At 33.6% G+C, this 66,204-nt stretch overlaps 4 protein-coding genes across 4 annotated transcripts; 3 read left to right on the top strand and 1 right to left on the bottom strand.

The window, feature by feature from the left end:
- Positions 1-656: 656 nt before the first annotated feature.
- LOC125819018 (heavy metal-associated isoprenylated plant protein 32-like) lies at positions 657-2,657 on the bottom strand. The gene is made up of 4 exons (XM_049498535.1): positions 2,637-2,657; positions 2,114-2,189; positions 1,158-1,518; positions 657-678 (listed from the first exon to the last, which is right to left on the bottom strand). The coding sequence occupies exons 1-4, from the start codon at positions 2,655-2,657 to the stop codon at positions 657-659; spliced, it is 480 nt and encodes a 159-aa protein (XP_049354492.1).
- Positions 2,658-11,716: 9,059 nt separating this feature from the next.
- LOC125819001 (endo-1,3;1,4-beta-D-glucanase-like) lies at positions 11,717-14,627 on the top strand. The gene is made up of 7 exons (XM_049498513.1): positions 11,717-11,918; positions 12,714-12,735; positions 13,403-13,529; positions 13,722-13,812; positions 13,923-14,012; positions 14,150-14,250; positions 14,443-14,627. The coding sequence occupies exons 1-7, from the start codon at positions 11,771-11,773 to the stop codon at positions 14,581-14,583; spliced, it is 720 nt and encodes a 239-aa protein (XP_049354470.1). The 5' UTR covers positions 11,717-11,770; the 3' UTR covers positions 14,584-14,627.
- A 5,872-nt stretch (positions 14,628-20,499) lies between these two features.
- Positions 20,500-24,603, top strand: LOC125819095 (putative late blight resistance protein homolog R1B-16). Its single transcript, XM_049498613.1, has 2 exons — positions 20,500-24,303; positions 24,478-24,603. The coding sequence occupies exons 1-2, from the start codon at positions 20,500-20,502 to the stop codon at positions 24,601-24,603; spliced, it is 3,930 nt and encodes a 1,309-aa protein (XP_049354570.1).
- A 569-nt stretch (positions 24,604-25,172) lies between these two features.
- Positions 25,173-26,377, top strand: LOC125819086 (endo-1,3;1,4-beta-D-glucanase-like). Its single transcript, XM_049498602.1, has 6 exons — positions 25,173-25,188; positions 25,293-25,366; positions 25,429-25,544; positions 25,620-25,678; positions 26,011-26,111; positions 26,243-26,377. The coding sequence occupies exons 1-6, from the start codon at positions 25,173-25,175 to the stop codon at positions 26,375-26,377; spliced, it is 501 nt and encodes a 166-aa protein (XP_049354559.1).
- Positions 26,378-66,204: the final 39,827 nt, after the last annotated feature.

The following is a 66,204-nucleotide window of genomic DNA, read 5'->3' as shown; positions in this document are numbered from 1 at the left end:
GCAGTGTAATTGCACGTTCAGGATGGAGGTAATTGGTCAAGATGGTGGTGGTTGTTAATGGCGGAGTCAAAATTAAGAGTTTGGGGGTTCTAAATTTTAGGACAGAAGAGAAAAATATTACAAAATATGTTTCTTTGAATAAATAAAAAAAAGGTTTGAACCTACAACACTAGTATGAAAGGCAATCCACCAATCATTCTTTACCACTGAGTTGTCAATCTTTTTGTTGGAATTCACAAGTTAATATACATATATATTATATATTTATTCAATTTCTAATACAAATACAAAATCTACGAAAAAACTAATGGGTTCATCCAAACCAAAGAAGACCCACCTAACTCTGCCTCTAGTGGTTGGTCAAGATAAGTCTAAGGTGTAACTATTCCTAAGAATCTAATACCTAGTTCATCAATTCCATAGTTACAAAACGTAATTGACATAATAGGTAGACATGGATAGGCTATAAAAATATCATTTCCCCTTAACTTCTGAAAGATACGTCTAATAATTCATTATAAGTCAAGATTAAAGCATAGAGTTCCACATTAACAGTAGCTTAATTAGCACATAAATTAATTGAACTGCTAAAATATATCTTTCAATAGCCATAAGTCCATTATCCAACCCAGCATATTTCCTCATAGATAAAATAATTAGTAGTAAAATGGCCTAAACCTGCAAAATACACAAGCATTTTCAGTCAAAAAATGTATAATTTGTGTAGAATTTGGTGTTATACCATTCTAGGAAGAGAACAAATTAAAGTTTATAAAAAAATTCCCTAAACATACTATGACATAACAATAATTTCACAACTACAAAAATATCACAATTTCACCCCTCTCCCCACTCACCCCGTGCCAAACCCCCATCCCTGCTACCTTGTCACCTTAGCACGGGGGGCAGAGCTAGAAATCTATATATAGGTTCGATCAAATTCAATAACTTTAATTCAAATTTTGTTTTTATACTAAGAAATTCATTTAACATGTACAAAACTTAAATTTAAAACCAATTACCAATCACATCCCCTAGAGGTTACAAACCATAAAGTTCAATCACGCCTTTAATCATACTCCCAACCCAACAACCACCTCATATACAATTTTCACAGTATATGTCTAGATTATATCAAGCATGAGATGACATATTACCTAGGATATGAAGAAGCATGATGACCATAGTAGTGAGGCTGCTCCATCATCATGGATCTTCTCATTGAATAATTGTATGGACTCATTGGCATTGTGTTATAGTAGTCATGGCCACGACTATAACCATAGCCGTGGCCATGGCCGTAGCCGTAGCCAAGGCCATGGTAGCCATGGCCATAACCATTATAAGAAGGACGATAATGTGTTGTGGGAGTAGTAAGAGAAGGATGCTTGAGCTTTACATGTACTATTTCTGCATGTTTTCCTGTTCCTTTTAATGCCTTCACTAATAAATTTGGATCAACTTCTCCACATACATTTACTTCTCCTTTTTCTGCATTTATTGTCAATGCATACACTCCTACACATACACAAAAAAAAAAAAGAAGATATTTCACTAGTGAGAAAAGACAATTCAACTCTCAATCTTAAATGCTATGAACAAAAATATCAAATTTCATTAATTTTTTTTATAATTATTGTGTTCGGACTAACTTACATGTAATTTAATTCAATTAATTTAGAAATTAAGCAAATTATCTAAAACCAACAAGCAAATGAAAAGTGAGTTTTATCTGGGTCGATGAAGCAATAACTCATTGTTTAGCCTAAATTGATTCGAATTAAACATGAGATCGATAAGTTATTATAACTTATCTCATTTGTTAATCGAGCCTATTTTTAGTCAACTAAATATAATTCAACTCGTTCATTAGACACCTTTGTTTGAGCCTAACTTAATGAGAACGACTTCTTTTCTCGTTCTACCCTGCCTTTTAGTAGTTGTTTGCTTATTCCTTTTTAAGATGATTCAATCAACTAATTAACTCCATCAAACTCCTCAATAAATATCAATAACATGTCGTGACCACTTACCCTTATTTACTGTAAACTAAAATAAGCGACGTTTATTTAAATAATGTGCGGAATTAATTAGTGATATATAAGCATGTTACCGCATACGGAGCTTAACACTTCCACCATCTTCATCTTGCACGCATCGCAATGGACATCCACTTTCAATATGCAACTCTACAAAAATACAAAACAAAATAAACATTACACTAAAATTAATTTTACAAAACCAATCCTAGGGTTAATGCAAATGTTTAAGAAAACAAAGGTTGTGATGGTGGAGTGGTAAATACTCCTTCAATAGTAATCAGAGATCTTGAATGACATATATAGCCACATATAGCATTCCCCTAAAAATTATAATATATGTATATAGAAAATTGTACGAAATATATAGGTCAAAAATTATTTTTCATACATATATATATTAAATCTTGGATATCCTTAACAAAATCTCTTACTGCACCACTGTAAAACAAACTGTAAGTATGAAATTGTATTTGGTAGAAAACACTTGAACTTTAAAGTAAGACTTCTGGAGTTGGTCAAATCCCAAAACAGATACAGAACAACAAGTGAGAAATAAAAGTAACGAAACAAAGGATTTTTGTTTTTATTACTTACCACGTCTGCAAAGGGCTCCATGAAAATTCGTTCCTTGAACGTCTAAACAACTGATAAAATGAAAAAGAAAGATCAAATAATTAAAATCAAAGTTATATCCAAATGTTTATAACAAATCAAAAGGAGAAAAAAATCCTAGTAAGTACTACTTAGTAATATTTAATTATTTTTGTCCACAAATAAAATTATATTATTATATAAACTAAATACTCAATGACCATGACTTTTACATAACTTGAACGTACATAGATTAGAGTAAATGGAGACCAAACTTGTAAAGAATATTAGAGAAACTAACCTTTCAATGAACAGTCAATTATGAGGGGAAAAAAGTAATTAGAGAATAAAACATTTGGTGAAGATGGGTGCTAATTAAGGTAGTATTAATTACGAAGTTATATTTAGGAGTGATTTTCTAAGATTTCCATATTTTTTATTTATTTAGTTAAAATCAAGCAAAGATTTAGTCATATATAATATATGGAAATACATGATATGATAGATCCCATCTTCTTATAATATAGTTAAGTATTATTTGCATTTTCTTTCTGAGAAAAGGTATTTTTAATATCCTTACCAAAATTATCTTAAAATAGAGAATTTTAACTTGTATGTGAAAAAAAAAGGTTTTTTAATATTATTACCAAAAGTATCATGGAAGAGAGAATTTTAACTTGTTTGCTAAAATATATTTTTGTACATCTATATTTATTTATCATAAATTAATAAAGAAATAGCTAGTATGTGATGGTAACATATATTAATGCCTAAAATTACGCATTAATTTATTCATTGTTGTAAGTTGAATTTGTTTCTTTCCCTTTTGTGGTACTAAGCATTATTTTAGAAAATGTCAAATAAGTGGATTTTTTTAAACTTATTTTTTAGTGTTTGATAAGTAAGCAAGATAATATTATATCAAGAATATTTATATGTTACTTAGCAAAATCGAGTGGAGATTTGGTGGTGGCAGGAGGTGGGATGGTCAAGGTGTGAGGATTGGATGAGCTAGAGACAAACGTCATTTATATTAATCAACTTGTTTTTCCTACTTCCATTAGTGAAGTCATTTTCCTAATTTTTAAGGAGCTTGTCTTCTTACTGAAATTGTTTTTCGAACATATTGATCAACCAAACATAGAAAAATTGAAAAACCTTTTCCATAAAATGTTTCCTCCATACCAAACACACGACAATAGATTTTGTAACTATTTATATATTATTGTTGTTAAATATAATATAATAATTATATTATTATTATTAAATAATTACTCCAATATTTTTTATTTGTTGTAATGATACTATTTTATTGTAAAGAAACATTCTGTTTCACTGTCATTTTTTGTTTTTGTGATAAAAAATAATAATCTAAAAAGATGAGTATTCTTAAAATATAAGAATCTTTGAATGTAGGTTTTGGAAATATATATGATAGTATATTACAATAATTTGAATTTCAGTGGCAATTTATGATAATACAAGTGACGATAATCCGTGTTATGTATGGACTCAGTAATATTTGGTTATATTTTTTTATATGATTCATATTTGAATGTACTATTATTTTAAAAGGGAGTTAGAAAACAAGCTACAAGTTATGTTTTAAATTTGAACCATAATTTCAAATTAAATTACAAATTTTCACAGTGAAACACTAATTTTCAAGCATTTTTAAATCTTTTCTCGTCAACAAAAAAAAAACACAATTGTTGCAATCAAATTACCTTTGTCCTTTGGATAAACAACCCATTCTGCCTTACATATTCTTAAATTATTTTTCAATGTCTAAAGTTATATATCAATTAATATGAATATTGTGATAAAATACTCATATTAATTATTAATTTAAAAGGCTTATAAAACTTTAAATGGACAAATAAAAATGAGTAAGAAATATAGATGGTGGAAAAATATGCAACTTTAATTTCATTTAAAATTTATTAAGAAAATATAACGTAATTTCATTTAGAATTTATTAAAAAGAACTATCTACTAATAAGTACTAATATATGTGGGAATAAGCTAGCTACAAATATATACTGTGAAAATAAACAAACAACTATAGATAAACCAACAACATAAATAGACATGTTGATGATTAGCTACCTGCACACTTATAAATTACTACTCCCTTCGTCCTATTTTATGTGGCATTTTTCGAATTTCGAGATTCAAACAAATCTAATTTTTATCATAAATTTTTCATAGATCTTTTAAACATTTTGAATTATCTGTTGTTGTGACTTATAGTACTTTTTATGTAGTTTACAAATATATAAATTTCATTTCAAAAAAATTAAAGATTTTATGAGCAAATTCCCGATCAAACTTAAATTGTTTGATTCTCGAAAAATGAAAAGAGCCACATAAATTGTTGGAATAGAGGAAATAGTAAAAATAGATAGTAAACATATTCCATCTATCATGTTAGATTACTAATGCTCTCAAATGCTTAGGCCTAACTAGAGCTGTCAAAAAGGGCCGGTCCAGCCCCACCGGGCCCAAGCCTCGAGGACCAAAGAATTTGAAGGGCTAGGGCGGACCGGCCCTTCATTTGGTAGGGCCTGAAAATGCTCAACCCAACCCAACCCTAGAAGGGCAGAGGGCTGGGGAGGGCTAGCCCTTTTGTTTTTCTTTTTAATTTTTTTTTTCGTTCCAAACTTATAATTCTATAACATCAAAAAAATGAGAAGATTTTCAAATCAAATATGACAAACAATGATGTTGTTTCAATAACACTAACAAAAATCTAGTGTAATTAGTATGTATCTTGCATACTGGATATGCGAGTGAGATAAGAGAGTGACAAGCAAGATTCAAATCAAATATGACAAACAATGATGTTGTTTCAGTAACACTAACAAAAATCTAGTGTAATTAGCATGTATCTCGCATACTGGATATGCGAGTGAGATAAGAGAGTGACAAGCAAGATAGGAGGGAGGCGAGGGCGCGAGATTTGTATATGTATCCTAGATACATGCGAATCTACTTGAATAGAATGTATCTAGAAAAAATTAACCCAATTTTGAGTCCATATATTTCGAGATATTATCTGGGTACGAAGATTTATAATATTACAACATAGCGTGTTTTCAAATAATTAGATTATATACTAGTGAGATTATTGTAAATTACTCTTAAATAAAAAGTTTTGGCCCATGGGCCGACCCCAGCCCAACCCCGATCAAGCCTCAAGGGCCAAGGGCTTATATGGGTCGGGCTTATAAGCCCTAGTTTTAAATAGGCTTGAAAAATTCTATTCCTACCCCACCCCAATAACGAGTAGGGTTGGGCCGGCCCCATGGGCTAAGCCCATTTTGACGGCTCTAGGCCTAACAACCAATGTGTGGATAAGATAATATGAGACAAACTTTAGGTAAAATAATAAAAATTGGGTATATCTGATTATAATACCAAGATGAAATAGACTTTGAATTCAATTCAATATAAAAAAAATTAACTCAAAATAAAAATTGTACAAGCCCACAAAAGAAGACAAAATGTCATTCTAAAAATTAGCTCAAAAAATACCCAAGAATATAAGATGAGAAAATCACCATCCAATAGAACAATACTAACAGTTTTTATTCCACTTTTTCTTTACTACGACAAAATTGTCAATGTAAACTAAAAATGGAAAAAAAAATATATTTTAAAAATCACCTCACTAATTAAAAAGACAAACTCCTTCCAAAAATAGGGAAAATTACAAAAATATACTACTTAAGACTTTTATTAACAAAATATCAATATACTTATATTTAATTACAACCTATGTTTTTAAATTACATGCATAAAAAAACGTTTAATTTTTGTATTTATTTTAATTTTGTTTTACAGATTTTTCTCTCTCATACTATTAGTATTTCATGCCTTTTATATGGAGTATAATTAGGATATTAATATTTACCAAATATTCTCTCTCCTAAACAGTTTCAAATACACACTATTCATTACTTTTATTTTTTTCCCCTTTTTTAGGCTTAGTGGACCTTTTGGGGATCATAATTAGTTTATTCCTTTTTTGATAAAACTGTTTTTTTTACCAAGAAAGGGGTGTACTTATCAATGTGGAGTTATAGTTTCAAGAAATCTTGAAAATATTTTGGGAAGTCAAAAAGGTTTCTCTTCCATATTCTTCTTCATTTTTCTTAACCTTTAATCTTCTTCACATAAACGATTCACAATCCAACTAACCAAAAATTTTATCAATTTTCTATGGAAAAGACTCCACGTAAAAGTATAATGTGTCTTTTTTGTGGTTGATTATACTATGTATTGTACTAATTATGCTGATTGGGTAATATTTGTAGGGATTGTGGTCTGTATACCTGTGTTTTTGCTGAATATGTGTCCCGTGGAGATATGAATATATCTATGTTGGGTGTAAATGCTGAAAATCTTCGATTGAGAGTTGGAGCATTACCGTGGGAATATGGAAAGATGAAAATTATTGATATTGAAGCTTCTAAGCAAGGTGGTCGGTCAAATCGGAGGGTCAAGGAGTAAAAAATGTTATTTCTTAAGACAGAATTTCATGAATGTTTTATGGTTTTGAATCTCTTTTGTTATTTTGGATTGTACTTTAGTTGGTTTTATGATTTTGAGTTCGTTGTTGGATGTTGTCTTTATTATGTGATTATGCATTTATTGGTTGTTTTTTGGTTAAATTTTGTGATAAATTTATTGTGTGAGTTTGATTTGTACATGTATGAGTTTGGTATAAATTTAGGTATAAATTGGGTTTTATAATTATTGAAAAATTATATGAATGCTTGTATATGATCGATTGGATTTCTTTCAAAGTTGCAGGTTGGTATACATACCAATGTGTTTATCCCGTTTTGTGTTTTTTTCTTTCATATGTAAACCAAATTTTTTTTCAACATCGTTTTTTTTTTTATGGTTTCAGTGTTAACCAAGATGTAGTCATGCATAAGCCATTTATTGAAATATCAAAGTATTTTACCAAAATTTTAACCATTTAATGATCTTAAAAAAACAGTCAAAGAAATACCAAAGTATTTTACCAATATTTTACCCATTTAATAAACTTGAAAAAAAAAACAATCAAAGATTACATACCCTTAAACCATTTTTTAAAATTTATGATTTTATCAGGTTACTTCAATATATGTAGGAACTATTTTTCATATTATTATTTACACCAATTCACATACTTAAAATACACTAAAATATGTACAATATTTTTGTTTATGAGGTTCTAATTATATACCATAGATCGTCAAACTTGTAGTTTTTTACACCACCAATTACACCAAATAATTTATTACTGCAGTCATTTTAATATACGTATGTTCATATGTAAGATAATATACCATCATCATTATGACATTTGGTTGTTATATATACCATCATTTATACCAAGTTTTGTACCAGTTGTAACCAAAGTAAACCAATTTTACAGTAATTGAGTGTTAATTATTGTAGCGTCCAAACTAATATACTAACATCTAATACTTTTCAATTTATTGTTTTAGGTTGGTGTATACTCCAAACATTTGTTTTACTATATACACCATTATTATGATCCTTTATTTTTACCATAAATTTGTGCCTATTTACCATAATTTCACCAAGAATTTGGCTTATTTACCATATCAAATCAACAACAGAATATCATCCAATAAGTTCATTTTTTTCAATATTTCTGGATATGTGACAACACGTAATCCAAAAGTGTTCATGATATCTATTATATACAACCATTTATAACAACTATGAATTCAAAAATATGAATAAGATAACTCAGAGAAAGAGAGTTTTGTTTTGGTAGGAAGCCTCTATTTATGGGAGATAATATATAGCATATTTGAATAAATTAGGGAAGATAAATTATTGGAGAAATTTATGGGAATCGGGATAAGCATGGCTGATTTGAAATTTTTTTAAAAAAATTTAAATTCTACTTTTGAAAAAAAAGTATTGCTATATAATTGAAAAAAAAAGTATTGCTATGTTGGTGTAAATATAGTTGTTAAGTTGTATAGTTAAAAAATCGGCCCTCCAAAATATCACTTACGTATAAATTATAACTAAATTATATCAATTTCAATTTTAATTATACAAATCAGTCAATTGACCGACAGACCCTAAGCTCCTACATTTGCTTTTTACTAGCTCCGGGAACGTGCGTTGCACGTTTATTCCATAATACTTCATATATATATATTGTATTGAAAATGACATATTTTATTCCCTTCAAATCTTTGGTATTTATGAAAAAAAAAATTCCATCACTGTTTCGATAGGAACTACATATATCTTCCTAATAAAAAGAATATATCTTTAACTATAAAATTGACTAAAAGTGCATAAAGTAAAAATAACTAACTATTGCACGCATTCAATATTCAAATGAGGATATTGAAATACCACACGCTAGACTAATGTATAGAAAGCAACAAACCATGGTAAATTCTCAATAATAACAACATAACAACAGATGTACAATAACAACAACTAAGAAACATAAATGTTAAACTAAACAAATAAAAAGAGACAAGAGAAGAGAGCATTGAGATTTTCTCATGTTTTTTTCCAATTGGTTTAAGTGTGTACATTATTGTGTCAAATGTCACTATTTATAGGATAACATTAAGGAACACAAAGAGTTGTCATAAATATGATATTAATCCATTCGAGATCATCGATGAGACATGAGAGTTAAAAGCATAATGAATATAATTAATGGAGTTAAATACATTTGCACAATGAAGAGTTAGTGGTAATTTATGTATACTAATATGATGATTTACTATTTACTATTTACTATTTAATTTATTAAACAATTTATAACATTTAAATGTAACGTAGAAATAAAACTATAATCTAAGGATAAAATAAGTAAAAGAATTCAAATATATTAAATGTTTAATCATTTTGACTAATTATTAAAAAATTCATAGTAACTATGATTATGAAAAATCATCACTATAACTATGTAGAAGATGTAAAGATTGTTGGTTTTTTCTTGCTAATAATAACTTACAATTTAATAATGAGTATTGAATTGTAAAGAGTCAAAATTCATTGAATCCCAAAATAAATATTAAATGGAAAAAATAATATTTTAAATAATTTCAAGAAAATAAATTAAATTAGATATCTTAATTAAGAATTATTCTAAGGAAGTGCAAAAGTCATTAACATTTTTATTAAAATAATATAATTTAATATTTAAATTAAATAGTTAAATATTTTTATAACATTTGAATTTATAATAGGGGTAAAACCATAATTCAACTTTTAACTTTTTTTGCTCCCACTTATAGTAATATGTATAGTATATGTATATGATAATAGAGTAAAGAAATATTATTATTTGAGTAATTTATAAATATATAATATACTAAAAAACAGACAAATAAATTAAAACTAAAAATTATTAGATGTAAATAAAACAGAAGGATAAATTGATCAACAGATTCTAAGCTCCTATATTTACTTCTATATAATAGAGAGAAAAAACGACGAACTCCTTCCGAAAATCACTTAGATATAATAAATTATATAACCAAAAGATTTCAATTTTACTTCTAATCTGTGAGTTGTAATAATTGAGTATACTGAAAAGTAGGGGTGGGCATGATATGGTACGATACGATACGATACATGAAATTTTTGATATCGTAATTTCAATATTCGATTTTTAGAATATTATACCATTACCATACCAATTTAATTTGATATGGTTCGGTAATTTGAAGTTTAATTTCGGTATTTTACGGTATGGTAAATCGGTAATCATAGTTTGTTTAATTTTGACTAGTATATACTTGTATAACAGAGTATTATGACTTCGACAATTGAAAAAAGTCATAGATGTATCAAACTAACACATCACACATGTAAAATATATAGAGCATTCAAAATAAAGTACAAATAACTCCTTTTGTTAATCAGTTAAATTTCAGATACATTTCAATCAAAATAGAATAGTCAAAGTTTCACCTTCTAAAGAACTCCTTTAGTTTATACTAATACTAGGTTGCATATTTGTTAGTATTATATATATATATATATATATATACCTATGTATTTTAGTATGGTATTCGATATTTCGGTATGTAAACATCATATATCGTACCGAATACCAAAAAAAAAATTAAAATGTATATCATATACCATACCAAATATCATAAAACCAAAACTATAACTATGATAGTAAAAATTGAAAAAATTACTTGGATGAATGTCTTTTAATAAATAATTACAGATTTTAGCGATACTTTTTATTTATTACCATTTATAGAAATATATAACAATACTATGTTAAATTTGCAATATGTATTAAAAGTGAATTATGTATGCAATATATATGTATTACAACTGTTTTTTTAAATATATTAGGCTTGTTTGGTAAAAAATTGACACATTATGTTATAAGTATATTAAAATGTGTAATAAATGTATTATCTATCAATAAAACTTGTATTATATGTGAATAACATATTGTTCTTTGTAATATGTATTAAAACTGTATTAATGTATTAAAAGTGATCAAGTGAAAAAAAAATGTTATTGCTAAATAATAAATATTTTTTTATTATAGTATATATTTATGTAAGTTTCCCTTAAAAATTTCAATATAATATGATAATTCGATATATATCATACCATGCCCACTCCTACCGAAAAGGATACTTTTCTACCCCTCTTAACAGAGGGTACAATTACTACATTATTATCGCCCAACCTCTTATTCAAAACCCCACCAAAATTCAATTTTTGATTGCGACTTGTAATCAGAGGTTTTGGTTCATCCAGAGGTTTTACATTCGGATTTTCTTGAATACAGAATGGTAGGTCTTGGGTTATCCGTTAGAGATTTTGTGTTTGAATTCTGTTATATACAAAATTATCTTTTATTAGGTAATAGAGTTTTCGACAAATTTGAATTTAAACATACTTCAATATAGATACCAACATATTAGAGAGAAGAGGGTGCAGTTACGACAATATTATGGCCCAACCGATTATTGAAAAGTCAAAACCTCACCATAACTACAAAATTCAATTTTTGATTGTGACTTGTAAAAGTCTCCTATGCATATATTCATCAGTGATTGTGAAGGGAAGGCACTGTCTTTCTTATTGTATAGCAAAACATGGCAGGGACTCAGTGCTGCGAGAATCCACCAGCTTTGAGCTCAAGCAGCGGACATGGATCTGGTTTTGAACTTAGAGGACTCAAAACCTACGTCTCTGGTTCTTCTGATTCCCAAAAAGCCATCCTCCTCATCTCCGACATTTTTGGTACTTACCCTTTTCTCTTCTATGCATTTGGGTATTATCTGGGTTCTGCTCAATTTGCTCTATTCATCAATTTGGTACCCGGAAGACAAACTTTTGAAAAAACAGAACTTTTTTTTTTGGAAAATATTTGGTTGGATTGTGGAAAAATCAAATTGGGTAGTGCTTTGTGAGATAATAATGTGTAAATGTTCAATGGAACAGTGGTATTATACTGTTGTTTTGTAGGAAAATGATCTTTTGTGCGGAAGTTAGTAAAGCAACCTTTGGCGTTAGGAGCTCACCTTTGTCCAAAAGTGAGGAAGTCATTTTCCCCCATTTGATGTAAAAATGGTTCTATTGCGAATATGTTTCTGGCAATGTCGGGGTATGGTGTATTGGAAACAGCCTCTTTACCTCCCAAGAGGTATGGGTAAGGTGTATACGTACTACCTCTCCAAGACTCCACTTGTGGGATTACATTTCCCACGGGGTATGTTGTTGTTGTTATAATCAAATACCAGAAAATAACTTATTTTTGAGAAAACATTGCTGTAGTTTGGTTTGAGAATCTCAAAGTTCAAGCAAATAGTACAGTACGACAAATAGTTGTTTTGCATTAGCAAGGACAAATATATGTATATGGGAGAAGGAAAAGAACTCCTCGCTTCCTTTTTCAGTACTACTTCTATCATCCTATATATGAGGCGTTTGCTATTTTGGAAGTTAAGTGGATCTTTCAATAGCTACAAAATTTTCAATTCTAAATGTTATGAACTAGTGTATTCTCAATGTTCTAATGTCTTGAATACTTTACAGGTTATGAAGCACCAAATCTGAGGCATGCACTGCTTCTCAAGTTCAGCTTGGAGTTGTCTAATAGTACCTTCTAAAGTTACTTTTTTCTTTTCCACTTAACTATTGTTATTTTTTCATATATTTCTATTCTAATGTTTGCACCATATGTATGCTCTTGGATGCTTCTCTGATGTCAACAACTTCATTTCTTGCTTTCTTAGATAAAAGAGTATCATATACAACTACAACTACAACAACAAACAACATACCCAGTGTAGTCGCATAAAGTGGGGTCTGGGAGCGTAGAGTGTACGCAGACCTTACTCCTACCTTAGAGGTAGAGAGAACATTTCCAATAGACCCTCGGCTCGAGGAAAAACCCCCAGAAAAAGAAGTAACGGAAGTATAAGAAACATCAAATAATAACAAAAAACAACAGATAGAAACTACAATACGATAATCAAGGTACAAGGAACAAGAGAGAAACCGAGAGAGGAGTTTGAATTACAGATTTTATGTTTATAGAAGAAAGTCTGATTTACAGATTTCAGGCGATCCACAGATCTTATCTTTATATCTTTTTCCTTACATTTCAATGGAAGAAGGAGAAGTTGGGATGATTGTTCTTTGCATTTTTTTCCAGTAATTACGCTGCAAGAAATTTCTCTTTTATCTTGGGCTGATTCCGAAACTTAACTGCTGTTTTGTAGGAAGCTTGCTGACAAAGTTGCAGCTGAGGGTTACTATGTGGTGGTTCCTGATTTTTTTTATGGAGAACCTTACAATCCTGAAAATAAGGAGAGGACTGTACAAGTCTGGTTACAATCACATGGAACAGTAGGCCTTCTGATATATTTCTTCTTTTGTAATATTTCCATAGATATGCATCACGAATAAAAGGAGGCAACACCATCATTATCAGAGTTTTCCATCCATTAACTTGATCATGCCTGGGAATGTCATTGTGCGGCATTAATATTATCAAGCTCACGCCATGACATCCATTTTTTTTTTCCTTTGTTCTGTTAGGATATAGGATTTGAAGATGCAAAGCAGGTTATTGCAGCTTTAAAAGATAAAGGCATATCTGCAATTGGAGCAGCAGGGTTTTGCTGGGGTGGTAAGTTGTTCAACTTTCTCTTTAAGGATTATTCATCCTTGCTCACCTAGGATGTATAGAGTCAATTTCTTGTAGTTGTCTGAGATTCTGACCTTCTGTTTTCTTAACAGGAAAGGTGGTTGTACAACTAGCTATGTCTGAGAACATTCAAGCTGCAGTGCTATTGCACCCATCATTTGTCTCTGTGGATGATTTTAAGGGTACCCTTTTTTTTTTTTACCAGAACCATTTGTGATTGATTGAACTGCATCATTTTTTTTTTAGATTCTTCCTGTTTCCTTTTTTATCTCAACTTTTTCCCTCTCCCGAATGGAGCTGATGATGTATCTATTCGCAGAGGTGAAGGCACCAATAGCTATTTTAGGAGCTGAGATAGATCACCTAACTCCTCCTGAGCTTTTTATGCAGTTTAAGGAGATTTTATCATCAAAACCTGAGGTACGCGAACATTCCTATGTTTGAAAATGTCTTAATTTTAGAAACTCGACTTATCTGTGAAATAGTACACTCCTGTTTATCGGGTGGATGTAATGAGATAAGTGGATACCTGCTTCAGTGAATTTCTTAGAGTGTGTTACAGAGTTCTTGATTTATCCTTCCCTTTTCTTTTGTTGCTGTCCCTAAAAATAGGTAGACAGCTTTGTGAAAATATATCCTGGTGTTGCCCATGGGTGGACTGTACGATACAATGAGGAAGACAAGAAGGCTGTGCAGAGTGCTGAAGAAGCTCATCAGGATATGTTGAACTGGTTTGCCAAGCATGTCAAGTGAGTGGAAAGAACCGTAGCAGTTGAAAAGTTTACAGTTAAAGAAGTATGAAAGTTAGCCATGAATCATGATAAAAGTTATGGAGCTAATTATGGATAAACCCTGTATTCTATTGTAACTTTTATCTAAAGAAGATTTATCTTGTAATGGTTATGTTAAATGTACTGTGTTTAAAGATTGCTATTGCATGAACTCTAATATTGGACTTCTTTGTATGCTTTTAAGTAAAATGTATTTTAGTGGTAAACTTGTATCTTCAAATCCTGTTTTGTCAATGCCACCATTACAATGGAGTTTTGAGATTCTTCAAGGAAATCAAGAAATAAGTGTTTATATTGAAGATTTAAGCATAAATAATCAAGACTCATACGATCTTAACAACAAAAATAATCAACTTGGAATTTCAAACAAAGTAAAAAATGGGGACAACATTTAAACACCAATCACAAGGAGGGGACACAATGCAAAATCTGGGTGTCCCCCCTTTAATTGGCCTTATGCGATACGAATGCGAATTCTTATTAATCAGGGCCCTAACGTAGATATCAATGGTGAATGATTAAATTGACAATCAAGGGACAACTAGTGAATAGAGATTGTAGCATGTTGTCATCTAAAGTTACATAAGATAGAGAAAGCTTTCTCAAAGAATGACAATTCACCACATGACTAGCATATAATCAAAGATGCATCAGACCACGATCGCTCATCAGGACCAGTTCTCTTATAGAGTTTGCTGCCAGGAATTTTAAAATAGGGAAGTGGTATGATGAATGATCTCTATAGACTACATGTTTTACACCATTCTGAATAGCAATACCAAGCCACTTATCAATCAAAACGGAAATATCACCGTCATCTCTTGCAATGTTGTTGAGAAATTCAAACTTGTCAATAGGGATTTTTCCGTCTCTGTATCTCTTTGTAGTTTTATCCACTATATTTATGCTTTTATGACTAGAACCAACTTTGAATTTCAAGTTGGGATAAGTCAACGAGGCTTTTAGCCATGTTTTGAAGAGAATACTGTTGCTTCTTTAAAACTAAGATAACAGAGTATTTTGTGAATTACAGATTCAGGTAATATGTCGCAGGGGGCTGATCTCTATAATTATTGTGTTTTGTTTTTTTGTTAAAATTTAAATATAGTTGAAATTCATCTCTAACTTTTATAGTGCATTCAAAAGTTTCGATGTTGTCTTTTTGAACTGCACCATAAAATTGTGAAGAGTTCTAGATGTAATAGGAGCTTCCTTACGCGTAACTGGTTCCCAAGGAATTGTATCATCTTCAAAAGAAATATATTGCAATGAACCATAAACATACGTTGTACTTTATGTATAATGAATTTATTTTGACGTGAATTCGTAAATATGATACATAATTTAGTAAGATATAATAATTTTAATGTATTCATTGCACTTTATGTATGATAAATTTATATTTTATATAAATTCAATAAATATGATACATAAATTAATAAGATATCAATAATTTTGATGTAATAAAAAATAACCTTGATTGAATCTCAAAATACTCTTTCGATTAAATAATACATCTATAAAATAATAATATTTTATTGTCCCACCTATATTAATTTAGTGGGGTTTAACTGTATTGTGAACTTAAAAGCTACAACAATTGAAAGGAAAATGATTCCCTTTTATAAATGAGGAAAATCTTTTTCCTCCTAATTTTATTGACTTTTGTCACAATTCAGACACACATTAGAGAGACAATGACCAAATGCCCCTCAATCTATTACCGAATTTTTAACTACAAATTAATACTTTATACCCTCTTGAAATATTTTAAATTGAGATATTAACACCCTTTAAACGTCACCTCAAATCTTTGTTGCCTAGTATAATATACACGCCTATTTATTTTTTTAGAATCAAAAATAAAAGAAAAAAATAATCTTTCCAATTTTCTCCACCATTCTTGCCCTAAAATCTCATCACCATTCTTCCTCTTCCTAAATCATTTTATTTTTTTCTTCATTGTTCCCAATGTCTCATCTCCTTCCGTCCACCTTCATCTCCACCACACCACACCACACCCACCAACCTCTGCCTTTTTTTTAATGTCTTTCCAATCATCTATTTGCACAAAACTCAATTGTTATTGTTAAATTTGATAGATTTGCTATCATTGTTATCTTCGAAGATAGTTCTCTTCCTGTTGGTTCTCAATTGCACTTCTAGATATGCCCATTCCTCCTTTGATGACTCCCAGTAGAGAAAGGCTCAATTTTCCGATGTGGATTGAAAGGAAGTTGGGATGGACAGTTCTTGCTCCGGTTGGTTTACGAATCAAAGGAGACTAACAAACTACAACAAAAGCAAGTGCGCCGATCGGATTGACTAAACCAATGCAACAATCAAGAATTTGAAGATGAAATTTTTCTTGAGAAATCTCACATTCTAATACCCACTTCCAATTGTAGTAAAGAAACTTCAATTACTATTGTAAACAAAAGATGTCTCCGATAAAAGTTACAATTTTGTCTTTCGAGGTCGAGATAAAAATATCTTTTATCGAGGTGAAGAAATTGAAGGGTACTTTTTTCTTTCTTTTATTGTTCTGTCTAAAATTAGGGGGAAGATTTTGAAGGTGTTATTATTGAAAAAGTATTTTGTGAATTAAAATGAAAGTATGAAAAAATAAAATTCTTCTTGTATTGATGCTAGCTAGCCATGGCAGTTGACCGAGTTGAAGAGACGTAATTTGTAAAAAGAGGGGAGGGTTAGAGATGAAAGAGTGTGTGTGATTTTAGCTAATTAAATTTATTAATCATTATAGTATCTAATTAAGAAGTGAGTTGTCAAATTAATTAATTTTGACTTGCTTATTTGCCTCACACTTGCCAATAGGAAAGTGAATACACTAGCTATGCCACATCACCATCTAAGGGTGTCAATATCTCTATTTAAAATACTTCAAGGGGATAATAGGACCCCATGAAGTATTGACGTGTAATTGAGAATCAGACAATCTGGCCATTTTTTCCACATTAAGGGTGTGTTTGGTATACATTTCCAATTTTCCCATGTTTGGTTGACTTTAAATGTTTAGAAAATGTTTTTAAAATCAACCATTTTCCTCAAATTTAAGGAAAATATTTTTCCAAATCTCTACTTTATCCTTTAATTTTTTTTCTTACCCTACCCATATCCTGTACTCCACCCAACCGATTTTTTTTTTTTAAAAAACTATTTTTAGGAAATATTTCAAATTTTAAAAAAAAAAACATTTTTTATGCCACCCCTCCCCCTACCCAAGCCACCTCCGTCAATTTTTTTAAAAAAATTATTTTTGAAAAATATTAAATTTTTTTTTTCATTTTTACGCCACCCCCTACCCCTATGCCCTTACCCCCCCCCCCCACCCCCCACGTAGGCCATTCCCATCAAATTTTTTTAAAGAAAAAAATGTTTTTAGAAATAAATTCAAATTTCAAAATTTTTCATTTTTAACGCCAACTCCACCCCTATCCCCCTCCTCCCTGCCCCACCCCATCAATTTTTTTTTTGAAAATTGTTTCAAATTTTTAAAAACTTCATTTTTTATGCCACCCCCTCCCCGTGGGACCCCGTCAATTTTTTTAAAATAATTGTTTTTGAAAAAAAATTTCGTGGGTTGAAAGTTTGGGTCAGGTCCTAGGTCGAATTTTGGAACGATCATCCGGGTCTTGTCCTAGTTTGGGTATCGGGGTCGGGTCCTAAATCAATTATCGGGGTTGATTTTCAGATTAGAAATTATTTTTCTAAAGAGTATTTTTTAGTCTCAAGCCAAAAATAAAAGATATTTTCTGAAAAATATTTTTCATTCACTAATCAAACATTAAAAAATATTTTCTACTCACCAACCAAACATGAGAAAATAAGTTAAAAATCCACTTGTTTTCCAAGAAAACATTTTCCATGAAAAACATTTTCCTTCACACCAAACACACCCTAGATGGAGGAAATTTCACAAATAGAAAAGAGATTAAATTTAATAAGCCTCCTTAGCTACAATTTGCCTAATTATGCTCCATGACTATAGTTTTGTTTGCTATGGGTATTTCCATTAGTATAATTCGCTTGTTAATATTAGGGCTGGGTATTCGGTAATTCGGTTCGGTTTCATTTTTTTTTCTTCGATTTTTTCGATTTTCAATTCTTGTAATAAGTGTACCGAACACCGAACCGAAATAATTCAGTTCGGTTCGGTTTTTTTATTTCGATTCGGTTTATGTTATTTCGGTTATGTTTTTCTTGAAAACAAAAAATAATCACAATATAAGTTACCTCCTGGAGTGCTGGTCACCGCCTCGCTGGTCGGTTGCTTCTGGATTCTGGTCGCGGCGGTCGGTTGGTCGGCGCCGGGAAGTGGGAAAGTGGTCGGCGATCGGCTGGATGTTGGCGATGGGAGACGGAGGAGTAAGGAGTTTGAACTTTGAAAAGTTTGTGCAGTGTGCGGGATGAAAAATTGAAAATTTTGAAAAGTGTGCGGCGATGAAAAGTGAAAACTTACAAAAATTGAAAAGTCTTGACCTAATTTGCATTTTTCCTATAATATTTAATATTAAGAATTAATATAATAATAATATATATTATAATATAATATATTTCGATTAAACCGAAATATCGAAAAAACAAAAATTACATACCGAAAACAGAATAAAAAATATGAAAATATATATCGAAAACCGAAAACCGAAATGCTGAAACCGAAATACCAAAAAAATTTGATTCGGTTCGGTGTTTCGGTTTTTCGGTAATTATGCCCAGCCCTAGTTAATATACAAACGTGATAAGTCCGTTTGTAGAATTTGCTTGCCAATAATACAAATTAAATAGGGTAAGTATATATAAATTATGTATTTATACATTTAGAAATTTTTCAGAACTTATACAAATCAAATGTATCAACAAGATAATTATATACAAGATAGGGTAAGCATATACAAATTCTGGATTTATACAATCATACAAATTCTAGATTTATACAATTATGAGCCGAATTATAAAATTTCTGGACATGGTAGCGTAAATTAGGCCTAATTAACTAGTATATGTTTGCTTAGTCGCACAATTTTTCGTTTTTTAAATATACTCATGTGGAATAAAAAATTGTTCTCAAAGACAAGGATAAAGTTGATGTCGTTTTTACTATAACAATCAATTGGAATATTGAAGCACTATCATTATTAATTAATAAAGCACTAATTGTTGTTTACCTACCATTCATTAGTGGATTAATAATGCAATAATTCAGACTCATAAAATACACATTCCAGTGCGTTTGTGCCATTACCGACTCGAATTATTGTTTGATCTCCTCACCCATCTCTCTGTACTAGTCAACACCTTGACCCGTATAGTATTTTGATCTACCACCAATCAGTTAATAATCGATTGATCGATCTATCACTGAGTAACTGAGAAATAACAGGAGATTCGATAAGTTAAGATTGAGGTGAGTTATACTGATTCATAATTTATTTTCATACTTCAAGGAAATCTTTATCCTCTGAATCTATATACTCTCCCATCCCAATTTAAGTTTCTTAGTTTGACTTGGCACATAGTATAAGAAAAAATATAAAACTTTAAATGTTGTGATCTTAAATTAAAGATGTGTTCAGTCTTTTAAATCTTGTGATCATAAATTTGTCATGCAAAATGTTGGAATTGGAAACTTACTAAATATAGAAAGCGACACTCACTCTTGTTGGATATATGTACACAAGTTCATAAGAATGAAGCTAACAAGTTCTTTACACCCAACCCAATTTTTACTGATATTGAAATTCTAACAATATCAGTAAAAATAGAAGTTCTAACAATAGATATTGAAAGACATGAATAAAAATGTTGTTCTTAATATTCTAAGAGTTGGTGAACTTTCAGGAATTTTCTACATAAGATCATGAATCACAAAGACATCGAATGTACGTTTGATCACTTAAGAAGGATCATGAGTGGAGGCAATCTGAACAGCGTCAAGATTGATCAAATCGAGACACTTGAAATGGAGCTAAGATTTTTCACAACTTTTCTCAAATACCATCATGTTCTTTTGCCCGATTCCTTAGTCAAAATCACAAAGAAGGCCCAATTGATTGCGGAAATGCTTCAGTCATTTCTTGGTGGAATTCCAAATGAATATCAAATTAAACTTAATATCGAAAGGCTAGTATCACAGTTGTGGGAACTCACAGAAGGTAATACTAGTTTAAGATACAATTACGAGTTTAATGATTCCTACCTATTGGAATATATGGATTGCCTCGACAAAAATCTAAATGATGTACCAATGTGTGTGGATAGGTCTGACCTTTCTCTTAAGAATGAAAAACTAATCCTTCAGGAAAATCGATTTTCAAAGCAAGTGAAAATCCTTCAAAAGAAAATGAGATTCTTGAGATACTTATATGCCACTGAGATAAGAGGTTATGTTGACCATGAGAAGCTGGAATGTTTGGAGATTCTAATTCATTTCATGGCTAACGATGTGGCACAGTTCTGTCTTGCTGTTTGGGTTAACGATGGAGATGAGGTTGATGATGATATAGCTTCAGATGAGGTTGATGATTATCTAGGTCCAGTTGAGGATGAAGATGAAATAGATGATATCTTGAGTAGACCTCCTTATCTGTTATGCTTGATTGCGCTAGTGGAGCTGGAAATGAAGAAGATTTTTCATAGTGAACTAAAGGCTTCAAAGTTTACTCAATCAAGAAATTTCAAGGACAAGAAATTACCAAAAGAATTTTCTAAACATCTCTACAATCTGCTGATGAGTCTCAGAAACAAAAAGATGGAGAACTTTTGTAATAATGTCTATGCTCGAAATATTGATGTGGAGATAGAGTTCTTATTGATTTTTCTTTCTGATGTACCAAATAGGTTTATTAATGGTAAGAGGTTGAAAGAGATCTTGGAAAAGGCGGGAGTTCTTGTGGGTGATGTTCTATATGTAATTCAAAAGATTCTTCCCAGCTCTATAATCAAAGATGATAGTAGCAAGATAAATCTTTTCACGAAACAGATATTGGAGAAAACTGAAAATCTGAAGGCACAAGTGGAGAGGTACTACAGATCCTTCAAATTCATTCCATCTCAGTTTCCCGCTGTTGGTGGATTGAGCTTTTTGGTCTCTCTTTTGAGAAAAATGAATGAGATGTTGAAACTTGGATCAGGTTTAAATTTCATGATAAAACCTCATATTGTTATTTTAGAGAGAGAGCTCTCATATCTAAATTCCACTTTCAGAGATATTGAGAAGCTGCATCATGAACATGAAGATATTCTGAGAGCTACTATCAATTTGGCATATGAAGCTGAAGTTGCCATTGACTCTATTCTTGTTCAATATAATGGTCTTTGGCATATTTTTTGCTCACTTCCTGCAATCATAAAAGAGATCAAGCATATTAGTGTGAAGGTGACCGAGATGAGGCTTAAGAACATTCCTCTTAAACCCTTCTCTATGGTTGAGCCATCTAAACATATACCAGATCAACATCATAATAGTCTTATGAATGATGAGGATATAGTGGGTTTTGGGATAGTAGCAGAAAAAATGATTCATTCTCTTACTCGAGGGACAAATGAGCTAGATGTCATACCAATTGTGGGAATGGGTGGACAAGGTAAAACAACGTGTGCTAGATTGTTGTATAATAACAAAATCATTGTTTCTCATTTTGATGTTCGAGCATGGTGCGTCATTTCTCAAACATATAATCGGAAAGAGCTATTACAAGATATTTTCAGTCAAGTTATTGGTTTCAAGGTCAAGGTAGATGAGGTTGGTGAACTTGCTGACATGTTGCGGAAAAGCTTATTGGGAAAGAGATATTTCATTGTCTTGGATGATATGTGGGATGGCATGGCATGGGATGACTTAAGATTATCTCTCCAAGATGGTGAGAATAGAAGTAGAATTGTAGTGACAACTCGACTTGAGAAAGTAGGTGAGTATGTCAAGCACCATACTAATCCTTATTTCCTTCCATTTCTCACACTAAAAGAGAGTTGGGAATTGTTGAAAAAAAGGGTGTTTCATAAGAGATCTTGCCCATTTGAACTGTACGATGTGAGTCTAGAAGTGGCAAGAAGATGCAAAGGATTGCCCCTAGTGGTCATCTTGGTAGCTGGAATAATAAAAAAGAAGATGGAAGAATCGTGGTGGCACGAGGTTAAAGATGCTCTATTTTCCTATCTTGGTGAGTCTGAAGAGTATAGTCGGGAGACTATGCATTTAAGTTATGATAACTTACCCGATTATTTAAAGCCTTGCCTTCTTTACATGGGGATGTTTCCAGAGGACCACAACATTTCAGCATCTACATTGACAAATTTATGGATTGCAGAAGGTTTCGTGCAAAACGTTGAATCTGGAAGATTGGAGGAAGCAGCTGAAGGTTACTTGATGGATCTCATTAGCAGTAACGTGGTAATGGTTTCAAAGAGAGGAAGATATAACGGTAAAGTCAAATACTGCCAGGTTCATGATATAGTACTTCACTTCTGCTTGGAGAGGAGTAGAGAAGAAAGGTTTATGTTGGCTGTGAAGGGGAATTATAGCAACTTCAAACTTTCTGATTGGAAGGAAAGTCGAGTGAGTTTCAGTTTCAGTTATGAGCTTTCTGAGATTGCATCCAAAACACGGAAGCCCTTCCATCAACACTTGAGGTCACTAAGAATGACACTAATTGAAGGTGAAGTTTCTAATTGGAATTCATTTAGCCAGTTTAGTAAATTGAGACTTCTTAAGGTTTTGAATTTGAGTTCCCATATAGTGGGTCATTTGTCGTCAGCTACATTGCAACCACTAATTCACCTGAAGTACTTAGCAGTTTGTGCAAGGAAATTCGATTTTCATCCCGAATCACTTCTTCCCCATATAGAAACGTTAATTGTGCTGTGTCCATTCATGCATACAGTGTTACCACCGATTTTTTGGAAAATGAAAACATTAAGGCATGTTGAGATTAATGATGCTGTTTTTGATTTGAAAAACAACAAGAAGTGGATCTCTGAAGAATCCTCTAAATTGGAAAATTTGAGGCTATTAAAGCAAGTTGCAATTAAAATTGGTGGTGATGATAATGTCGATGTATTATTACGGAGGTGTCCTAATCTTCAAGAACTTGAGATTGGTATCTTGTGCGATGAAGATTCTGTAGAGATTTGTCAATTGGAAAGTCTTACACAGCTTCAAATACTTCGCCTTTCCATTGACTCGTTCCGGTTAAATGTATCCAAGTTACACTTGCCTTCAAATTTAAAAAAGTTAGTACTATGGGGGGCTCGTATAGAAGACATAGTTTCTTCCATTGGGGGACTTCCAAGTCTGGAGTATCTCCAGTTAGTGCTTCCAATTTTTGTTCAATTAAAAGAGTGGTGCCTTGGAGATGTCACATTCCATAAACTAAAGTTGTTGAAATTGGAGTACTTAAACATCTCAAGATGGGATGCCTCTGAGGAATCTTTTCCCCTGCTTGAAAGGCTTGTTATAAAAAAGTGTCACGAGCTCGAGGAGATCCCACTTGGCTTTGCAGATATTCAAACACTGAAACGGATTAAGTTGGTTCAGTGCAAGAACAAATCTCTGGAGGCTTCAGCTTTGAAAATTAAGGAAGAAGCCGAAGCTATTGGAGGAAGCGACATAATTGACCTCATAGTGAAAGTAAGTGGAAACAAACTCTTATGTGAATCATTTGAGGTACCTAGCTATAGGCATCTAATGTGAAAATAATGTTTTTCATACAGGATTTTTTCTAGAGCTATTTATCGCAGCTATGAGCCATGTTCTTGTCACAACTACATGGTATTGTTTTCAGAAATTAATTTCTTATTTTTGTTCATTTTTTATTAGATTATTTCTTTCTGTTAATAGTTCTGTGTTGGTCATGGATGTTTTAAATTTGACAATTGCTTAGAGTCTTCGACGACTGCAGAAAAAGCAGAGGCAGAGTGCATAGAGTTCATTCATCTTGCACCTTTGATGCAGCATAAAGCATGAGAAAAGTAGTAACATTGAGTTACTTGGTTTCCCTCTCAAGGAACTTACTCTTTACAACGGCCTTCTTAAGGTCACAAAAGTAGTCAAAATTTCGACAAAGTACAGCTTTGTGACTCTGTCAAACAGAATCAGAGAAATATTAACATCTAATGAGTATAAGTAGTTCTTTAATTGTGCATCCGAATATAATAAGCCAATAAATTTAGCTTTTCGCAGCATCGAAAACTTAGATGAATTTGACTTTGCAAGGTTTTCTTAGAAGGAATAAGTTACACAAGTATTTCCACTTTTGCAAGAAATGTTTTGACAAGGGTTTCTCTCTTAGGGTGTGTTTGGTACGAAGGAACAATTTTCTCATGTTTGGTTGGATTAAATGTTTTGGAAAATCAACTTATTTTCCTCAAATTTAAGGAAATTGACTTCTCTTCAAAAATTAATGCACAAACATTTCCACTGCTGATAAATCTACCGTCAACTAAATCTACTCTACTCGACATGATTGAGAGATTAAGAACCAAAGATTGGAAGTGATTGTGTTTCAATTTATTAAATTTTGGTAAAGGGACAGGATGCAGCAGTCACCAGGTGTGTCAAATAAGTTCTAGACTAGTACAACTGTGCTTGATCTTGTTAGGGAAGAAAGAGTGGAAGAGAGCATTGATCTCACAAAGCTCCTCTGGACAGCACAGCTGATATTGAAGGAAGCACTATAACAAAAGGAGGCAACACCATCGTTAACTTGATCATGCTTGGTACTGTCATTGTGTGACATTAATATTATCAAGTCACCGCCACGACATTCATTTTTTTCCTTTGTTCTGTTAGGATAAAGGTTTTGAAGATGCAAAGCAGGTTATAGCAGCTTTAAAAGATAAAGGCATATCTGCTATTGGAGCAGCAGGATTTTGCTGGGGTGGTAAGTTGTTCAACTTTCTCTTTAAGTATTATTCATCCCTTGCCCGCCTAGGATGTATAGAGTCAATTTCTTGTAGTTGTCTGACCTTGTGTTTTCTGAGAACATTCAAGCTGCAGTGCCTATTGCACCTGTCGTTTGTCTCTGTGGATGATTTTAAGGGTACAGTTGTTTTTTACCAGAACCATTTGTGATCGGATTGAGCTATTAGTCTTACTCCTGGATTTTATACAAGTGTCTTGCATAATATTGGACAAAGCATTGGATGTCTCAAGTCCTAATATTGCTGTTGTATCGTTCAAAGTCTAGATTCATTCTTATATGAAAAACTATTAAGTGCTTTCAGATATTCCTCCATCTTAAGTAGTATTTGATATTAAGTGTTTTTTTGAATTATGATGAGTAGATTGAACCACATCATTTTTTTTTTTTAAGACTCTTCTTGTTTCCTTTTTCCCTCTCCCGAACGGAGCTGATGATGTATCTATTTGCAGAGGTGGAGGCACCAATAGCTATTTTAGGAGCTGAGATAGAGCACCTATCTCCTCCTGAGCTTGTTAAGCAGTTTGAGGAGATTCTATCATCAAAACCTGAGGTACGCGAACATTCCTATGTTTAAAAATGTCTTAATTTTAGAAAGACGACTTATCTGTGAAATAGTTCACTCCTGTTACAGAGTTCTTGATTTATCCTTCCCTTTTCTTTTGTTGCCGTCTGTAAACATAGGCGGACAGCCTTGTGAAAATATATCTTGGTGTTGCCCATGGGTGGACTGTGCGATACAACGTGGAGGACAAGAAGGCTGTGCAGAGTGCCCAAGAAGCTCATCAGGATATGTTGAACTTCTTTGTATGCGTTTAAGTAAAATGTATTTTAGTGGTAAACTTGTATCTTTCAATCCTGTTTTGTCAATGCCACCATTACAATGGAGTTTTGAGATTCTTCCAGGAAATCAATAAATAAGTGTTTATACTAAAGATTTAAGCATAAATAATCAAGACTCATACAATCTTTAACTACAAAAATCATCAACTTGGAATTTCAAACAAAGTAAAAAATGGGGACAACATTTAAACATCAATCACAAGGAGGGGACACTGTGCAAAAAATTGGTGTTTCCCCCTTTAATTGGCCTTACGCGACACGAATTCAGATTTAATGGGCGTTTATGTGGTGTGAATACATATTAATCAGGGCCCTAATGTATATATCAAATACCAAATGAAAAACCAAAAAAGATGTGAAAGTTACACAAATCAGAAATCCATATTAATGTGTAACAGTTGATGTGAGGCCAAAAATATATATTTTAATCAATTTTTGCCTCTCATTTATTATTATTATTTGCCCTTTTTCAGCATGGATTTTATGAATTATGCTAAATAGTGTATTTTAATTGTAGGAGTAAATTGGTGTAAAGTTAAAGAAGTTTGAAGCTAAAACAAATTAAAGACGGAAGATTATAGAAGGAAATCAAGCAGCATAATGGATTAAATTGAATATTATATTCTATTTATATATATTCCATCGTTCAAAAGAATACAAAGAAAACATACGTGTGAGGCTGTGACATGTGGCAAAGAAGAACACACTTCCTCGATGACAGCCACCGTTCACGCGGAATTCAATGCCGTTTGGGCTTTGGTTTCCCAATTTATTTTTAACTCAATTATTTTATTTAGGATTTTCTACCTCCTATGAATAGTCCATAGAAATAATTATTTGGAGATAAAAATATAGGGCATCAAAGTATAAAGTTGTCAATAGTTTTTAGGGTTCTTTTTTTCTTCTTATTTTCTTAGAGATTAGTGGAACGCCCTTGTTCTGGGGCTATAGCTACGGATTGATTGTTGAATATTAAAGGTTTTTGAATTAATTCTTGGTTATCGTTTAAGTTACTTTTATATTCTTGTTATGGTATTTCTTGACTGACCATCTAGAGATAAATAAATATATTGTTTATTCTTAAAATTGAGAGAGGAGAGGGTAGATAGACTAGAGAATATAAAAAGCTCGATCTTCCATTGAGTTGATGTGTGTTCATGAGTGACGCCCGGACGAACAACTTGCTTGGTTACGAAACATGATGAAATATAAATGCTTGCCAATTAGGCCTGCTATCCCTGCTCAACGATGTAGTTAGACAACTAATTGGAGTAGGCGACTAGAGGTCGAGAGACCTGACTCATACAATTAACTGTGTAAATCAGTAACTTGATAAACTAAATTAGTTCATTGCCTGAGATACGATACATGAAGTCCAGCACATGCTGCAGCTCTGGAACTTTTCAAATCACTGTAAGTAATTTTATTATTTTATTCCTGCATTCTTTTCTTTTGCCACTCTTAAATAGATAATTAGACCAGTATAATTTAGTAAAATTAGTTAATTGACAAGTCCTTTGGGTTCAATAATCTGGTTCTTTTAAGAGCCATTATATTACTTGCGCAACCATGTACACTTGCGTGTGCAATTGGGAGCAACAAGTTTTTGGCGCTGCTGCCAGGGACTTAGAAATTAACTATTCTTCTAGGTTATACTTTTTTTTCTTTTTTTTTAAAGTGTTTTTTTCTAAACAATTAATTTTTTTTCTTTCTTTGAATAATTTGGTACTCTTATTGATATGGGTGATTGAGATAAATCGCGGTTGAGTGATGAGTATTCTTATAAACATCCTTGTAATTATTGTAATGGACACAACTTGGATATCGAGTGTCCTATATGTCATATATGTGGTCGTCAATATATTCATTGGAATGGTTGTCCTAAATCTTATTCCCTTCCCCCGAACCCCTATTATGATTCTTCTGTTATTTGTGATGGGCGATGAAGTGGAGAGTGCAAAACAAGAGGCGCACCATGTGAATTCATTTATGGAATGTACGGACATGCTTGACAAAGTTAATTAAAAAATTATGGAACAAACATTTGAATGCGTGGAAGAGCACAAAAATTTCATGAAATTACTTGATAAGGTTGACGATATTCAATTGGAAATTATAGTCCTAGCTAAATGAGAGGAAGAGATTGAGTCCCAACAAGGAGAAAGTTATGAAGAAACAGAGATAGTGAGTCAATCTTGACTACAAGAACAAACTCAACTTCTAAAGTTTCAAGAGTCTATCCGTGATGGTCTGACATACGTGACAACCCAACTAATTGAAGGAAGAGTTGAGCTCACACAAGAAATAAATCAATTTGGTTAAGATATTCATGACTTAGAGGCTCACTTGAACAAAAAGATTGAGGCGTCTGAAGCCCAATAACCAATTGTCATGGATGATGACCAACTAGTGGAGTAAAAAGAGGAATTCCAACCATTCAACTATACTTTATTCCTTAATATCGATGTTGAGAAAGAGTACAAAAGTGAGAATGTTGTAAATAATGCTGTTTGGAGTTGAGGCAACTTGAATCTCACCCAAAATATTTTTCTATATCATCTGAACTAATGGATGAGTGTATAGATGAGGAACAAGTCCCCTACATCCTAAAGTTTTTTAGTCCACATAGATAAAACGACATTCCTCACTTAAGGGCCAAGAAGTGCAAGATGCGACATAAATTACTTGGTTCATTTATTTTTATACCACCTCCCCTAGAGATGAGGAGAAAAATTGATGCAAAGTTAGGTGTACAATTCATAAGTTCAAAGTGGAAAGAAAAGTGGTGAACTTACTTGTGTCGTGCCGCGATGTTAAATTAGGCGCTTATTAATTGGGAGGCAACCCAATTTATAGTAACTTCTTATTTTATTTTATTTTTGTGTTGTTTTTATAGGTTTTGGAGAAGTCTGAGTATCCAAAATTTAGAGCTGAGGAGCATGTTTGAGGTTAAGTGTGGGGTGACGACCCTTGATGAAAATTGAGAGAACATGCTACTAGCTAGGCCTAAAGGCCTCAGGGAGTTTTTCTAACCCTTGTTTTAAATTTTATTTGATGCTTTGGGGACATAACATCTTTTTAAGTGTGGGGTGGAGAAATAAATTCCTAGTTTTTATTGTTTTATTGAGTCCTTTATTTTTTTAGCATAAGTTCCTTGGCTTTGATTTTCGGTTATTTTCTTGTGGATAGTCCCTTTGAACCGAGTGTCTTTTTTTTTTTTTAGGAATAAGTTTTCTTTTAATTTTTTTGAGAGAAAAGAAAAGACCCTTTTGAGTGGTGTGATACTTGCTAATTAGGCCTAATTTTTGAGTAGTACTTTCTTGTGAATGCTTGATTGATAAAAAAAATTACAAACTCTTTGACATCTAAGCTCATGGTTGTGACTTTGTATATAGCTTATTTTATTTTGTAGTTTGTTATGATCCTGTCTCTCTTAGAAGCGGAATTGATCTATCTTGATTGATACTTGTGCCATATGTGGTGAGATTTTGTTTATTCCATGTTTTGCATCTTAGTCTAGAACTTATCTTGCATGTTATTGAAGCGAAATAAAAAGTGTTGCTTTATTTAGGAGATGATAATAGGCTTTCTTTGATTTGTCTTGTAAATTTTAGTTTTTTCAGATAAAATATCCCTAGTATAGCCCCATTGAGACTTTTAGCCTTAATTTTGTTCTAACCTACTTAATTGAGCCGAATCCTTTTTATTGATACCGTTAGTTTTGATCCCAAAGTAATCCTTAATGCACTATGTTAAGATGAAAAAGTGAAAACAATGGTGAAAGTAGATAGGATGAAAATCCTTGGTCTTGTGGTAAAGAAAGAAAAGAGGTAGAAGAATGATGCCTCATAAGTTCCTAAATCTCTAATTGGCCTGGTCCCTGAGACATTGTGCACTTCGATTAGGGTTAAAAGCCTAAGTTGAAGGTGGTTAATTTGAAGAATACCTTAATAATGACCTTGGTCCTTACAAGGACAACGTGCACCTTAACTCGTGAGAAATTCATAAGTTGAGGGTGGCTATTGTTAAGTGTGGAAAAAAAGAGAGAGAAAAAGGGGTTTGTAGAAAATAAGGGCTCAAGTGAAAGAGAGGGCAAGAATTTAAGTACAACTGGAAAAATATGCAGAAAGGGGGACCAAAGGGAAAGAAAACGTTGTGAATGTAGCAAGAAAATCAAAACATGTGCATTAGGGAGGATGAGTCACTAATTTTACCAAAATGTATCCTCCCTTACCTCAAGCCTACATTACAACCCGTTAAAGTCATATTTGATTCTATTCAAGCATGTGTAACATCCGGTAATTTGAAATATCTATGAAGAGGCTTAAAATCGGAAATAGTCATTTTTGGAATAAAATTCAAATCTAGGAATTTGGTTAAGTGTGGGAAATCAGTGAGTTTTGGCCAACTTTGAGCAGTCATAACTCCTAGCTCAGGATGAGTTAGGAGTAGTTCCAGTTATGATTGTGTAGCTTGTGGAATGATCTTTCCAACGCCACCAAGTTTACTCGATTCTGAGTTTGTATGAGCGAGTTATCCCCTTTGAAAGTTGGGCAGTTGGCCGGGAATCCGTCCGGAAATTTTAAGGGCATTTTGGTCTTTTCCCTAGCCATTTCTTTTGGGGTTATATTGTTGTGTTAGGCTAATTTGTGGATCATTTGGTCCCATTTTAAAGAGTGAGAGCTAGGGCTTGTGAGGGAAGAGGAGAAGAAGGAGAGGAAGAAGAGAAGAAAGAGGAGATCAACAAGTTTCCGTCAAAGATCGTCGTGGATATCGTCGGGGGTGATCCCTATCAAGGTATGTGAGTTCTTAGTGTGGGTTGATCCTTTCCCCCACACACCAAACTCATTATTATTGAGAAAGATTGGATATGTTGTTGAAGTTGTTGGGTTGTGTTGTTGATGTTGTTGATTGTGTTGTTGAAGTTATTGTTGGTTGTGGGACATGATTTGGTTGTGTGTTTGAGTTGAATCTCTTGTATGTTGAGGGATTTTATGATCCTTAGTGTTTGGGGTTGAATCCATTGAGGTTAGGGTGGTTTAGAGTTGGGAAAAAGAGGGAGAAAAGTCGGAGTTTCTGGGCAAGGGGTTGGCGCGTCGCGCCTGCCAGCGCGCCCCAAAAGGGATTCTGAACTTTCCCCCTTGGGGCGCTGCGCCTAGCAGAGCGCCAGCAGGCCCCTTCTGAGCTTCAAGGGCTGGTGCTCCGCGCCTTGCAGAGCGCCAAGGACGCCATGTTCCCCCATTCTTTCCATACTTTCTCATGCATGTTCCTAGGTATTGTACCTATGTTTCTTAGTTGTTTCCAACACTCCAAGGTACTTCTAAACGTCAAGAACTCATCCAAAAATGTATGATAACATACCTTGAATCCATAATCCAATTCAAGGCGAGTTAGTATCAAGTTAAAGTGAAGTTAGAGTTAAGTCAAGCAAAGTTAAGAGGTAAGTTCAAGCAAGTCTCTAAAGCTTTTCAAGAGCCGTTATTAAACGTTTTACCTTCGTTTTAAGGTTCAAGTTTCAAGTCGAGTCAAGAGTATAGATTTCAAGCCAAGTGAAGAGTCTTAAGTTTCAAGTCAAGTCAAGAGCATAAAGTCGAGTCCATTTCTCGAAAGTTATTAGGAAGCTATGTATTTCCCAAAGAGGTTTCTAAATTTTTTACATTTGAGTAAGAAAGGAACATCGATTTCCAAGAGAGCCTTTGGGCTAGATTTTGAGCAATTATCTCAAACTAAAGAAAGATGTGTTTAAAACACTTATGAGCTAAAGTATATTTTCGGGAGTAGTCTTGAGCACCGAGTTGGGGACACGAGTTCATATTAACTCAACTCTCCATAAGAACTATGCGCCAACATGAGAGTTAACGGGTCATACTTTTTAGATGAATCCGTAAGATTAAGCTAGTGGATCCACTTAGTAAAGATAACTTCCTATATCACGACAAGGTATATGATGGTCCTTGGGCAACGTGAGGTAAAACATTGTATCACCACTAGGGCTCATAGTGGTGATTGTCGGTTAAAGAATCTCCCACTAAAGTTATATTACTTTTATATAAGTAAAGTTGAGTTGTTATTGTTTTATCTTTAACAAGCTAAGTTGTTTACACTGTTTTGCAAGTTTTATATATTGCACGTGTTATATTGCTATATATATTGAGTTCAGTTATTCATAAGTCGAACAGAGCCAAGGCAAGTGTTCTCTTGTACTCTTTTCAAGTTTAAGTTGCAGTTTAGCTTTCCATCTCGCATACTCGTACATTCAATGTACTGATGCCAATTGGCTTGCATCTTATGTGATGCAGACACAGGTACCCCGGATTAGCATCCTGCATGTCGTTGATCCAGCTGAGCACTCCAGAGTCAGTGGTGAGCCTCCTTGCTTTCCGGAGGACTCAATTATTTTGTTCTCTTAGCTTTGTTCTATTAGGATGTTGTGGGGTCTGTCCCAACATCCATCTCAGTATTGTAGAGCCTTCATAGACAGTTAGACAGTTAATTTTGAGTCTCTCATCTATGTATATATGTAAATATTCTATTTTGAGATTCGAGTTGCCTTTGTGGTCAGATTTTATAAGTTAAGTTGTTTTGAAATCTTGCAATTGCATTGAGTTTTTCTGTTGAGTTAGGTTTCCATTGAGTTAAGAAAGCCAGGCCAAGGGTTCGCTTGGGGCCAGCGATGGTCTCCGAGGTCCCGCCCAGGGTGTAGGCTCGGGGCGTGACAACATGCTTAATTAGTGGAGATGTACATAATGGACAAACCTATGGTTCTTTGTGCATACATGTGAATTTTATTTCTGAGTGCGAGTTATTTATTTGATGTTAAGTCCTTAATTTATATTCAATCTTTTGAATTGAGTGTGTGGACTATTTCTTTTTGTGAGGCACTTGTTTCATGATAGATAGGTGATTTTATTAGCTTTTTTTGATGAGAGTAGGTGAGCGAACTTAAATTTGATGAGTTCAAAGTCCTTCCTTGAGGTTAGGAGGTTAGACGTTTGTTGTTTATTCAAATGTCTTACATAATGAGTGAGAAGTGTACTTGATGTTTTGAAATTGGTATATGGCCTAATTGTTTGTATTAATCAAAGTGATGACATTCCTAGTATGATTTTTTGAGATGAGATTTAATGTTTGCTCGAGGCCGAACAAAAGTTTAAGTGTGGGGTGTTGATGTGAGGCCAAAAATATATATTTTAATCATTATCTGCCTCTCATTTATTATTTGAGCATGAATTTATGGATTATGTTAAATAGTGTATTTTATTTGTAGGAGTAAATTGGTGTAAAGTTGAAGAAGTTTGAAGCTAAAACGAATTAAAGATGGAAGATTATAAAAGAAAATTAAGTAGACAGTTAATGGATTAAATTGAATATTATAGCCTATTTATATATATTCCATCGTGCAAAAGAATACAAAGAAAACATACGTGTGAGGCTGTGACACGTGGCAACAAAGAATGCACTTCCTGGGCGACAGCCACTGTTCACGCAAAATTCAATTCCGCTTGGGTTTTTTGTTTTCTAATTTATTTTAGATTCGATTATTTTATTTAGGGTTTTCTACGTCTATAAATAGGTCATAGAAATAATTATTTGGAGATAAAAATATAAGGCATCAAAGTATAAAGTTGTCAATACTTTTTAGGTTCTTTTTTTCTTCTTTTCTTAGAGATTAGTGGCTAAACGCCCTTGTTCTAGGGCTGTAGCTACGTATTCATTGTTGAATATAAAAGGTTTTTGAATTAATTCTTGGTTATCGTTTAAGATACTTTAATATTTTTGTAATAGTATTTCTTGATTGGCCATCTAGAGATAAATATATTGTCTATTCTTAAAATCGAGAGAGGAGAGGGTAGATAGACCAGAGAATCTAGAAAGCTCGATCTTCCATTGAGTTGATGTGTGTTCAGGAGTGACGCCCGGACGAACAACTTGCTTGGTTACGAAACATGATGAAATATAAATGCTCGTCAGTTAGACCTGCTATCCCCGCTCAACGATGTAGTTAGACAGCTAATTGGAGTAGGCGGCTAGAGGTCGAGAGACCTGACTCATACAATTAACCCTGTAAATCAGTAACTTGATAACTGAAATTAGTTCATAGCTTGAGATACGATACATGAAGTCCAACGCATGCGGTAGCCCTGGAATTTTCTAAATCACTGTAAGTAATTTTATTATTTTATTCCTGCATTCTTTTCTTTTGCCACTCTTAAATAAATAATTAGACCAGTATAATTTAGTAAAAATAATTAATTGACAAGTCCTTTGGTTCGATAATCTAATTCTTTTAAGAGCCACTATATTACTTGCGCGGCCATGTACTTGGATGTGCAATTGGGAGCAACAACAGTCAACAGAGGAAGATTCATGTAAATAAATGTTCAAATCTGTACCACAAAAAGATGCGAAAGTTACAGATATCAGAAATCCAAATCATTCCTATTAATGAACTTTACAAATGAATAAGTGCGTTCGATTTGCAATATAATAAATAGCATCACCAATCTAATAAAAAATAAAATTCCTCCCTCCACATAAAGTTGCTTGATTTCACCTCCCCGATTTTGAGTTCCACAGGATGCCAGCTCTCATTCTCCCATTCAAATTTGTAGGCTTTTACTTCTTTTAATTGACTAAGTCGAGGCTTGCTTCCATGAGAAGTAGAATGACTCGAATTCTTCATATATATATTAATCGATCGATCAAGGATATAATCATATTGTTTGCTGATGATATTTTGAGTCTCTTATTAGGAAGACAACTCCATAACAAAGCATCCACAAATGCTGGGTAATCCCACAATGTCTTTATATCTACATCTAAAACGTCCACTTGGGGGTAACAACTTTCAAATGCTTCCTTTTGATCTCATTGCATTTGGAAATATGAAGTGAAACTTGAGATCAAGAGGTTGAACTTGATAACCGACAAAACCACATAACATCCAAATCTGTTAGATTTCTCCAATTTAGGAAGTTGTTAACTAACTCTATAGAGAAGATGAAGATTTACTGTGATATTCTCATTTCATCTCAACAATGTGACTTACATGTTGTTATATACAGTGCTTTCTAACTAACTTTATAACAATCTCCTAACTAACTCTCCTAACTTCTATTTTGTACACGTCAACTAACTACTTCTAAGTAACTCTTTCTCCAATACTCCCCCTCAAGTTTGAGGGTATAAATAAATTTAATACACCAAACTTGGACAGTAAGTACTCGTGTTGATTTCTATTTAGTCCTTTTGTCAGTAGATCAGCTATTTGCTCCTTGGTGTTCAAGTATCTTGTAGTAAACCATGCCTTGTTGTATCTTCTCTCTTATGAAGTGACAGTCCAACTCTATGTGTTTTGTTCTTTCATGATGCACTGGATTTGCTGCTATCTGTATTGCTGATTTGCTGTCACTGTGAATGATAACTGGTGTTTCAATTCCTGCTCCTAGCTCCTTGAGCAGTCCAACTATCCATACTATCTCAGACACTGAAGTAGCCATTCTCCTGTACTCTGCTTCAGCTGAGCTTCTGGAGACGGTTCCCTGCTTTTTAGACTTTCATGAAATGAGAGAATTTCCTAGTTTAACCAGGAATCCTGTCATTGACCTCCTGGAGTGTGGACATGTGGTCCAATCTGAGTCACAATATATTTGAAGTTGTTTATTACCTGTGCTGGACAATAAGATTCCCAAACCTGCTTGTCCCTTTATGTACCTTACAACTCTTAGTGCAGCATTAAGGTGAGACTGTTTTGGTTGTTGCAGGAACTGACTTAAAGTCTGTGTGGCAAATGAGATGTCTGGTCTAGTAATCGTTAAGTACAAGAGTTTCCCTATCAATCTTCTGTAGATACTAGGATCCTTTAGTAACCTGTCAGTATTGCCTCTACCATGGGCTTCATCATACTCTTTAGTGGTTAATTGTACATATGGATCAAGTGGTGTAGTAGCTGGTTTTGCAGCGCTGAGTCCAGCTTCAGAAATGATCTCAAGAGTGTACTTCCTCTGATGCATCACTATTCCCTTTTGAGATCTAGCAAACTCAATTCCTACGAAATACTTGAGTTCTCCAAGGTCCTTCATTTTGAATGAACTTTGCAAGGTTCTTTTTGTCTCCTGAATGAGGTTGATGTCATTGCCAGTGATCATCATATCATCTACATATACCAAGATTATCACCATAGCAGTACCAACTCTTTTAGTGAATAGAGAATAATCAAGCTGACTTTGTACAAATCCTGATCTGATGAGTGCTTCAGTGAGCTTTATATTCCATTGTCTTGGTGCTTGCTTCAATCCGTAGAGGGATTTGATGAGCCTACACACTAGTTTCTCCCCCTGCCCATTAAATCCCCGTGGAAGCTGAAAACCTTGTGGAAGAGTCATATAGACTTCATCATGTAAATCACCTTGTAAGAAGGCATTGTACACATCCATCTGATATACATGCCAATAACCAGCTGCAGCTAAGGCTAAAATACTTCTAACTGTCACCATCTTCACAACAGGTGAGAAGGTCTCCTGATAGTCCAACCCTTCCCTCTGATTGAACCCCTTAGCCACTAACCTGGCTTTAAATCTCTCAACCTACCCATTGGCTTGATATTTGATTTTAAAAATCCATTTGCAACCAATAGCTTTTTTTACCAGAAGGCAGAGGAACTACCTGCCATGTGTTGTTAGATTCCAATGCAGTAATCTCAGCCTGCATTGCTTGAATCCACCTGGGATCCCTACATGCTGCTTCAAAACTGGATGGTTCAACATCAGCTCCAAAAGAGGATATATACGCTTGATAAGGGGCAGTCAACTTGTCATAGCCCAGGTACTGATCAATAGAGTATAAAGGCTTGGATGTGGAAGGAGCATGTTGAACATTGGCTACATAATCTTTCATCCATAGAGGGGTAGTAGTAGCTCCTTGGGATTTCCTCGGAATAGGTGGTTCTGAAGTGTGAGCTGGCACCTTAGAAACTGGTGAAGGACTAGGGAGGGCAGAAGTAGTGCATAGAACATCATCTGGAGAACTAACAGTTGTAGGAAAGAGCTTCCAGGTAGTAGATGGTGGAAGAGAGAAAGGAAATATAGACTCCTTGAAAATAACATCTCTACTGATGAAGAAATATTTGTTTTTCAAGTCATAAAGAACATAACCTTTAGTCTGCTCACTGTATCCCATATGAATAGCAACAATACTCCTGGGTTGAAATTTATCACTGATATACATATTTTTGGCAAAACATAGACAACCAATGATTCTAATATGTTGTAGAGAAGGTTTGCACTTGTGAAATACCTCATAAGGTGATTTTCCAGCCAGAACAGGAGTAGGCAACTTGTTAATAATATAAGCAGCACTCAAAATACACTGTCCCCAAAATCTAATAGGAATGTGTCCGTGAAATTTGATGGCTCTGGCTACCTCTAAAATATGTTTGTGTTTTCTCTTAGCAACACCATTTTGCTGAGGGGTATGAATACAAGTTCTTTGGTGCGCAATGCCTAATGAAGCGCATAACTTATAACATTCAGCATTGACAAATTATGTGCCATTGTCTGTTCGAATTGATTTCACAACTACTCCAAACTGTGTATGAACAAAAGTAAAGAAGTTTTCCAGAATGACACACACATCACTTTTCAATTTTATTAGAAACAACCACAACATTCTTGTACAATCATCCACAATGGTAACAAAGAATCTGTTTCCATTATGTGTAGGAATTTTGAATGGACCCCAAACATCAACATGTAACAATTGAAATGGTAAAGAGGACATGGAAGTACTATGAGGAAAAGGTAATCTATGTTGTTTAGCTAGAGGGCAAATAGTACAAATTTTCAATTCTACTGAACTATGCTTAGAAGAAATAGGGATAACATTTGCTAAGACACTGGAGGAGGTGTGTCCCAGTCTTTGATGCCACAACAAGACTTGAGAGTCTGCTGAGTGAGTGTCCTCCTTAGCATTGAAGGAATGTATGTGAGTAGAAGAGTCTTTTCTGAGATGTTGAGTAGGAAGAAAATAGAGGCCATTAGACTCTCTACCAATCACCTTCACCTGCCCATTGTAAAGGTCCTAAAAAACAAAGAAATCAGGGAAGAAAGAAACTGAACACTGCAATTCTTTAGTAATTTTTGACACAGACAGGAGGTTGTTTTTGAATGCAGGTATGACTAACACATCCTGAATATTGTCATTCTTGGTGATGTTACAAGACCCTGAATGAGTGACAGTAGTAGTGTCTCCATTAGGTAAGTGAACTTGATTAGGTGTTTTAGAGGAGAGAAGCTTCTTTTGTACTAGCATGCTTGAATTGTAGGTCATATGATTTGTTGCCCCGGAATCCACAATCCAATTATGATCCCCTATTGTGAGATTAATAGGATTACCAGTTGAGGAGGAACTCTGAATGGAGTTAGCACTTCCAGGGTTGCTAGAAGCCATATCTGATGGTGATGTCCCCTGCAGGTTAGACTTTCCAAGCATATTCAAGATCTGATTATACTGTTCATGGATGACTTCCATACCTTTACTATAGTCCACATTCCCTGTGTAATTAGGTGCATGATCCTGATATCTCACTGGATTATTAACAACATTATGAGCTGTGTGAAAATTTCCACCACTTCTCTTAGCAGAAAAGTTACCACCACCTCTCTCACTATGATAGTTCCCTTTATCTGATTGATTGTTAATCTGATTCTCCCTTCTTCTCTTCTCAAAATCAGGAGGATACCCAACTAATCGAAAACATATTGCCTTGGTGTGACCTTTACGCTTGCAGTGATCACAGACAACATTAGGGTCGTAACTATAAGGAGAGAAAGGTTTCTTCAATCTATTCAAAGGATTAGAACCAGTTCTGATAGCAGCAAGTGCATTCACTTCAGGTTGAATTCCAGACTTGTGAGATTATGATATAGATCTTTGACTTTCGCGTTCAATTAACATAGAGTAAGCTTTGTTTAGTGTTGGCAAAGGGATCATCATCATGATCTGACCCCTAGCCTGTTCATATGTATCATTCAGTCCCATAAGGAACTGTAACAACTTCTGATTATCCATAAACAAGACAAAATCTCTTGATTTAGCACAATCACATCCAGGCACAGGGGTGATACTATCAAATTCTACCCAAAGATCTCTCAACTGAGCAAAATACACAGAAATTGAATTAGTACCTTGACTTGCTGAAGCGATTTCTTTGTGCAGCTGAAAGATCCAAGATCCATCTACTTTGTCATACCTTTCCTTGAGATCACTCCATACAGCTGCTGCGTTTGTGGAGTAAACAATTCCTCCAAGAAGTTCCTTGGATACACAGTTCATGATCCATGAGAGTACAATTGCGTTGCATCGTTCCCATAGAGCAGTGAGATTAGGGCCATAGGCTTCCTTCAAGCATGTTCCTTCAATGAACCCAAGCTTGTTCCGACCTAAAATTGCAATTCTCATTGCACGACTCCATACCGAGAAGTTTTCTACTCCTGTCAGTTGAATCGAGATTAGTGTAGCCCCTGAATTGTCAATTGAACTCAGAAACAGAGGATGATTGTGGCTCAGCTTCTCAGGCAACTCATTATCGACAGTTGCCATGGCTATTTTTCACGAAATTCAGCGATCGAGACGCTCTGATACCATGTTAGATTTCTCCAATTTAGGAAGTTGTTAACTAACTCTATAGAGAAGATGAAGATTTACTGTGATATTCTCATTTCATCTCAACAATGTGACTTACATGTTGTTATATACAGTGCTTTCTAACTAACTTTATAACAATCTCCTAACTAACTCTCCTAACTTCTATTTTGTACACGTCAACTAACTACTTCTAAGTAACTCTTTCTCCAATAAAATCACACATGCAAGAATAAAAAATGAAGTTCTTCAATTTGCTGCGGAGTAAATTAAAATATCCCTCATACTCGAGTGATTCCAAATTTGGAGCATCTATAATTCCTATCTTATGATAATTCAGAAGTTTCAAGACCCTTAAGGATTCACTCCTGCAAATGGTAACTAATATCAAACTCTCAAGCAAGTGAGATCCAGAGATGAGACGCTCATCTCAATAAATCCACCAGATATCTTACTAATTGATAACTCTAAAGATTTCAGATTCTAATTTTCAACAATATCCAATTTTTTCCAAAGAAAAACTAGAATTTTACAAGTGTTCAAGAGTTGGTGCTTGGATTTTAACAAGTTCCAGTTCACTGTTTATCTTAAAGCTAAGTGACCTAATCTTTTGAAGATTCCGCACCTCAAACTTTTTCCACCCAGGACAATGGTGAATGATTAAATCGATAATCAAGGGACAACTGAACTAGTGAGTAGAGACTGTAGCATATTGTCATCTAAAGTTACATGAGAAAGCTTTTTGAAAGAATAACAATTCGCCACATCAGATAATGAAAGACGCATCAGACCACGATTGCTCATCAGGACCAGTTCTCTTATAGAGTTTGCTGCCAGGATTATTAAGACGTGAGAACGCTTATATCAAGTATTAATTTAGTGAGGTTTTACTTAATTAACAAACAAATTTCTTTCACTTTGAATTTTCATATTGAAATAAATTAGAGAGGGAAGGGGAAAAGTCAAGTAAGTACTGCAGCCTTCATATCAAATCATAAATCGGATACGATCATACCAGCATTAACCCACCGGATCTCATTAGAAAATAATTAAATTATAAATCAATTCCAAGTTTACAAAATGTTATCATTTTCACAGTAGATGCATCTTTGATAACTTCAGTTCCACCCCAACTTCATCTGACTATTCTTGGTTCAGAATATTTCTTCTTCTATAGTTCCTTTGCCTTCGCTGCTTCTTTCTCCTTCCCATTATTATTTTGTGCTCCAGCTCTACAATGATTCTTGCAAGCCATTTCGGGTTTCCAGTTGAAATCATGAAATATATTATGGATAATCCAATACATAGTCCACTTCCATAGCCCAAAAAAGCAGCTTTCCAAAAATCACTCTGAAATTCAGAATCACTTTCTTCATCATCTTGTCCAGATACGGTATCATTTTTATCTAACACCCCAGCATCTCCACAATTTTTTGAAACAGGAAATCCACGTAATCCATCATTCCCTTCATATGAATTGCTCTCAATGTTGCGGAAGCCGAATATATAGAGAGTGATGAAATCACAACTGCTATATCTAAAGGTAGCTAATAAATAGTAGATGAGACAACAATAAAAAGAACACCGGGAATTAACGAGGTTCGGCAAACTTTTGTTTTCTTTTGCCTACTCCTCGGACACAACCAACCAATATTTATTTCACTCCAAAAGAGTACAAGTGAAATACTACAAGAGAGAAAGAAGATCAAATGCCTTTGAAGATGAGAAGGCAAGTGAGAGGTGTGTCACAAATGAATTAGGAACTACCTATTTATAGGAGTGAATTCTTCCTATTGATGTCATCCATGACATCACAATGTGTCAAAATGTCAAGATTTACCTTGTGAAACCATTTTATGGTTCACCAAAATTTCACCTACAAAAGATGTTATCTTGACTTTTGTACCAATGAATAATTATCTTCCTAACTACCAAATCTTCACATTAATTCATCTTTGAATCTTGTCAAATTTAACACTCAAAAGTGTGAAATTGAGATCCTTGAGGGATGCATCCTTCGAGATGATTGTGGGAGAGATTTAAGAATGAAAGAGACGTAAGAGAAGCCAGTTGTTCTGGTATATCTCCCGAAAGCTGGTTTCCTGATAGATCCAATGATTCAACTGAGGATAAATCTCCTAATGATGGTGGTATATGACCTTTCAATCCATTATGAGATAAATTTATTGTGTGAATTGCAATGAGATCCCCCATGATACTTGGAATTTGCCCTTCAAATTTATTACTTGAAAAATCGATAACAGTGTACAGATACAAAATTCTCACAATTTCACGCACAAATCCCTTGGTTGTAACTGTAATCGAATCTTCGTAATATGTACTTCCAGGATATCTTGGTGCTTCCGTTGATGGATCATTTGTCCTCATAGCTTTTAGATGTTGAAACAGATTCGAAGGTAAGTTTCCCGAGAAGGCATTGTATGAGAGATCCAAGATTTGAAGCTCGGGAAAAATAGTTTCAATCCTTGGAGGTTGAATGGGCCCATGCAATGTATTTGATCTCAAGCTTAAAACTTTTAGCTTTGGAAGAGTTCCCAACCACATTGGGAATGTGTCAGTGAGATGATTATCACCTAAATCAAGAAGCTGCAACTCTTTGCAATTGGCCAAAGATCGGGGAATTCTCCCTTCTAATTTATTGCTATGCAAGTTGAGGCTTCTCAGTGAACTTCCATTAATGCTGAAAATTGTTGGAAGAGTACCAATAAGACTGTTGTGCTGCATATCAAGAACCTCGAGACCACTAATATTACCCAAACATTGCGGAATTTCTCCCATCAAGTTGTTTTTTGCCAAATCTAGCATTACCAGTGATGTCAAATTGCAAATAGATGACGGAATTTCTTTAGTGAGATTATTTTGGGAGATGAAGAAGTATCTTGTGGAATTTGGTGGCATAGGTAGTGAACCTTGAAGCAAATTGGACCGTAAATCAATAGTATATACAGTCTGAAGAGGAATTGAATCCACACTCGTCAGCATATTGTGGGATATACTAAGACTTCTCAATGAAAACATCCAGTTAGACCATGCCCAATCTGGAATTCGTCCTTGAATCTTATTATTTGAAAGATCCAACCCCTCAAGCTGCTTTGCGGATCTTAGAAACTCCAATTCTTTCACTTCACATGCGGCCAAATGTAACGTCTGAAGAGATTCAGGCAAAGTAACTTTGTTCTCATTGTTCAATGAGATCTTATTATTTGAAAGAGTAAGATCCGAAAGCCTTTTCAGGTTTGAAAAGAGGCTGACATCCACACGACCACTAAAATTATTGAAAGAAAGATCAAGAGTTATGAGGTTCACAAGGTTTTGAATTGACTTGGGAAGATAGCCTTGCAGTTGGTTGTCACCTAAATTAATAAAGATTAGTGAGTTGGACTTGAAATCCTCAAGATGACCAGAAAAGTTGTTCCCACCCAAGAGTAAAAAGCTTAGTGATGGAAGGGAGAACACCCCTGATGGTATTGTTCCATTCAGGGAGTTATCTTGAGCGTGCAAATACTCTATACGAGTGAGATTAGAAATAGATTCAGGAATAGGCCCTCTAAGGTTGCAACTTTGAAGAGACAAAGAACGCACTGAAGTTAGATAGCCAATAGACTCAGGAAAATTATCAGAAAAATTCACTCCAAGGAGATCTAACTCTACGAGCGATGCACTGCTGTTCCATTTGGTCTTTGGAAAATAACCACTGAGATCATAATTGAAAGTTATGTAAAGTTTTTCCAGGTTGGGTAGGTGAAATATACTCTCAGGTATTATCCCATACAATCCTGTATTTATCAGACTCAGAGTTGTTAAATGAGAAGAAAAATTCAGAGGAATGGTGGAAGAGATGTTTATGTTACTAAGATCAAGCTCTCTTAATTGAGTCAAATTCTGAAGAAGCAATTTAAAATCATGGGCTGCGAGTCGTAGACCAACAGAACTATAGAGACGGAGAGAGTGTAACTTGGAAAGATGAGAGATTTCAGAAGAAATTTGACCTGAGAATTCTGCCCAGGAAAGATCAAAATGTGTCAAGTTTGAGAACCAACCGAATTCAGGCGAGATGTGAGATTTAGAGAAGTGATTATAAGAGAGATCAAGCCTTTGGAGATGAGAGAGTTGGAAGAGGTTGCTATTGGAATCAATCTTTCCTACAATCCCGCTGCAACTGAGGTTAAGCTCAATTACATTTCCAGTCATGTTATCGCATACGACTCCATCCCATGAGCAGCAATCTCTGCTCATGTTCCATGAAGTCGTTTTTGGATAAGGATTTTCACAATTATAAGAGGCTGAGGTATTTATAGTAAGCGACTGCTTGAATTTTAGAAGGGAAATGATTTGATGTTTATGAGAGAGATGAGGTAGTATGGATGAAGAAACAGTAAATACTTCATGACAGAGAAAGACAAGAGAGAGCACAGCTGCATAGCCCATATTTAGCTTCAAAGACTTGATAAGTATTCAATAAAGGTATGCAAATATACCAAGTTGCATTGAGAATTTAGGAATGATCAAAAATCGAAATTTAGAGAATTTCTAATGTGGCTCTGACGTGGTCCTTATGTGGTTATGATGTGTCAATCATATGATGTGTGTAATATACTAGTCATTATGATACTGAGGGTGGTATTAATTCACTTCAAATAAGATTAGGAGGTAAATAAATATATGTGTAGTTAAAGTGCTAAAATAAGTTTTGCTGCTAAGTTAGGGGTGAATTTGATATATTTACTCATCTATTAATGATTTCTTAATCACCGTGTAAAGTAGAAAATGTCCATCTAATATGGGACGTAGGGAGTATCATTTAACATTAAAGAACAAAAATGTCCTTTGAATTATCAGCATCTTAATACAGCACACATATTTAGATTTTATTCAGAAATTTTACATATTCCAACTTTTAACCTAGTTAATTCTCATCGATGTTATGTATATCATTAAATTTTAGATGACTTTTGTAATTCCTGACTTCTATATACCAAAAAAACATTTTCAAAATCACTTTATTTTAAAGCATAGACTTAGTTTCTTCGATGTATAATTTTTTATTGATGTAATTGCAACAAAAAAAAAGAAAAGTAAACCTATTTATGCTTTTGTTGGCTATTGAGGAAGTTCCTCCATTCTTTTACACTGAAATTGTTTCTCTTTCTAATTTTTGTAATATAAAAGTTTTAGAATTCATTAGATATTTTATTATTTTTAATTTACTTTAATTATTTCATCTTGTTTCTGAATCTTTGTGGGATGAATTTACACGTGAAGTTGTATAATTTATTGTGATGCTATAAATTAATAAATAATTTAATTTTTTCTGCTTGATTATTTAACGTAATGGATATTAATAAACTTTTATATTCAGTCTTCAAACACTACGTGACATCTTCACAATTAATAATTCATGCTCAATCTACATATCAAAATGATATTACTTTTCTAAACTGTTTGATATGGGTGTCAAACTGTCCATTTGATATTAAGCCTTAATTTGGTGTTACACTCCTTTTTCGATTACTCAATTTTATGAATAACTATTTTAAGAAATTTCTTTAGAAGATGAAAAAAAAAATGGACATAAAATAATCTACTTCATATTAATTTGTTTTTACAAAAAATACCAAAAATAAGATAAAGACTTAAAAATTGTTCTGATCCAAATATAGTTTTTTACAAATAAAAATTATTTTCTATAAATGAATTCTCTTTTTTGGGTTTGGGAATAGTAATAGAAACTAATATAATATTCCACCATGTGATTAGTTCCAAATTCCACCTTGACCCATAGCAGATTTGATTGGAAAATCATTGTTTGTTATATTCTCAAGTCAAATGCACAAGTCTTGTTATAGACATTGCAAGGAAAGCTACATCACACAAATTTATTCAATTTGATAAAAAATTCCAAAGCTTACAAAAAAAAACAATAGGAAAAAATCAAACAAAGGAAAATAGTAACTTTATTGGACCGGTAAATGATTTAGCGAATCATTTTTAAGTAGAGTGTTTGTTTTGGTATAATTATAAGATGTTGAGGGACCTGATATATAGAATGAGAGGTGTGTTTTTCTGAAAATAAATTGGGTTCTCATTCGATTTTTGATATCCATATTAGGGTCCCAATTAATTTGGATTCTCGTCACCTAAGGCCTATTAAAGGGGGAAATAACACCAAGTTTTTGCACAAAATGTCCCTGCAATTATCTTTTTTCTTGCAACTTGAAGTATTAATGTAGTTCTTTGAATTATCAAGTAATTGCAATGAGTCTTGTTATGGGAAATTTCAATGAAAGCTACTTAACAGAAAAATCCCTTTCACTTTGAATTTTCATATTGAAATAAGTTACTTACGAATTTATTATCCAAAAGAGAAAGGATATAATGACTCAGTTGGTTATTTTTGAAAATTTTCATAAAATTACCATTTTACCCCTTTCGGTATTAACCCGAGTAATTTCTGAATGAGTTTTGAAATTGGTTTCAAAGATTTGAGTAAAAAGATTATGGCTTATGTAAGTTTTTTTTATATAATTTGAAAGGCAAATGTTGCTTAAAAGTGGTTTTCGATGTCTTTTGAAGTTTCGAGTGTTGAAATAAAATTTTGTCGATTCCATCAGTCCTGGAACGTGGAAATTGGTTTAAGAGAATTGTTGATTTCAAATTCAGAGTCTTTTTGGAGATTTGAGGTCCTAAGTTGGTAATTGTTGTCTTTGGTCAACATGCGCGGTTCGGATGTTCGGATCAAAATTTCGAGAGTTCTATTGGATTTGGGGAATGGTTTTAGGCCTAAGTGAGGTCTTGATTGATTTCAAAGGTTTGAAGCTTGAGTTAGCATTTTTAGACATTATGTTTATTTTTTGTGACTTTCATGAATTTCAGGTCAAATAGACCTCAGATTCGTATTTCGATGATTCCATTGATTTTGAAACATCGAGTTTAGTCAAATTACATATATGATTTATATGTGTAGGGTTCCGAACGAATCACGAGGGTTCATTTGATGATTTTTGTGTTGGCTGATTGTGCTGAGGTCTAAGTCTAGTACACCTCGCGATTGTGATAGGGTGTTCGCTTTCACGAACCTCATGATTGTGGGACCCTGATCGTGAAAGTGAGGGAGGTGAGACCCCAGACCTCGTGATAACAAATGGCCTATTCACGATCGCGACCTTCGCAAAAGTGAAGGCCGAGAATTTTTTTTGAGTTCGCTTTGGCCAACCATAGGTCACTTTTGCGACATCAGAGACCCTTTTTGGCCCGCCATTTCAGGGTTTTACCCAATTTTCCCTATTTTGGGTTTTGTAAGACTCTTGGAGGCGATTTGGAAGATATTTCTTGTGATAAATTATTTGGGTAAGCTTTTGTAACCCTAAAACTTCATTTTCCTTTTAGTATTTATGGATTTTAACATCAAAACTTGGATTTTGATTGGAAAATAGCAAGGTTTTTCAAGAACTTGAGTTCTAAGCTAAAATGGTGATTGTGTACTGATTTTAAATCTTTTTTTTCAAAATGGTTTTTCACTTTTCGTCAATGAGTTCCAAATGCCTTGGGTAATATTTTCAAGTAAAGAATTTCAGATTCAAACCTTATTTTTGGAATTAGGTTGTTGAGTTGATTTGACCCATTTTTCAAAATGTATGAATTAGATGTTGTTATTTTCGAAATATTCTTGTGATTATTTGATTGAATTTGATTGTGTGGCTTTGGACATTGTTCGGAAAGGAAAGACTCAAGTCTTGAATTGATTTTTGATTGAATTGAGGCAAGTGATCTTCTAACCCTTGTAAAACTTGTAGAATCGTGTGTTTCCCTTAATTTTATGTGGGGAGTAATGAGAATGAAGTGATATGATCAATTATTCCACTTGATTAATATTAATGAATAAACAAGGGATTAATGAAAATGATAGCGTGTTGATAATCATGCTTCGTGAATTGCCTTGTTGTCGATCCTATTTTGTTGATTGATGAAGTGCTTTGATGCATTATTGTGAATTTGAATGGCTTGAGTTGTTGTCTCTTCCTTATGGTGTGAAATTGCTTATTTGCATTGATTGTTGTGCACCGTGATGAGACATGTGCTATTATGCCGAATGACAATGGTTCCGGCTAGTGATGTGATATAAAGCCGAAGGAAAATGGTTCCGATATTGATATTGTACCCAAGAAAAATAGTTTTGATAAATGATACTATATAAAATCGATGAGAATTAAATGGTTATGACTAGTGACATTGTGCCGAACGGAAATGGTTCCGACAAGTGTTTGATTATTGTAATTTGATGAACTTGATGCTTGTGATTGATCTACTTGATACTTGTGATTGATCTACACTTGACACTTGTGATTGTCATACTCGATGCTTGTCGATTGTTGAACTGTGATTTGCCTTGTGAACTGTGTGTTGTGGAATTGTATGTTGGGCTGATTTCTATGGAGGTTGTAGTTTGAGGAGGTTCGGTTAGGATGAAATGATTACTCGTACCGCATTGGTTGGTACTCAATCCATGTTTCTACACTTGAGTAGGTTTCGAGCCTGGATCCGTGTGATTTTTCTTCTTCTAGTTACATCTGAGGCTTTCTGAGAATACGTTGAAAGGTAGCTGCTTGTTATTCTAGCAGACCTTCTTGTTCCTTATTTTATCTTTGTTCTATTTTAGAAACAAAAACATTGGGACTTGTAATTATCTTTCAATTCCAAACTTTATAATACATTAGTGGCTTGTACACGTGACAACCGGATTTTGTGGGTTATATTAGACTGAATGAGTTTTCCTCTTTTATGTTAATTCTTGCTTACTTTCCGCATTTCTTTCGTGTTGTTGGGTTGAGGCTGGCTTGTCTTGATGGGAATAAACAAGTGTCATCACGTCCATTTTTTATCGTGACAAAGAAGAGGGGAAAAGTCAAGCAAGTACTGCTGCCTTCATATCAAATCATAAATCAGTTTTATTCCACAATGTAACTAGTTCCAAATTCCACCTTGACCCATGTTAGATTTCATAGCAACTGAAAAAAGAAATAGGGAAATCAAAGTTTGTTATTCTCAAGTCAATGTACAAGTCTTTGCTATTGAAATTTCAAAGAAAGCTACATCACTCAAATCGATGAAAAATTCCAAAGCTTGCAAAAGAAAAAATAGATAAAAACAAAACAAAGCAAAGTGTGTTTTGATTCAAGAACCAGCAAATCCTTATGCTTGATTTAGACATTGAAGGCGTAAGCACCAGGTTTTTGACGCAGTGTACCTCCAAATATTCCTTTTCTTGCACCTAAAATTGTTAATGTTGTGGAAATTTCAATGAAAGTTACTTAACACACAAATCTCTTTCACTTTAAATTTTCATATTGAAATAAATTAATTATGAATTTTTTTATCTAAAGAAAAAGGAAAAAGGAAAAGTCAAAGCAAGCTAAGGCATGCTGTTGCCTTCATATCAAAGGGGAAATCACTTAAGTATACTGTATTTAGGGGTGTCCGTGGTTCGGTTTGGATCGGTTATTGGTTAAAATCAAAACCAAACCAATCTAGTTGATTTTTAAAATTTCTAAAACAAAACCAAACCAAATGAAAAAAATAACCGTCGGTTTGGTTATTGACGGTTTGGTTCAGTTTTTCTGGTTTTTTCAGTTTGAAAGTAATAAATTTTTGAGGACATACATATCTTGGTAGACACAAACACCTAGTATATGAACAATCCACTGAAAAGCTATTGTTGGTTCAATAAGCAATTAAACAATACTAAACTTATCATTACACAAACAAAGTGATTCAATTAAGAGAAGTTGTAACTATCTTATGAAAGGTATGGTAAGTAAAGACTAAAGTAATGAATTTTGATGGACTTGGACTTATGATTGTAATAGATGGACTAAAATTTACATGTTGGGCTTGAGAAAATAGTAAAGTTAATGACTTAAGTTACTTGAAATTTAACAAAATATTTATATTTTATTTATGAATAATTTATTTTATAAAATTTATATATCTAATTTATCGGTTCGATTTGGTTATTTTTGCAGTTATTTTTTAGTAAAACCAAAATCAAACCAAATAGTATTGATTTTTCAAAATGTAAAACCTAACCTAACCATATTAAACCAAATATCGATTTTTTTTAATCGGTTTTGTTCAAATTGCGGTTCGGGTTGATTTTTTAACCATAACCATGAACAACCCTAACTGTATTAAGAAAATATCTATCATTTATATCAATAATTTTTTTCCCTAACATATCAATATTTGGAGAATCCAAGAGAGAGAAATCTTAGGAATAGGATTTGTTTTCACTACAAAATTTAAATAAATCTATTTTCCTTATAATAAAGAGAAAATGCTCAAATGTATCATCAAACTTTGACAAAAAGCTCATTTATGTCATTTTCATTTGAGAAAAAAACTCATTCATGCCATTATTTGTTATCTTGTAAGTTTAGAGATAAACTTTAATATCTTCCCTTAAAGCATGTATTATAAGTAGAAAATATTTTAACCCTACTGTTCAAACTTAGTTGATGAAAATTCTATTAAATATCTTAATGCTCCAACTCCAAAATAGTAGTCGAACTGTGTATAAACAAATTAAGGTGAAAACCCAAAATTTGTAAGAAGTAATGCGTAGAAGCTGCAAAACATAGACATTAACTACTGACCAATAATTTTCTGAGAATTTTGCATCCTTACTGCTGATCTTGTTTATTTATTTTTTTCAAGCCAAAGAAATCTCAATACCTGGCAATGAAAATCTGATGTGATAGCTTTCTACCCTGCCTCTGAAATTCTCAATGAGACCTGCTTCTTTTCGGAAATAAAAATCTGCCCTAATACTATATTCTTCTGTAATTGAAGCGAGACAATTCAGAAAAATATAGGTTTGACCCACTTCTTTGTACTACTCTTAATAAAAATTATAATTATGGGTTGAAGTTACCTATTAATTCTTCATTAAAAAAATGGGGAAAGGTACACGTACCCCTTAAACTATGACCGAAATTCCAGAGATACACTTTAACTAAACTAAGGTCCTATTACCCCGAACCCATTCTTTTTGTAAATTTGTACACCTTTTTGACTTACATGACATCCAAATATCTCTCATGCGCCTCAATTGCGTGGAGTCACGGAGTGTGCCACGTAAGACAAAAGGTGTACAAATTTACAAAAAAAAATGAGTTCAGGGGTAATAGAACCTTAGTTTAGTTAAGTTGCGTCTCTGAGATTTCGGTCATAGTTTAGGGGTATTTATGCCTTATTCCTTAAAAAAAAATTATCACAATTTTATCTGCTCTGGGCAATCAAGAAAGCGATTCTGAATTTCTCAATGAATTTTTGGAAAACTGCTTTTTATGGGCTACAGAGGTGGAATACCGAAAATCCAAAATATTCAATAATATCCTATTATAGGTAAATAGAGTTATGATGCTAATTAATTTTAGACATTTTCTCTAGAGACATTTTTTTGTTAACAGAGTTATGATGCTAATTAAATTCACACATTTTCCCAGAGACATTTTTTGTTAACAGAGTCATAATCCTAATTAAATTCTGAGAGAATATTCACATGTAGTGTCCATGTTGCGTTATACTATTAATTTCCTTATTTAAAATAAGGATATCTGACAAGTTACTTGAAATCTTACCTTCTTGCTGAAAAAGGTTGGGTGTATTTAAAATTAATTGAAGAATATGTATCATAGAAACTCGAAAGAATGTTTGAATCTGAGGAGATAGCACCCTGATGGGAGAAAGTGACTGAGGGAGAAATTTTACTCGAAAGAATTGTTGTCAAGCTCTATACAGATAGATTGCAGATAGCTAAAATATCTAAGACAAATATATGAATATTTTGACATATAGAGATGTTGGGATTTATGACAAAGAAAGATGAAACACGTTAGTCAACATGGTCCAAAGGTATACTGTCACGAGCAGTTGAATTCGGGAAAGCTTGGGAAAGCTTTCAAAATAAATAGATAAGACACTACAAGAAAAGTGTGAATTATATGGGGATTTTCGTGGGGATTAGTAGGAAAATTTGCAGGAAAATAAGTTTCCTGCGGATTTTAATACTAATCCCAAGGAAAATCCCCATGTAATCCACACTTTTTTTGTAGTGAGAGTGTAGAAATAAAGAAATGGATAATGTTAATTTCGTACAAAATGCAAGGAATCAAACTAGTGATGAATTGAAGAAAAAAAAATCAATGAGTTTGATTTGAAGAAGGAGTCTAAAGAGGTAAGGAGTTTTACTTTACGAAGAAGGAGCATTACTTGAAGTAGAACTCTTCAAGTTACTGCTGAATTGAAGAGTTGTAGTTCGACTACAATACAAAAGAATCAATGAATGTAATTTGAAGAAGGAGTCTAAAGAAGCAAGAAGTTTGAATTGAAGAATGAGTCATACTTGAAGTAGAACTCTAAATCAAAAGAGTTCAAGTCAATGAGAAGTTTGAAGTGAATAATAACTCTATGAAGAATTATGCTTAAATAGAGGTGAAGTCATCCAGAATACTTATGCACTTACAGAGCAAAAAAGAGCAATTGAAAAATTGACTTCGCAAGTGCTACCAACGAATTGAAGGAACACATTGAAGGAACACAACGAATTGAAGGAACACATTGAAGGAACACAACGAAAAACCTGGTCTGTTAGAATTGAAGGAACACATAGAAGGAACGTAAAACCTAGTCTGTTAGGAGTTTTTCTTTGTGATTAAGCCTTGATGTAATCTTAGTTCAGTGAGTTATAAACTCAATTAGGTGTGTTGTCTTTAGGTTGTGATAACTCGAAGAGTTGGGAACACATACCTTGGGAGGTTTGTGTTGAAGTTTGGTGTTGAATGATGGAAACCATTTCAAGCTGATTGAACGAAGGGTAGTTTAGTCTTTAGTCAAGAAAGATATTTTATGTAAAGTTTGTTACAAAGTTGTTAGAAACGGTTAAGAGGTCAAGTCATCAGTTAGTTAGCAGAGTAACTATAAATAGTACATTGTAATATATGATTCTTTTTAATCAGAAATACAAGTTAGATTTCCAAACTATTCACTCTTCTTCCTTCTAGAATTTTCCATATCTGATTGTGCTTCTGAGCTTGGTAAGATCATCTATGGCTGCTAACATTTGGGAATTATAGTTCATTATAGTGAAATTGAAGTTATATCCTGTAGGGAAATAGGTCGTCCTTTTTTACACTTTTTGAGCCGGGTGTTTTTCACGTAAAAATATTATATTTTTTACTTACTGTCCTTACTACTTTGCTGGAACACGTTAGGCAACCTATTTCACACTTAAACGAAAAGTTAAGTTAGTAAATCATTAGGTCGTGCAGACTAACAAGAGAGAAATATCAAGCACAACGTATAATTTACCAAGTAGAACAACATCTATAAGTCAAAAAGACTAAAACATAATTCTGCAATAAATGCATTCAATTTGCAATAAAATAAATTGCGTCACCAATCTAATAAAAAATAAAATTTCTCCATTTTTTTGAGGTTCGTTGTTTTTGACTCACCGATTATGAGTTCCACAGGATGCCAGCTCTCATATTTCCCATCAAATTTGTAGGCTTATACTTCTTTTAATTGACTAAGTTGAGGCTTGCTTCCATGAGAAGTAGAATGACTCGAATTCTTTATATACATTAACTGATCGATGAAGTATATAATCATTTTGACTGTTGATGATATGTTGAGTTTCCTAGGATGACAACTCCATAACAAAACATTCACAAATGTTGGAGAATGATCGGTTGACTTTATATTTACATCCAAAACGTCCACTTTGGGGGTAGCAACTCTATGGTGTTGTTTCAAATGCTTCCTATTGATCTTACTGAATTTGGCAATATGAAGTGAAGCTTGAGAGCAAGAGATTGAGTTTGATAGAAATTCCCCCAACTGACAAAACCACTCAGCATCCAAATCGTACAAACAAGAATCAAGAATGAAGTTCTTCAATTTGCTTGATTCTTTTGCAAATTTAAGCTGCGGTCCTTCATACTTGAGTGATACCAAATTTGGAGCATCAATCACTCCTATGTTCGGACAATTTTGAATCTTCAAGGCCCTCAAGGATTCAGTACCCCTGCAAATGTTAACGCCTCGTGAAGCAACATCATCTAATATCAAACTCTCAAGGAATTGAGATCTAGAGATAAGGCGCTCGATAAATCCAGAACATATAAATGACACCTCTAAAGTTTTGAGATTGTGACATTCAACCATAGCCAATTCTTCCAAAGAATAAGAACTAAAATAAGACAAGTATTGGAGAGTTGGTGCTTGGATTATAACAAATTGTTCAAAAAAATTTGTTAGTGAAAACTTACAAGATAACAAAAATACAAGATTACAATTGAAAATAAAAATGAAGAAATAAATCTCTTCAGGCTGTGTCTACTTTATTAGGATTCTTCTCAGTTAACACATAAGAAACATTGAGAAGACTTAAGTAGAAAAATACTTTACCCTTCCATCTCTTAAAATGGTTACCATTGAACCGAAATGGCTTGTTAAGGTCTCCCATCTTGACATCCGCGTTTTTTTCAATTGTAGCCATGATGAAACTATTTCTCATCTAGAGAAAGTGGAAAAGTACGATGGTGATTCCTATAAGTGTCGGTATTATATTCTTAATTGTCTATCTGATAACTTTTATGATTATTATGATAGAACTTACTCTAGTGCAAAGAAAATTTGGAAAGCATTGCAGAGTAAGTATGATACCGAAGAGGCTGGAGCGAAAAAATAGGCGGCTAGTAGATTTTTTCGTTTCCAAATGGTGGACAACAAATCAGTGGTAGACCAAGCTCAAGACTTTATAATGATTGTTGGAGAGCTTAGGTCCGAGGAGGTTAAAATTGGAGATAACCTTATTGTTTGTGGCATAGTAGATAAACTTCCACCTTCTTGGAAGGAATTTCAAAAAACTATGCGCCACAAACAAAAGGAAACCTCTCTTGAAACCTTGATAATGAAAATTCGCATGGAAGAAGAGGCAAGGGGCCAAGATGCACTTTTACAAACAGAAGAGAACAACATCACAACGAAGGTAAATTTAATTACTTCAAATAATGCTACTCCTGAATCTCACAAAAATACTTCTTCGAAGTAAATTTATTACTTCAATAATGCTACTCTGAATCTCACAAAAATACTTCTTTGAAGCCTAAGAAGAAAAAATTCAAGAAAAATAATGGTAGACTTCCCAAGAAAAATAATGGTGAAAATAACCAAGCTCAAAATCAACAAGTTCAAGACAAGGGACCATGCTTTGTTTGTGGCAAGAGTGGGCATATTGCTCGATTTTGCAGATTCCGGAAACGTGGACCTAACCCTCAGGCAAACGTTACCGAAGAACCTTTTGTGGCGGTGATTACCGACATAAACATGGTTGAGAATGTTGGTGGATGGTGGGATGATTCTGGTGCAAACCGTCATGTCTGTTATGACAAAGACTGGTTTAAGAAATATACTCATTTTGAGGAGCCCAAAACCATCATGCTTGGTGATGCTCACACTACTCAAGTGCTTGGAAAGGGAGATGTCGAATTGTGTTTTACTTCTGGAAGGGTATTAACTTTGAAAGATGTACTTTATACTCCTTTTATGAGGAAAAAATTAATGTCTAGTTTTCTTCTTAATAAAGCAGGCTTTAAACAGATTATTGAATCTGATCAATATGTAATAGTGAAGAAGGATATTTTTGTGGGAAAGGGGTATGCATGTGATGGGATGTTCAAATTGAATGTTGAAATGAATAAAACTTCTACTTCTGTTTATATGCTTTCTTCTACCAATTTTTGGCATGCTCGTTTGTGTCATATTAATGACCGTTATGTTGGAATCATGAGTAGTTTAGGATTAATCCCAATGATTAAAACGAATTTTGAAAAGTGTGAGGCTTGTAGTAAAGCCAAGATCACTAAAAGGCCTCATTTTCAAGTTGAAAGAAAAACTGATTTGTTAGAATTAGTTCGTACTGATATTTGTGAACTTGGTGGAATTTTAACTCGTGGAGGTAATAGATATTTTATCACTTTCATTGATGATTTTTCTAAGTTTACATATGTTTACTTGATGAAAAATAAAAGTGATGCTTTTGAAAATTTCAAAACTTATCTCCATGAGGTTGAAAATCAGTTTGGAAGAAAAATAAAAAGAATTAGAAGTGATAGAGGCCGTGAATATGAGTCAAATGAGTTTAATTCTTTTGTTAGATCATTGGGAATAATTCATTAAACTACTCCTCCTTACTCTCCTTCATCTAATGGAGTAGCGGAAAGGAAAAATAGAACTTTGGTTGAGTTAACTAATGTCATGCTTATTGAGTCACATGCACCTTTAAATTTTTGGGGTGAAGCTATTTTAACTGCTTGTTATGTGTTGAATCGTGTGCCTCATAAAAAGTCTAAATTGACACCTTTTGAATTGTGGAAAGGTTACAAGCCAAGTTTGGGATATCTAAGAGTTTGGATTTGTCTAGCCTCTGTGAGGCTAATGGATCCCAAGATTACAAAGTTGGGTAAGAAAGTTACTACTTGTGCTTTTCTTGGTTATGCTTCAAATAGTACAGCCTATAGATTTTTTAATATTGAAGATAATATTGTGATAGAATCGGGTGATGCTATTTTTCTTGAGAATAAATTTCCTTTTGGTTCTAAAAATAGTGGGGGTCAAAGAATTGAACAAAATATTTTGTCACTACCTAGTTCTTCTACTTCTACTTTGAAAAATAAAGAAGTTGATAATTTTGAGTTAAGAAGAAGTAAAAGAGCTAGAGTAGAAAAAGATTTTGGTCCCGATTTTTATGTGTTTAATGTTGGAGATGACCCTCTCACTTTGAAAGAAGCATTATCTTCGCATGATTCTATTTTTTGGAAAGAGGCTGTAAATGATGAAAAGGAATCACTGATTTCTAATAAAACTTGGAAGTTAGTTGATTTACCACCGAGTTGTAAAACTATTGGTTGAAAATGGGTCTTAAGAAAAAAATTGAAACCAGATGGATCTATTGATAAATATAAGGCTAGGCTAGTTGCAAAAGATTTTAAACAACTAGAAGGCCTAGAATTTTTTGATACTTTTTCACCGGTAACAAGAATTACATCCATAAGACTTTTAATTGCTATGGCTGCAATTTTTGATTTGCAAATTCATCAAATGGATGTAAAAACTGCTTTTTAAAATGGAGACCTAAATGAGGAAATTTATATGGATCAACCCGAGTCTTTTGTTGAAGTAGGCCAAGAAAGCAAAGTATGTAAACTTACTAAATCCCTATATGGCTTGAAACAAGCACCTAAGTAATGGCATGAAAAATTTGATTCCTGCATGATTGAAAATGGTTTTAAAACAAATGAGTGTGATAAGTGCATATATCATAAGTCTTGGAATAATTCACATGTGATTATTTGCCTATTTGTTGATGATTTATTGATCTTTGGCTCTAACATGAATGTTATTGATGAAGCTAAGAATATTCTTAGAAGCCATGTTGATATGAAAGATCTTGGTGAGGCAAATTTTATTCTTGGAATAAAAATAACAAGAACATGTGATGGAATTGTCCTTGACCAGTCACATTATGTTGAGAAAATATTGAAAAAATATAACTTTCTTGATTGCAAGCATGTTGCAACTCCTTTTGATTCAAGTGTTTACTTATTTCCTGTTGAAAGTGAAAATGATGTAATAAATCAAAAGGAATATGCTAGCATAATCGGAAGTTTGAGGTATGTGACTGATTGCACTAGGCCTGATATTGCATATGCAGTAGGAGTACTTGGCAAGTTTACAAGCAAGCCAGGTAATGAACATTGGCATGCTGTAACAAGAGTTATGAGATATTTAATTGGAACGAAAAATTGTAGTTTGTTTTATAAAAAATATCCTGCTGTACTTGAAGGCTTTTGTGATGCAAATTGGAACACTTTATCAGGTGATTCATGTTCTACCACTGGCTATATCTTTACGTTAGGTGGTGGTGCTATTTGTTGGAGATCAAAAAAGCAAACTATTATTGCTAACTCTACCATGGAGGCTGAACTAATTGTTTTAGCTTCAGCTAGTGAAGAAGCGAATTGGTTAAGAGATTTGTTATTTCAAATACCTTATTTTGAAAAACCAATTCCTCCTATTTTAATTCATTGTGATAGCACTGCTGCAATTGGTAGAGTTCAAAACCGTTATTACAACGGTAAATCCAGACCTATAAGGAGGTAGCATAGTAATGTAAGATCGTATTTGACAAATGGTACCATTAATGTTGATTATGTCAAATCTTGTGATAATCTTGCAGATCCTCTTACTAAGGCCTTAACGAGAGAAAAGGTCTGGAGCATATCGAGGGGGATGGGATTGAAGCCTATAAATCATTGAGTCATATATGAGGAAACCCAACCTGGGGACTAGAGATCCTATAATTAGGTTCAAAGGGAAAAACTAATCACATGATGACTTGTTGTGAAAAATGCACTATATTTTTATTCCATCCCTATGATGTGAGTGCATTGTTTCCTGTAGTTTGTGAAGGTTGAGTTGATAAAACTCTTAATGAATATCTGTAGCCCGTATGGGTGGAGTGTTAAGCTTACAGGAGCACTCTCGACAGATTTCACCTATGTCATGTGTGGAAGTAGGTCGCTTCCTATGAGAATTGGGCTTATTCTCAAATGTGCTCATGAAACCAGGATAGCACAAGGCCATAACGTGCTGGCTATAAAGCTCATGTCAACACCTTGATTATTATGTGTGAGCAGTGATATTTTATTTCCCTTAAGCAGTCATAGTTCAAGTCTGAGACCATTACGACTCTGGAGTAAAAGTTACTGTTTCACAAAGTGAAGGTTCAATGCAGAGCACACCTTTATTATGCATAGTAATCTTCCTTCAGCTGATAGACTCTCTTGTCTAATATTAAAATGAGTGGGGGATTGTTGGTCTATTGAACATTTTAATATTAATTAAATTGTTATAGAATGTCCTAGGCTTATTATGCCTTTGTGAATATGTTGCAGAAAGGAATAAGGACTGCCCATTAGTGGTCTTTTAATTGGTGAGTTACTCCATTTTGGAGTTAACTGCCGCATTACTCCATTTGTTGGAGTTAGTGTTATATTCAATTCCTTTCTTGCAACAGTCTTAGCCGTTGAGCATTTGACCATTATTTCTCCATTATCTTATTCTTTACTCCTTCATTATCCTTGTAATATATGTAACTCCTAAGGCCATTTATCTTCACTATTTACTACCCATTATCTTCCTATCAATTGGTAGGAAGACTTCCTCACCTATAAATAGTGATAGTCTTCATTTGGTTTGGGAGATACTACACACAAGAAAAATATAGAGTGAAAGAGTTAGTCAAATTAAAAAGAGAGTTCTTATTAGTTGAAGGAAGGTGTACTTTTTGTGGAGCTTTGAACTCAACTCTTGTCCAGGATTGTTGAGTTATATATTGTGTATAGGCTTTTGTATCCTAGAGGGGACAAGTCAAGAAGGACTATTGCTGGACCGGTGAAAACATTTGCTGCAGTGGGCTTGAATCTCCTTAAAGAGAGCGAAATATCCGCGCCTCAACCTGAAGAGATTTATTTCTTCATTTTTATTTTCAATTGTAATCTTGTATTTTTGTTATCTTGTAAGTTTTCACTAACAAAATTCTTAATGCTAAGTGACCTAATCTTTTGAAGATTCCGCACCTCAAGCTTTTTCCACCCAGGACAATGGTGAATGATTAAATTGACAATCAAGTGATCGACAACTAGTGAATAGAGTTTGTAGCATGTTGTCGTCTAAAGTTACTTTAGATAGAGAAAGCTTTCTCAAAGAATGACAACTCACCACATGAATATCAGATAATGAAATATCACAATAGGTGAGAACCAGTTCTCTTAATGAATTTAAAAAATAGGGAAGGGGTATGATAATAGATATGTAAAATCTTTATAGTCAACATCTTTTACACCATTCTGAAGAGTAATGCCAAGACACTTATCAATTAAAAAGGAAAGATAACCCTGAGATATTTCAATGTTGATAAATTCAAACTTGTCAATAGGAATTTTTCCGTCCCTATATCTCTCCATAATTTTAACCATATTTTCATAAGAAGAACCAAATGTGAATTTCAAGTTGGGATGAGTTAACGAGGCCTGTAGCCATGTTTTGGAGAGAATACTCATATGTGCTGCTTCTTTAAAAGTAAGATAAGGGAGTATTTTGTGAATTACAGATTCAGGTAACATGTCAGCTGTGGGCTGATCTCAAGAATTCTTTTTAATATTGCTCCTAATCAGTTTTTCATCTAGCTTCTGCAAATTTCCACCAAACTCTGTCAGACTTTTTTGATAATCGTGTCTGAGAGGTTATTGGTTTTAATTTGGTATGATAAAATATATGTCGTGAAAAAACCCGGTGAATTTTTGGTTAGGATAATGCTAAATGGCTAGAAAATTTGATTAGAAATTTAAAAAGTCTATAATATCCTTTTTATTTTAAAATTAACTGATCTATTTTCTATTTTCAATAAAAAGGTATTAAAGTTAAAAGGATAAAAATATTCAAAAAAATAAAATAACATAGTGTGAAATATATCATTTTACCATTCTGGCCAAAAGAATTTTTCCTTTTGGTTAAGAGAGTTATAATGCTAATAAAATTCTGATAGAATATTTACCTAGTCCAAGTTGCCTTATACTACTAATTTCCTTATTTAAAATTTAAATAGTAATAAAATGACTATATTTGCCTTCTACTACTAATATCCATATTTAAAATTTAAATATTAATAAAATGACTATATTTGTACAATACGTAATTAAATATTAGCCCTGCATTGAGGGAAACGAACAGTATTATAGTTTTGCTACAGAAGATGGAGGATAAATGTTTACTTACACTCTGTTTGGATCATTGTTACCCATTGTATTATATTGTATCGTTATTATACCTACAATGTTTGTTTTGATTGTTACTTAAAATGTATTGTATTGTATTGTTAAATTTCGTTCTTACGTAACAATGATAAACCCCTATTTTATGGAATCGGTTGTTCCCATTGTTACTTAATTTCTTTTTCAAATTATATCTTCACATAATATTTCAAAATACTATTTTACCCTTTACCTTATATTATTTAATTCTAGTCAAACCTCCTACCGTAGAATAATTAAGGATATTTTAATAAATTTATAAATTACAATACAGTACGATACAATCAAACCAAACAATTAAAATGTTATTAAACAATAACAAACAATACAGTCTAACCAAACATTGTATCTACCATACAGTATAGTACAATAGAGTACAATACAATACAATACATTATCAAATAATGGATAACAATGATCCAAACAGAGTGTTACTTAAGTATCAACTACTCTTTAGCCGAGAGATTGCTTCTCCTTTGGCCAAAGAATTCTCAAGCCATGTGGACAATATGTTTGATGAAATGTCTACTAAAGTTTTCACCAAAGAAGTAGAGGAAACTTCTTCCGCCTTTAGCTTTGTAGGTCACCTAAGACGTTCAACAAATTTTTCCATAATTGCTGCCCCCGAAGGTAGTCACAGAGCTGCAACCCAAGACTCCAATCAAAATGCTTGATGAAGAATCACCAGGCCCTGAATGCAGCGAAGTCCAATTGTTTGATGAATGTTCCCGAAGAGATACGTCAAAGAGGTACAATACTGCTACTTCTATGGATCATGGCTCTAGTAAACAGAAAATTGAATTTGAGACATTTGTTGATATGTATCCTACTGAGTTTTCCTTGAAGCCTGAGACTATTAAGGATCTACATCTTGATAAAAAAAAAAATTTGAAGACTGAGGATAGCATTTCACCAAGTAATTGCTTTCTAGTGTTGATATCGACATATTATGAGCTGCTTGAACCTTACATGCACACTCTATTTGAGTTGACCACTGAAGCATCAGATAGACAAAGATGAGGATGCTGAAAGGGGTTGGGTGTATTTGTCAACTACCTCCTTGTCATTTTCTCAGGATTTAGTGAAAGGTATCTATGGTGCGAATTTAAAAAGTTACCGAGTAAACACAAAAAGCTCCTCTGGACAGCACAGCTGATATTGGAGGAAGATCAATTCACTGAACGGTATGCACAGACTGCACAGGGCAGTTCCTCCTTACTGCCAGTGGTAAGTATTCAATTACAAGTGACTATCTTGCACTGCTTTGTGTGTACTTAGATTCTGCTTTTTATTGGAGGCGTAATCCTTTTGACACCCTTCCTAGAACGTGGTTGTGAGATTCGGTGCTCTTTAGCTTGTATTGGTCTTTTCACAATTGTTACGAAAAAAATTGAAGAGTACAAAGGTCCCTTTGGATTTAGTTGGAAGATTCTACTGTTGTCATAGGCTTCTAATTTCTTAAGAATTCCTGTTTCCTTCTCAATTATATGCTTGCTGTTCTTTTGAGCTCTTGCAAACTCTGATTGTTTGACTTTTTTCTGAAGATGTGATACATGGAGTTTGCAAACATTTTTTTTTTTTTTCAAAAACAACTCAAATAAACAGAGTTCCACAAACTCTAAAACTAATTAAAGAATTACAAATTGAACAAATCACGACAAAATATTGAAGAAACAACCTAACAAATTTGACATTAGCTTCTACCCAGATCAATCTCAACATGGAAATAACATTAGCATATCATAACGAAAGTTGAGAACAGGGAATAATCACGCCTCATCATTTTGATATCTGCAATCAGTATGGGGCGTGAATCAATTGTTTCTAACATCACCTTTCACCTCCTGAAAGTTCAGTTATACAAATCAGTTATATAAGCACCGTACTGATATGTCCCATGACAAGTAAAAGCAATGTAGATCTACTTACACAATTAAGTCCAGCTGAGCTTTCGCACCCTTCATTGTTGTTGTGTCCGTGATCATTTTGTAAAACCGGAGAAACTAGGCTCTCAAGGTAAATTGACTCCACATAAATAAGAATAGATGCAAATGAAGTCAATTTTGGATATGTGATTGATTCATCCTTCAGATTGTACAACAAGAAAGTATTTCCATACATCAACAAAATTTGATATTAAAAGGGGTGGATTAAAAACAAACATCACACGAGGATGAGGATAGTTGAAGGTAAACATCTTTGTCCAAGATTCTTTAACCCCATACTCCTTCATAACCCAGACATCTAGGTCAGTTCCTTGATAATTGCCATTACATTTGACAGAAAGATTATTTCCCAATACTCCCAACACCAAAACACCAACTTCTTCACCATAGCAAGGCTGCTCCACCTTTTCCCATTTCTCTTCAGTCAAATCAAGAGAAATGATGTTCCAACCCTTTGGCAACAAAGGACCATTAATATTAGCCCAATGAAGCTTCCCATTCACAAATTTACCACAATTAAAGGATTGTACCCAATCCTGAGGGAAATGGATACTTTTCCAAGAATCACCCTTTAGACTATATATTTTGACCCCGACCTTAACGGAAGACAAACTCCCTATGATGGTCAACACATGCCACTACCTTATAGTCATCATGAAATTCATCATATCCAAAACCATAACTGAAACGAGTTGCATCCCTTATATTAGTTATAAAATTAGGCAATTCTATGCTTTCTAATTGATGGATTCAATAGACACAAATGTTTTCCCCTATTATTAGAAAGACAAATCAGTCCATTGACTGAACCCACAATATCCCAAAAAGATGTTTTCATGGGATAATCCAAGTCTGATGCTTCTGGAACAGAGCTATTTAGTAAGAATGTAAGAAAACATCCCTTCATATTTTAGTTAGTTTGATTAAACCTCAACAAAAGCTTATGGTCAACAGATACACTAAGATGGGCCTCGATAAATTCAGGAGTAGATGTGAAAGCGGGACAAGATTTTGAAACTGACCTGATTTGCAAGACGGAATTTACTGAAAGCCTTGAGAGGATATCAGTATTGAGATGTGGTGGAAGGATGGAGAATGGAAACAATGACTTTGTGGGTATTCTCCATTGACGGGACGCTTCCGATTCCATTTGAGTTTCTATAGACTACGTACTGTCGAAGTCTTCTTACATATACATCTTCATATGAAAATTTCTAACAAACCTATTTTGGATATTCCCCCCCTCCCCCCCCCCCCCCCACCTTTTTTTTTGCTATCGGTTGAATAAATCTGATATTAAATTTTCTTTCAAATGTGTACTACATTATTTTGGGGTAGTATTAGGCTAATATTAGAAGTATACTATTTCCATATTTAAACATAGTAAAGATTTTTCTAATTAATTTATTAGTCTTCGATATTGTATAACCAAATCTATTGATAAGATCTTTATTTTTGTGCTTGATTTTAGGTCGTTAAAGAACTTGTATCTATATGGAACTTTTTAATTGAATCATACAAAATTTTATTTACACTAGGTAGTAGACATTATGAAAAAGTGGATCATAAGGTACCACCTTCAGTAAGATTATTATTCATATTTTTCTGTAAAGTATGGTTATGATGGTGTCACAACCTAAAAATGGATGTGATGACACTCATCTATTTCGATCAAGACAAGTTAGCCTCAACCCAACAACACGAAAGAAATGCAGAAAGTAAAACAAGAATAACATAAGAACAAAAAACTTAGTCATTCTAATATAACCCCCAAAACCTGGTTGTCACGTGTACAAGCCACTAATATAAAAAAAAAATGAATTGAAAGATAAGTACAAGTCTCAATGTCTTTGTATCTAGAATTGAACAAAAGATAAGATAAAGAACAAGAGGCCCCGCACGGATGACAAGCAGCTACCTCTCAAAGTCCTTCGAAAGCCTCGAAAATAGAAGAAGAGCAATCACAAGGATCCGGGCTCGAAACCTACAAAAATGTAGAAGCAAGGAGTGCGTACCAAACAACATGGTACTCAATAAACAACCTACTAAACAAAGTAAAACTAGGCTTGAATATGAGTACTCCTTTCATCCCAACCAAACCTCCTCAACTACAAACTGTATAGAAATCAGATCAACTTAATAGTTTTACAATACACAGCTCACAAGGCTTGACAATTCAACAGTCAACAAGTTTCAAGTATGTCAATCACAAGTATCAAGTAGACCATTCACAAGTATCAAGTAGATCAATCATAAGTGTCAAGTAGAACAATCACAAGTGTCAAGTAGATCAATCATAAGTGTCAAGTAGATCAATCACAAGTGTCAAATGCATCAAATCACAATAATCATACTCTTGTCAGAACCATTTCCCACCATTTCCCATCGACACAATATCACTAGCCGTAATCATTTCTCATCGGCACAATATCACTAACCGGAACCATTTCCCATCGGCTTTATATAGTAGCACTTGCTGGATCTATTTCCCTTCGTCTTTATATCATATCACTTGCCAAAACCATTTTCCTTTGGCACAATATCACTATCTGGAACCATTTCCCTTTGTGTTTATATCATATCACTTACCAGAACCATTTTCCTTTGGCCTAATCAACTCAGGTCTCATCAAAGTGCAAAGAAATCAAAGCAAATAAGTAATTTCACACCATAAGGAAAAGACAACAACTCAAACAATTCAAGTCCAAAATAATGCCATCAAAACATTTCATCAGTTGACAACTTAGGGTCCCCAACAAGGCAATTCACAAAGCATTATGATCAACATGTTGCCATTTTCATTAATCCCATTTTTATTTATTAAGATTAATCAAGTGGAATAAATGGATTCATCACCCTATTTTCATTACTCCCCAACACACACAATGAAGGAAAATACAAGATTCTACAAGTTTTAAGATCACTTGCCTCAATTCAATCAAAAGTCAATCCAAGACTTGAGTCTTTCCTTACTCTACAATGTCCAAAGCCACACAACCTAATTCAGTCAAGTAATCACAATAAGCTTCGGGAAATAACAACACCCAAATCATACATTTTGAAAAAAGGGCCATATCAACTCAAGAACCCAATTTCAAAAATGAAGTTTGAATCCAAAAATCTTCATTTGAAAATATTGCCCAAGGCATTTGGAACTCATTGGTGAAAACCATTTCAGAAAAGGAATTAAAATCAGTTCACAATCACCATTTACTTTAGACTTCAAGCTCTTGAAAATCATTGCCATTTGCCAATCAAAATC

Source organism: Solanum verrucosum, unplaced genomic scaffold (assembly GCF_900185275.1).
Source record: "Solanum verrucosum unplaced genomic scaffold, falcon-dt-bn FXZP01000267.1, whole genome shotgun sequence".
Taxonomy (NCBI): domain Eukaryota; kingdom Viridiplantae; phylum Streptophyta; class Magnoliopsida; order Solanales; family Solanaceae; genus Solanum; species Solanum verrucosum.
The sequence above is the reverse complement of the archived record's forward strand: the minus strand, read 5'-3'. Positions and strand labels throughout refer to the sequence as shown.

Bases quoted from the DNA above. Each gene is read 5' to 3' on its own strand.
- LOC125819018 (XM_049498535.1), bottom strand. From the start codon at position 2,657: ATGGAGCCCTTTGCAGACGTG. The intron at 1,519-2,113 runs GTAACATGCTTA...GTGTATGTGTAG, and splicing joins AGTGTTAAGCTCCGTATGCG to GAGTGTATGCATTGACAATA. The intron at 679-1,157 runs GTAATATGTCAT...TGTATTTTGCAG, and splicing joins CATGCTTCTTCATATCCTAG to GTTTAGGCCATTTTACTACT.
- LOC125819086 (XM_049498602.1), top strand. The intron at 25,679-26,010 runs GTACAGTTGTTT...ATCTATTTGCAG, and splicing joins CTCTGTGGATGATTTTAAGG to AGGTGGAGGCACCAATAGCT. The intron at 26,112-26,242 runs GTACGCGAACAT...CTGTAAACATAG, and splicing joins TTCTATCATCAAAACCTGAG to GCGGACAGCCTTGTGAAAAT.
- LOC125819095 (XM_049498613.1), top strand. From the start codon at position 20,500: ATGAATCACAAAGACATCGAATGTACGTTTGATCACTTAAGAAGGATC. The intron at 24,304-24,477 runs GTACCTAGCTAT...TTCTGTTAATAG, and splicing joins TCTTATGTGAATCATTTGAG to TTCTGTGTTGGTCATGGATG.
- LOC125819001 (XM_049498513.1), top strand. From the start codon at position 11,771: ATGGCAGGGACTCAGTGCTGCGAGAATCCACCAGCTTTGAGCTCAAGC. The intron at 11,919-12,713 runs GTACTTACCCTT...AATACTTTACAG, and splicing joins CCTCATCTCCGACATTTTTG to GTTATGAAGCACCAAATCTG. The intron at 14,013-14,149 runs GTACCCTTTTTT...ATCTATTCGCAG, and splicing joins CTCTGTGGATGATTTTAAGG to AGGTGAAGGCACCAATAGCT.